At 35.5% G+C, this 61,281-nt stretch overlaps 1 protein-coding gene across 1 annotated transcript; it reads right to left on the bottom strand.

Moving 5' to 3' along the window:
• Positions 1 to 11,924: 11,924 nt before the first annotated feature.
• Positions 11,925 to 56,882, bottom strand: LOC148948396 (pentatricopeptide repeat-containing protein 2, mitochondrial-like). Its single transcript, XM_089093913.1, has 7 exons — positions 56,746 to 56,882; positions 43,690 to 43,921; positions 39,176 to 39,269; positions 24,049 to 24,243; positions 20,035 to 20,238; positions 17,645 to 17,863; positions 11,925 to 12,152 (listed from the first exon to the last, which is right to left on the bottom strand). The coding sequence occupies exons 1-7, from the start codon at positions 56,804 to 56,806 to the stop codon at positions 12,036 to 12,038; spliced, it is 1,122 nt and encodes a 373-aa protein (XP_088950039.1). The 5' UTR covers positions 56,807 to 56,882; the 3' UTR covers positions 11,925 to 12,035.
• Between the last annotated feature and the right edge of the window lie 4,399 nt (positions 56,883 to 61,281).

Genomic DNA, 61,281 nt, shown 5'->3' with positions numbered 1-61,281 from the left:
TCATGCATTCACGGAGATTAGAAACTACTGCTGCACGAGAAAAGAGTCAAGGCTTCAGCTACCATCGGAAAATAGGATGAAGGTACTAAAGTCAGTTGCGAATTCAGGCTAAAAATTTATTTTATATAATTTTTTTTATTAATATACCCACTTTACCTAACATAGTCATATAAAATGAATAGTTTGTCTATTTCGACCATCCTATGATTCACTGAAAAAAAATAATTAAGTATTCGAATTGGTCGTGTATAACAAAAAACACAAATGAAGTCTGTTTCTTTTACTTGTCTTAATGCACTCTATTCGCCTTGATGCACCTTACAACACGAAAATAAACAATGCCAAGTATTGTCGTTTTTTTAACATTTTTATAAAACTAGGAGCACAAATAAACAAAATTTTATGCAGCACAAATTTAATATTTACAGTAATTTTTTATGAATATATTAACTGATTACTCAACTTTATGTGACCCAGATTTTGGAATCTGGCGTAAGAATATGTCAATCAAGCCCAGACTAAGCTATTCGATAGTTTTAAATGTCAAAATATTGTTGTAAATGATAAAAGAAAGTATTTTGATACAAGTATTGATCTTCAGTTGCAAAATAAGTCTTCTTGAACAGCTGCTGTTAAAAATTTGTATGACTCGGATTAACTTTTTGATTTGAAAAGAAGTCAGAAAGTAGGGAACTCTTAAAAATTTCGGCATCGGAAACTGGAATTTCTTGGGATTTTTCACCTGTCTCTTAGGGACTTTGAAAAATATATAGTGGAAACACTGATTTAATGCATTTTATAGGCTCCAAAAGGGATGAACAGATAAAGAATTGTTACTTTGGAAACTAATAAATATTAAAGCTTCTTTTTTTTACCTTCATTAAGACATTGTCTGACATGTTCAGCTTCGTAGCACAATCCATTGGAGTTATGAGAGTTGTACTTGTGATCTGATGGCGGTAGAGGAAAATCGTATTGTTTATCTGGAGTGACGATTGCCGTTTGACACCAGAATCTGAAGGGAGCGTACAATTACCGAAATTGAGACTTGAAAAATTTATATTTGTACTTTTTAGGCGAATGTATACAGGAAAAAGAATTATGAATGTAAATTTCATGTATTTGCAGAAAATTAGTGGTAAGGGGCATACTAAACGCGGCAAAATCGGCAAATTATATTAGCACCATAGGAGAAAATTTAAAAATCAGTTTATTTTGATGGAGCTAAGTGCAGTACCTTCAATTGGGGGAAAGGTGAATTTGCAACCCCACTTAAGACTTTCCCCTCTCCTCCCTTAGATTCTAAGAAAATTCCTTTTTTTGGGATTTTCGTTGAAAAATAAAAAAGACAATAAAAATGGCCCTGCCTTTGGCACTCAAAGAAATGGAATTTTGCACCCCTTATCTATTCCCATGAATTGACACTATTGTCTGGATGCCAGGGAACCCTTCTGTATATGCACCTGAGAATCACATTCTCTTTTGTGCAGAAATATACCTGACAACACTTTCTTCAAAATATGCTGATTCGTTACTAAACAATGTAATCAAACATGTTTTTCAGTAAGTGATAAAAAAGAGTGGGAGGTTCAAAGAACCTCCCTCGTCAATACCTCGCTCTTTACGCTAAAGTTTGAATTTTTTTTTCAATTCTTTAAGAATGACCCATGAATCACAAAGGCCGTTTAATTACAATAAATAGCTCTTTTGAAAGTACTTAAAAAAACTTTAACGTAAAGAGCGAGGTATTGACTAGGGGGACGAACCCACTCATATACGTAATAATTTCTGTTCGTTTTAAGTTTTAATATTGCTCCTTACTTTCAGTTGAAAAAACTTGTTTTTTATTTCATTTCTGATCATTTTCTAAAAATGGCGGGAAATCCGATGCCCCCTTCGTGGAAAATTCCCTTCCCCCAGAAAAAATTCATACATTGGATGATCCTCTAACGTAACCCCCCTCTCCTGACCCCTCGCCAGAAAAAAATCCCCCTGAAAATGTATGTATACTTCCCAATAACCAATACTATATGTAAACAATAGGCAAAGTTCACAACTTTCAGCCCTTCCCCCAAGGACTGTGGGGGATTAAGTCGTCCTCAAAGACATATTTATTGGATTTTTTGACTATGCTGAACACTGCTATCTCAAAATTTTGATCGGGTGACTTTGGGGAAAAAATGAGCGTTGTAGGGGACCTAGTTGCCCTCCAACTTTTTGGTCAATTAAAAAGGGCGCTAGAACTTTTACTTCCCGTTCAAATGAGCAATCTTCAGATAACCTAGACCACTGCGTCGATACGATCACCCCTGGAAAAAAACAACAACAAACAAACAAATAAACACGCATCAGTGATCTTTCTTCTGGCAAAAAATTCAAAATTCCACATTTTTGCAGATATGAGATTGAAACCTCTACAGTAGGGTTCTCTGATATGCTGAATCTGATTGTGTTACTTTTATTAAGATTCTCTGACTTTTAGGGGTGTTTTCCCCCCTTTTTTCAAAAATAACAACAATTTTCTCAGGCTCGTAACTTTTGATGGGTAAGACTAAACTTGATGAAATCTATATATTTGAAATCAGCATAAAAGTCTGATTAGTTCTTTATAGAGGTGGTTCAATAATTTATGCTTCAAATTTCAAACCAATCTCTCTCCTGTTAGTATTGAGCGAGATTTTTGAAAAGACCATGCAATCAAGACTTAAAAGCTTTTTTGATACAAAACAATTACTTTATGAATTCCAGTTTGGGTCTCGTGCCAGTCATTCGACTGAGCACGCATGTGATTTTCTCTTTAGTTTCATTCATTCGGCCCTAGGTGCAGATTAATTTAAAAATGTGGTTTTTCGACAGAAAGTAAAGAGCAGCATTAAAACTTAAAATGAACTGAAATTATTCTGTATATGAGAGGGGTACCTCTTCCTCAGCCCTTGTTCTTCAGGCTAAAGCCTTAAAGCTCTAAAAATACTTCTCATTCAAAATCAAGGGTCTTGTGTTTGAGAAGTCTTTCCTAAAAAGTCATTTCAGAAAATCAAACTTTAGCGTAAAGACGTGGCAGTTCCACTTATATGCAGAATAAAATCTGTTCGTTCTAAGTTATAATATTTATCCTTACTTTTAGTTGAAAAAACTTATTTCTTTAATGTGATTTCTGTCTGTTTTCAAAATCACACCAGGAATTAAGCTATCTGAGCTAAATGAGCCCGATCTTCTACGACCGTTGGTTCGATATGACCACCCCTGGGAAGATAAAAAATAAAAAAATAAACGCGCATCAGTGGATCTTCTGTCAAAAAATACAAAATTCCACATTTTCGTAAAGAGGAGCTTTAAACCTCAACGGTAGGGTTCTCTGATATCCCAAATCTGATGGTGTAATTTTTGTTATGATTGTCTGACTTTTTGCGGGGCCCCTCCCCCTTTTCCAAAACTCAATTTTCTCGGGCTCGTAATCAAACTTATATGTTTGGAATTAGCATAAAAATCCAATTATTTTGATGTATCTATTGTTTTTAAAATTCCGGTTTTTATAGTTTCGGCTCTTATTGGGCCGAATCACTCATTACTTACTGTTCGTTACCGCGAACTGTTTGAAAAATGTGCTTTCCAAAGCTTTTGCTGCCATTCGTGTCATCCCATTCATCCTGATAAACCCAGGTTCAAGTCAAATTCCGATGAAAGTCTAGTTGCATTCGTTGATGGCAATACGCATCTTCTTCAGCATTTGATTTAGTTTCACTGTAGAGGAATCTTCTTGCTTTATTTGAGAGAGTTCTTTTATAGTTCAATGTGAACAATTTGGCTCCCCTGAGCCTCTTAAAGGTCAGAATGTCATGTTTGAAAAATTTCTCTCGTATAACATTAATGTCTCAAAGTTACTGGCACTACAACCAACGAATTTTATTATCAGAAGCAACGCTATAGCTTTGCCTGTTATAAAAAACACATACGTTTTCAATCTGTTATTTTTTTTTTCCAATAGTCCCCTTGTATGAAAGAGATGGTTGTAGAGGTTTCAAAGGGGGTTCCTCCTAACCAGGCACCCATACTCTCCAAAGACATTTGATCAAAAATTTGATATAACAAATTCGTTTAAAACAGTCAAAAAGTCCAATAAATATACTTCCGGGGATGATATAACCCCGCGGGTCTTGAGGCAAGGGTCGTAAATAATTAAAATTCGCAATTACTTTAACACGTGTTTTAAAACGAAAAAGGTGGGCTTATGCAACATCTCAGGAACAGTTAAAAGTATTATGGGTTAATTAGGCTTAGGTAGGACAGATTTCCAAGTAACATATTAATTTCAGATGTCAGATGAGGCAAAAAAAAACACCTGGTTCTGCTGCAATAGGGCCGGTCTAGTTATCTTAAGGTTGACATGCCGAGAACAGAGTACTTGGAAAACAGCTTCACTCGACGTTGCGCTTCAGTCTGGAACGATCTTCCTGGGGACTTCATCCCTAAGAGTTTCTCTATCGACTCCTTCAAAAGAAGATTCAATAGTCATCTAAAATTCCGTGATAAAGCAATGTAAAAGACCTGCGCAAAATCAGATAATTAATAGTACCTGGTGCCGCGAAATTAGGAGTAAAAAAATTAAATGGAGGATAGCCAGACCCCCGTACCTGTCCTCTTTTCTACGCCCCCCCTCCCTTGGTGCCTCAAGAGATATTTGATAATATGTTTGTATAGCTATTTTTTCAACGTAATCTAAAGGTTCAAAATGCCTCCGAGAATGATAATAACTCCAAAGACAGTGGGGCAACGGCTGCAAATATTGCAATTAGTTGTTTAAAAATATACTCTACATTGGAAAGTCGGGACTTGCGCAATATTTCAGAAGCGACTAGGTGTATGAAGGTCAAACTTTCAGGTAATGTTAAGGGCGATGTTGAACTAAATCGAAGAGACTATGTGCATCCAGGGTGTCAAAAGGGTTCATCTACAATATCTCAGGAACGACTAAGGGCATTAAGTTGAAACTCTAAAGAAGTAGATGGGAATATTGAACTAAATCAAAAGACACTGTGTGCATCAAGAATTTAAAAAAAACTGTCTATTATATCTCAGAAATATAGGGGGAGCCCATAAGGGGTGGGGGGTAGGGGGAGAGGCTCCAACCCCCCTGGCTGAATGATGCTGCCTTACAGTTTTATATTTTTGCTTTAAGATTTCTATTATACAGCATTGGAAGTGTCAATTAGACCAGGTAAGCCCCCTCTCCCAAAATTCAGCTTACATGGAAATGGCTAGGGGTATTAAGTACAAACTTTCAGGGAATGCTGAGGAGAAAATAAATCCATTCAATTTTAATCTAAATTAGTTTTCGACTAACTCTAAAGTACACTATGGGCAACTAAGACCCGAGATGGAGGGAGGAGTAAAATTGTCAATCACGAGTGTTCGAGTTGCACTGAAGTCGAACGTATGGACAAAGAAACACGTAAGATTTATGAATTGCCAGTGTTTTTGTTGATACTAGCCTCCCATCTGTATTTCACAAACTGAAAATTAAGATGACAAAAAAAACTGACTATCCTATGTCAAAGGCTGTGTAACAGCCAGGCCTCGGCACCGCTACACAGCAGGCTTGTATGTATTGATTCTCATTATCACTTGTATTCTAACCACAACCTCTTCTTTATGTTATTGAATGACCATAGTTTTGATAGAACCACCCTCGAAAAATACGAATTCTTCCTTAAAGTTGTGACCTATTAAGTTCGTTTTTGTGGGCAGAAATGTCAATATGCCAGTTAAAAGAAAAATTATAAAATTATGTAGCTGATTTCAAGGCAGGGCCCCGGTGCGGCTATACGGCAGGCTTGAATATACTTATTCTTGATGTCTTGCCGTCACCATAGGTTCGATACAACCACCCTGGGAAAAATACAAATTCTTCCTTGAAGTTGTAACCTTTTTAGATCGCTTCTGTTATCGTTTCAGAAATTTCAATATGCCAGTTTAAGAACAAAATAGCAAACTATGTAGCCAATTTTGAGGCCGGGCCCAGGCACTCGGCATGTGACAGGGTTGTATATATTGATTCTCGTTGTAAGTGGTAACCTCCAAGTGAATCGCCTTTGTTTGCTACTCATTCCTCGGGGACATAGAGGGCTCCACAGGGAATACATATAACGTTAACGAGTCCCAATGATTTGTAATTAACAGTTGCGTATTTTGTGGCATCTTTGAAGGTTTGTACTAGGCTTAGCACCACATTTTGTAGGCGTCGAAGATTATGATAGCAATTGTCTTCTTGATAGCGAATTCTTTGTTCTTCATTTCATTTTTGACACGTTCTAATACTCACTTTCTCGCTATCGCTTGTAATTCTCGCTGTCACTTAGCTTCTAACCGCGTATTTCTTTGTTCTCGCTGTGACATATATTTTAACCGCATATGTCTTTGCTCTTCACTTTCATTTTTAATTCGTTCTACTCCTCGTTGTCGCATGTCTTGTAACCGCATATTTCTTAATGAATATTTGATATATAATGTACCGAACGCTCCTCAGCTATAAACTTTATTTCACTCCAATTTTAGTTTTATTTTCAATGTTGTAAAAGTTTCAATTTTGTAAAAGAAAAACAGACGAGGATTTGTTAAATGATTTCCTGAGAATTTGCCGACGGATTGTTTTGAGTACGCTATTGACTGACCGTATCTCAAACAGTAGGTCATACGAAAAAAGTAGTTCAATCCCGCTTTCTAAGGCTATAATGAGAGAAAGGCTAGGGCACGTTTTGCGGATGAAGGATGACAGATTGCCGAAGATCGTCCTTTCGGCCAACCGTCTTGGGCTGAAAGTAGGTCGTCCGCGGTTGGGGTGGGAGGATGTCGTAGAGAAATATTGAAAGGGAATGGGAACTTCCTGGGAGGGTATAAAGAGGAAGGCTTTGAATAGATTAGGATGGAGGAGGAGCGTGTGTAGTTGGGGTGGCCTCAGTTGACTTGGTGCTGCGGTGGATTGTTAGTATTAATAGTAGTTGTAAAAGTACAAAAGAAAATACTTGCAATATAATTCCTTTTAGCGATGCACCAAATACGCAGTAGGCTTTAGACTTTTACTGTTAGGGAAACGGGCAGTAGCTGAACTCTTGTTTGTAATGAAAACAATATGTGTCTTGAATAGTCTTAGAAAGAACTAATAAAATTAAAGTTAATATTTGACATATAACGATATTAAATGCTGAAAGCTCATCAGTTCAAGATTTTATTTCACTTTAATATTCATTTTATTTTCAGTGTTGAAATAAGTACAAAAGAAAATATTTGTAATATAATTTGTTTTCAGTAAAATGAAATTGGCGCAGTAGGCTTCATACTTTTACAGTTAGGGAAAGGGGCAGTAGGCAAATTCATGTTTGTAATGATTTTTGTTTGTCTTAAGCTTGATTTGCATACGCACTTTAAGTTTTACTCGTTTTAAGGTTTATTTATTCTTTTATATTATTACCTGTTGTATGTTTGTTTGCTTTTATTGTTTATTCAATTTCTGCTCGTTTGAGTTTTATTTATTCTTTAACAGTTAAAGATTTTTTGTTCGTTTAAAGCTTGATTTGCATATTCAATTTAACTTTTACTCGTTTTAAGATTTATTTATTCATTTATATGGTTTTTGTTGAATGTTTGTTTGCTGTGATTGTTTATTTAATTTCTGTTCGTTTTGGGTTTCATTCATTCTCTAATAGTAATTTCTAGTTACTTTGAGCTTGAATTATTATAGATTTTTAATTCTGCTGATCCTAAATTTAATATGGCCTTTACTTTTTTTTGAAAAACCTCTACTTCGGAAAGTTTTTTTTATCAATTTTAACACTGGACAACTTGCATAGCTGACAACCCATACCCTCGGACTGTGGGGGGTTTTGTCAGTCCTGAAGGCATAGTTATTGACATTTAGAATATTTTGAACAAAATCCCTATCTCAAAATTTTGATTGCATGCATTTGAGGAAAAGAGGGCATGGAGGGGAGAGGCTAGTTGACCTCTAATCACTTTTGAATCTTACAAAAGGCAGTATAACTTCCGATTTCGAATTGAATGAGTTTATACGAAGTTTATTCGACCTCTCCGAAGTTTATACGACCACTCCCTCCATGTGAAGTGCCTCTGGAAAAAAAAATAATAGTAATAAAATGTTGAAGTCTTATACCTCTTTACAATAGGCAACGATATAGCGTTGCTTCTGACAACCACCTCTCTTCTGCAGCACTATAACAGAAAGTAAGAAGAAAATACGTTAACAGTTTCTGAACGAATATGTGAACGAAACAAACCTGATAAAAACAAACAGACGCGGAAAGCAAACAGAAAACCAAATAATAGCGAAAATTGAATGAATTATAAAACCTAAAAACCAAATAACGCAGAGAACAATCAAAATAACAAACAGATAAAATCAAAATTAGCAGAATTACAAATAGAAAAGCCAAAAATCTTAATTTCAAAATTGAGCCCTTCACCAATCTTTACGATTAATAAATAACAATGCAACTCATACAATACTAAATCACGATACAAATTCTTTCATTCGCTAGGGAAATGAACCAATTAGCAGGTTTTAATTCAGCCCTTGCAGATCATATTTATGACCATCCACCCCATAATATTTTATTCGACCAGACTAGTTTAATTTCACATGATAAGGGTTTGACCTTGCAATAGAGAAGCTCTTGAAATATACAAAATATCTTAATTTAAGTTTGGCTCTGAACAGATACGGGTAATTTTAAGGGATTCTTATTTTGGTCCTCTTGTCATATTTTAGTCGTCCATAGCATAAATCATGAGCCACTTTTACAATCACACGGGGCCACGTGCATAGTTCTTTTAGAGTCCTAGTAGTATCTTTCTGGTACCAAACGGCCTTTATTTTATTTTTTACTTTATTTTTCAATTTTTTTAGTACAATTGGCAACAACTTTGCCCCCCCCCCCCAAGGTTTTTGAAAATATTAAGGCAATTTCAATAATACTTATAAATTTATCAAGTTTGTGATATTATAGTGATTGACTCTCTCATCAACTTCTTCCTATTTACACAATCATAAAATATCAGTAAACGAATTTGCTTAAGGTAGAAGATACCTTATGCAGTTTTCCACCACATGAGAAATATCCAAAATTGCGTTCCCGATCTAGATGGATTATTTACTAATCCTACATAGTATAGAGGACTCCACATAGATAGAGGACTGTACATAGATAGAGGCGCAAGCCTGTTTTCGCATTATATTATTATTGTTATAATGATAATGTTTACAAACAGGGTATTCATCAATCCTCCTTATACAGTAGATGAAATCCAGTCTTGGAGCGCACTACGAGTCCAGAGGTCCCATAAAAATACCTTCAGAAGATTCAGATACCACACTATAATATTGTACGATCAAGATCCAGAAGAAACCAAGCCAGTACTGTGTCGTAACGATAATATACCGGCAGATAAACTATTTTATTGAATCAGAACCACCTCCTTGGCCTTTTTTTGCGATTCCATAAAGACACTGGCCACTGGAATTTCGAAAACCGCTCTGCAGATGAACAAAATCGTCCTCAGACTTTTTTTTATTTTTCCGTTGTCCATTGTTACCTCTTGTGCTGTTATTCAGCATGGTCTTCAACTATTGACAAGCCTTAAAAGGCTTTTAAAAGCCGTAGGTTACACAACTGCAGTTAACGCAACTAACACAACCTAGTTAACACAACTAACGCTTTTTTCCGATCATATCAATTGTTTATGAATAGATGGAGGGAGAGGGAGGATAAATCCAATAAAACAAGAAGTAAAGCTGTCATTCCAGACATCTCTCTCAATTTAGTCAAAGGTGTGTTCCGGTGCAGATAGAAGAACGTTTTAGAGGGAGATGAAATAGAATGGAAAAAATGGATCTTGTATTCTAACCAAGGTTGAATATACAATTTATAAAAATCTGTTATAGTTTTCGAATGGACTCCCTGTTTAGTTCCAGCTAATCTTTTTAGCATGGCAACTGTCTAGGAAATGCTAGTTTTCCAAGGGTTAACTTGTTCATGCCAGAATTGTTTAAGGTCAATCCTTAGACCTAGCAGGTTCATTGTATTACAATATGGGTTTCATTGTATTAAATGTGACTCGCATTGAAAAAGCTTTAGGGCTTTGCAGAATTCTGTTATTAGGATTTTAACAGATTAAGGACTGAGAGACTCAGTGGGAAATGTGCGTTTAAAACTGAATATTCTTTCTCTCGCAGATATATTTCTTTTTATCGATCGATATTAATGGTTGAAATTATCAATAGCCTTGCCCCAAATGTTTTGAAGTTATGACTGTAGCTAGCCTGGACCTATTCGAATTCGGCCCTTCGGAGCTTGTGATAGTAATTTTTCTAAATAATTATCTTATCTAAATTCACAGTTATAATAGAACACCCACCGGTGTATTTCGGCGGCTACGGAGTAAAACGACCCGGTTAATTTTTTACGCTCGGAGTCTTGCCAATTCTTAGAGTCATTTACCATTTGTGATTATGTGTGAGCACGACCAAAGTATTTTCCAGGAAAATCTGAGATTTGAATTACAGTTAGGTTTGACTTTTAATTTAGTAGTGCCATAACTGAATTATTATTTGAAGTATATTGTTAGCCGGTCGCTGGGGGTTAATGTCAGGTTTTTGTTTATTCATTAAGTCATAGATGTACGCGCTTGAGGTTGGAGTTGGTCTAAAGGTTCTCTGGCTTTATCAGTAAATTTGTCTCTAAATAAATTAATACTCATGGGAAAAAAATGTAACAGCCCAGTTATGACATCCACTTCCGTTGGAACATTTATGAATAGCTTGAATAGTTTTTAGTCAGTAGATATTTGATCCCTTTGAATCTAGGCGATTTTTTATTTTTGGCTGGAGGGGGTATGTAAGGACGTTTCTCTTATTTTGAACATATTATTGTTATTTGTGCATGAAACACAATCCCCACATATTGCACTCATCAACTGAATGAAGTAGAAAGGACAAACTCCGTTTGAAAGAAATAGAAGAGGTGAATAGATTCTTTCCTGGTGTCTACAGATCCTATAACCATACGAAAACCAGAAGAGTAACCATGAAAGCAATCATACTAAAAGTGCATTTCCCAGAATTTCCTTTTTTTTACTAAACTGGCTCGAACCAAAATTCACCACTAAAGAGCATAAAAACTACAAGATCTGCTTGAAAAGCGAATTGGAAATCACAGCCATGACCTTTTTTATGATAGATTTATTGTTCTTTCTCCACATAGTTCGGGTGTGTATAAATCAGTCCATCATCATAGCAGTTAATGTAGGAAGGAGGGGAGGGAGCTTGGGTGGAGTATTCTTTTGTAGAGTATATATTATTTTGTAGAATATATATTCTTTTTGTAGAGTATATACTCTTTTGTAGAGAATATATGCTTTTGTAGAGTATATATTCTTTTGTAGAGTATATATTCTTTTGTAGAGTGTATATTCTTTTGTAGAGTATATATTCTTTTGTAGAGTATATATTCTTTTGTAAAGTATATATTCTTTTGTAGAGTGTATATTCTTTTGTAGAGTATATATTCTTCTGTAGAGTATATTCTTTTGTATATTTCCCGAAAATCATCACATTTTTCCTTTTATTCTCAAATTTGTCGAGAAGTCATCGATATTTTGACTTATAAATATGCCGAATAAAACATCTTTATAACCCAGTGAAACTGTAGGCAGAGCCACCCCCTTCTTAAAATACTTAATCCGCCACTGACATTATTGGGATTCGCTCTTTTTACTAACGCTTCACATAACATTTTTCACAATAATTTTTTTTCAATAATGTTTATCCGAATTTCTAACCTAACAAAGCTCAATGTTCATCCAAACTTAAAAAAATCTTCTGGACTATCATATTTTCAACGATTTAAAACTAAGCATTTTCTTAATTAAATCATTATTTAATGGAACAGCGCCTCTGAGTAATTACAAAAAGGATGACACCAGGTAGTAGAACTTATTTGACTAAAATTAAAAACGTCAACTTCACATCAATCGGAATCAGAATCACTCTCTACTTCTTGTTTTTTTGAACTCTTTCGATTACGTTGTTCCTGACTTCTTGGAGTTGTCCTTGCCACTGGTCTTTCCAAATAATACTCAATGTCCTAAAGGAGAAAAAGAAAATATATTCATCTAATACGAAAATACAATTTGAAGTGTTATATCAGCTGCCTCAAGTAGAGATTAGCTGTGAGTATTGTTCAAACTACTAGCACTAGTAGCTTATCACAGCGCCAAACCACCCGAGGCCAACACATTTTGGTAAGTTCCTACTACCACACTACTAGGTAATACTACCACTCTGCATTACCACATTATCTATACAGCACTACAACAATACCACAGTGACACTACTAGCACTAATAGCTTATCACAGCGCCGAACCATCGAGGCCATAAAATTTTGGAAAGTTCCTCCTCAGAGCCTATGCATTCAGAGCTTCATTATTTTTTTTTTCCGACTAACAATAATAGCTCATCAGTATCATAGTAACACTACTAAGTATCACCATCACACAATATTATACTACTAGTAGTTATACTACTAAGTATCATCACCACACAATATTATACTACTACTAGTTATACTACTAACACTAATAGCTTATTACACCGCAAAGCCACCCAAGGCCAACATATTTTGGAAGGTTCCTACTGCCACACTACTAGGTTACATTACGAAGTAACACTACCATGCTGCATTACCAACATCACCCACACAACACTACAACAATACCACATTGACACTACTAGCACTAATAGCTCATCACAGCGTCGAGCCATCAAAGCCATAACATTTTGGAAAGTTCCATCCGAGCTACCTGATCAGTATCACATAGCTCATCAGTATCACAGTAACACTACTAAGTAACACCATCATACTAAATTACTAACAATACTGCCACTAATAACTAACCCCTGCGCCAAGCCTCCAAGGCCAACACATTTTAGAAAGGGCCTCCTCAGACCCAATCTATTCAGAGCTTCGTTGTTTTTTCCTTACACAAAGTGCCGACAGCTTTAAATCTTTGCTTATAACATATTCCCCCCCCCCCGATATCCTGTCGGGATGTCTCCCGAATTACTGCCAACTGAATTACTCGTTGTGGTCGTATGTGTTTTTTTTTTTATTATCCATACGTCCCTATACGGTAGCTCGGGCATTAAGCTAAAGGGTTTTGCATGTTTTTAGCATAGACTAAATATCCTCACATATTTTACATTATCATATAAAGCGGCAGTGGAGATACAAAAGGCGTTTTGTGACTTATCAGTCAAAAATGATACATATTGATTGTACTGAATTCAGGCACGCCCGATCGACTGATTTAATCAGAATGCACATATCCCTTTTAGTTTTCGAGGTATTCACCATTTTATAATCCACTCAAAACACGTTATAACCAACTTTCGACCAGTTTTGCGGAACAAAAAGCGTTAAGTGCACGACTCTTCTACAGCCACGAGGATTGTCACATAAAGCCCACCACAAGACAGCCAGAAAGTCACGATTGGAGCTTGAGAGATATGTAGGCATAATTTCCAAAACATTTTTTTTTGCTTCTACTGAACACTTTGGAAAATGTTACGTAGCGCCTTTTGTATTTACACAGCGAAAAGGCATTGTTTTCCGGCTGTTGCAATGCATTACTTTTATTCATGATAGAAGAATCGTAATCTTTTTTTGTTGGCTATTTTAGGATTATAGGGACTAACTACCTTTCAAAAATAGGCTAAAGCCTAGTTTTAGTAACTAGAGAATTAGGCTAAAGCCTAGTTAAACCAAATACATATCGTAAATGTTAAATTAGTAAAATTATGTAGATCCCTGAGTATGCTTCACCGCAATAAAAATTAAATAATAGAAAAAAAACATTAAAATAGTCTATTTTGCTATATTTTGTCATTACGAGTGTTAAGGTTACTAAGCGTGGGCAAGCTACTTTATAAGATGTTATAAAGGCATTCAAACAGTCAAGAACAAATCATCAAAACTAATTTTTCGTACGGATGTCGCCATCTATATGACGTCAATTTCCGAATTTTTTTTTAATAATGAGCTCTTTGATATTGAAGAAAAAAAAAGCTACCAAATAAGCATTTTCGTCAATAAATATTGTAAAAATATACTGTCTTTTTAATTTGTAATTCTTTTTACAAATAGGGATTTCCAGCTATGAAGATAGAGGTTTTACGAGTATCGCTGTAGGAAATTTTGCAGACGCCTCGAGCATCATTTACTATAAGACATTTTACCCCGAATATTTGTAACATAATCATTGACAATGTTTCGGGGGGCTACCCATCTTTCTGCATTATAGACACTGGTAAAAAGATTCTTTCTCACAAAGCAGATAAGAACCGTCAACTTTTTATTTTTTCCTTTCTCTCATTAAGCGGTTTTTGCCGTCTTTCCTTCATTTGAGTCTTATTATGTTATTGATTCCATGTATATATTGTTTTCCACCTGCTATTTAAACAAGTCCTCTAGGACTTCTGCTATAGGTGAAGCAAGATATAGGGTGACCTTTTTTTCAATAAATATCTCTTTCAATAATACATTAGCTTTTCTTCTTAGGGTGGCTATTAGAAACTTTCATTTTTTGCGTTATTTTTTTGGTTTTAACCTTGGGATTTGTAGTTTTTGTTTTTCTTTTTTTATAACAGTTAATTTTTTTTGTATTCAGGACTAATTCATAATCGCACGTTTTTCTCCAAGATTTAATTTTTTTTTTGTTAAATATTTTTTTACAATTTAAAAAAATATATTTTTTTAAAACACTTTTATTTCACTCATTTCGTTTATTATTATATAATGTCACCCGAGTTTCAGAATCTAATCTAAAACACACTAATTAAATTAAAATTCTGGTCCAAATGAAACAGTTCTTGTTATAAAAAAAAAACAAAAGAACTTCAGATACACAGATTTCAAGCAGCACCATTTTCTAAATTCCATTTTCTTACCAATTCGGACAAAAAATTATTGGTTGGCTTTTCCAGAAGAAAACACGTTAGAAAAAAAAATTGTTCCTTCATAATATAAATACAAATTCTAGTCAATTGATTTTCTGGGTCTCTTCCACGTTCATTCACATTTTTTCCTACTTTTTTCTTCTAAATATATCATTTTTCTTTGTTACTGAAATTGCGTGCATTCATAGTTTTGAATGTAACCAACCTATCTATAATTTTTACGTCGTCAAGGTGGGGTTTAAGAATTTCGGAGGATTTTACTTGAAGCAAAACGGAATATCGGAACATGGAAAATTTGAAACATCAGAAATTCATAGAACGCCACCATGGCATCGCGAAAATATAGCTAGTGTTCGTTATCGCCAATGTTTAAGGGTTTGATCTTAGCTCGGTAATATGGGACCAAGATTTCAAACCCGGCTTCAGTAACATACTCCAGAGCCAACACAAGGAGCGTAGTAATCAAAAAGCTTCATAAATCCAATACAAGTAGTAAAGGAAAATTATATAGGCCTATTTAGAAAAAATGAAAAAAAATAGAAATAATTTGAACGAAAGTGGAAGTGATTAGGCGTATTCTAAAATAATAATTGTTTTATGACATGTTTTCTTCTAGAGCCCAGCCACTAAATACTTGTCCTATTTTTGCCATTTCTAGTTCTTAAAAGAAAGAGCTGACACCTGAGCGATTCAAATCACAATGCGTATAAAAATAGCCTTAAAATGGAGCTTACAAAAAATGCGGTCTGCTCGCCGTATGCCTTCCAAAAGATTTGATTCAATATTGTTCTGACTACCAGAACATGAATGACCCTACTACCCTTAAGATTGGTCCAAAATGTATTTTTCCCTTTTTAGTGATAATAATCCTCCACGGAAAAACATTGAAATAGTTAACATGATTCTTCAGAACTAATCAATTAATTGATGCAGAAACATTTCTTATCTAGTAGCAGCTAGTCGTAATTCTTAAGAAATCTTCTCTGGGCACTAACATTCATCATTGACAAATAAAACTGTTTTGACGCCTATAGATATGACATTAGCATGGTGCTTACTAGGCTACAATTTCTAATCTTTTTTGACATTGATCTCTTTACATTTGGAACCGGCGCGAAGTAAAATTCTTACTTTTCAAGATCTCATATGTGGTTTCCTTTTTTTCTTTTTACATAAAGTATAGCTCACTCTTGATAACATAGAAAACGACTATGATGTAAAATTAAATTCAATCTTAAAAAATTTTTAAATCTTGCCCAAATTAAAAGCAAAGTCCAGTTCTTATCGCCAGGGAAGAGAAGAAAGTTTCCAGAGAAGTAAATATCAGTTCCAGATTGAAGTTGTCTTCCCTTTTCATAAATCAAGTGAGTAATGTAGATGTCCTACATTAGTCTGTCTTGATATTAAATTCATCAAAGCATATAGTCAACTTTGGTAATTCATAATTCACCGTCATTCGATAAATTCATTTAATGGTGTCCCCAAATTTTATATTGTATTTATTCATTGTTATTTTGTCTAACATTTGTAATGTTTAATTACGAATAATCTATTTTAACCCTATTTACATACATAAAATGCACTTAAAAGAGTACAAAATTACAGAAAAATATAATGAAAAACGGAAACAATAATCAAGAAAAAACTAAAAAAACAAATAACATCAAAACTACTTAGGCAACATAATTCAGCTATATAGTTATGTGGAAAGTCACAATATCTTCTCGACGCTTACGGAACCAGTCCACAAGCTGGTCCATTTTTGAAGAAACATCAAAAACGTCATATCTACTCGAAATGTACAGGTTGCAAGTCCAAAGCGGTAACTGCAGAAGATATTCTCAAAAACGGAAGAATAGAGATCTAATTTTCTTCCGATCAGATATTGTGGAAAAAAATTCCACAAAGGGACCAAAGGGACAAAGGGACATGCAGGGCAAAAAAAGCGTTGCAAAGTCCCCCATAGTTATTTTTATGAAACTGGCCTTAAACTCGAACAAGCAGCCGGTACGATTTTCTAAGCTTTTCTTTCAACGCTGATATAACAAGTGTTTCAGTAGTTTTAACATTTGATCCAAACGAGAGTATAATTCAGAGAAGACGATGCAAAAATAGTTTCTGGGCCAACACTAATAGTAACGGGAGGTTGTTGAATGGGCCACACTAATAGTAACGGAAGGTTGTTGAAACGAACCGTAGACGAAAAGCTCAGTTTTTGAGGAGGCGACATTGAAGCCCAATATCATTGAGACCCCAGCAAACTGTATCAACTAGATCTTGGAGATCATCTGACAGTAGAAAGGTATCCTCTCCGTAACAGAGTTGGCTGACATCAGCATGGGGCTCAATTAGAAATGAGGGAATGTTTTTAGCAACGGTTTGGATGGTATTAATGAAAAGAGCTGGACTAAGCAAAAAGCCTTGTTTCACACCTTTCGGAACACTGACGTTAATTGTGACGTTGTAGCATATGGTTCTGTATTTTTTTTTTCTTTACAATTACTATTGCCATTATCAGGTATCAAAATACCTCTCACGAAAGATGGATGTAGAAAATAATATATTGCCAGACATACCACGGTGGCAATTGTCCGAAACGAAACTAACTAGAATATCCTTACCTTATCAACCATGAGATTTTTCTCCTGTAGTTCTTTTTCTACACTATTAAATTCAGTGGTGAGAATTTCTTTCTGATTTTCTTCTTTGACTCTATCTAGTGACTGCTTTAACGCCTCTATGGCTTCTGGCATAAATTTGACAAGTTGATCTCGTACTAAAGGCCGTCTGATTGTGCTCATTGCATCCTCTGGGTGGTCCAAATATGAATATGCAATTACCTTACATAGATATAAGAGAATAATAGCAAATAAAAAAAAACCAAATATACTTCCAAACTAAAAAAAAAGATTACACGTGTTAAAATCAAATGCTTTTGTCTCCTTTTGGGAAGCTTCCCAAATGTTGTTTCAATGGGATATAATATATTTACCCTTTTTTTCGTTTATCATTGTTGTTGTACCATAATTTTGGAACGTAGGAGGGGGTGGGTCGGTTAAAACACCGCAAAAATAATAAATTACAGGGTTTCGCCATTAATAACGCACACCATCTCTAGAATCAAATAAATGTAAATTCTCATTGAATATTAATCAGGCATGACAGGGTGAGAGAGATTTAGTATTTCAAATATGAAATGCAGGAAATCATAATCAAACCTTAATAACCTAGAGGTTATTGGGTAGTGGGCATGGAGAAGGGTCCATACCTCTCTCCTGTCTTGGAGGGGGGTCTAGGCTCCAAGTTATTTTTTTTCCAAACTTACTATTACTTAACAGAGAAGGAAAGAAATAAGATCCTATATAATTAATGGATGATCAAACTAGGCTAAGGTGAATGTCAAAGTTAGCATGAGACATACGGATAGTAAATATTAGGGATGTGAACGTGGTCTACAGACACCACGGTAATTTTCACAAACATAATGCCCAAATTTTGGATAAAAAATAGCCGAACTCACAGAATACCATCGCCATCCAGAATATTCTCAGAGCGAGTATTCGTTTGACATGATTTTTCTAACACCACAGGAGTTCGGTGACTGATAAATATACTACTTCAAAGAGTACGTTTCATACCGAACCCTCAGCTACTCATAAGTAATTGTTTTCAACACTCAGCGTATTTAACACCAGCTTTCAGCTTATCCAAGATTCACCCTTAATATATAGCATTTTTTTTTAAATTACTTGTTAACTTTGAGAGTTCGACTTAATAAAATTGAAGATATTCAATACTGGATTTTTGGGTATACTTGCTATAAAGCTTTAAAAAAAAAAAGAAAAAAAACTTTTCGAGGCATTGGTTTTAATATTCTATAATAAATTATGCAATCTATAAGAGACATTTAATAATATACACATATTTAAGAATAAATAATATAGATAAAATACCATATATACTATATATATATATATATATATATATATATATATATATATATATATATATATATATATATATATATATATATATATATATATATATATATATATATATATATATATATATATATATACTACAATTTTAATGCACTAAGACTCATATTGGAGGCTTTGGTTTTAATGCTCCATAATTTGGACAAAACAGTTGAAAGTAATATTACATATTTTTCAAAACAATGCAAAAAAAAAAAGAAATTATTGACTAATATAAAAGTAAGCCCAACAACAAAAAAGAAATTATAGATACTGAAAATAAAATATCAAAATAATTGAAGAAATAAGGAACATATGAACTGAAACACTTGTCATTTCTCGTATTTAAATATTGAATAGTTTTTAGATAGTTTTTTTTTTTATATTTGCTTCGATAGTTTTTTAGAGCACTTCGTCCCCCAGCCTGATATAACATCATGTCTTAAATTTTTTCCATAGATGAGAGGGGCATGTTCCATAGATGAAATTGAGAGTCAAGACATTCTAGTCCGAAGTTCAGAGTTTTTTTTTACACTTGTGGCTAAAATAAGGATGATTAACAGTTTAAACTATGCCCCATAAAAGTTTGATAAAAACCAAAACAAAATATAAAAATAATTAAGAAAACCAAAAACAAAAAACAAGAGGGTGATCTCCATACAGCTGAAAAAACAAAGTAAAAAGACAAAAACAGATATTTCCGCGAGGACCTCCGCCAAGCCATCCTCAGTGCTAAGAAAGAAACTTTGGAATTGAATGCTAACAAAGAAGAATCAGAACAAACACAAAAAAACAAGCCAGAACAAATGAAAAGTCTTATTAACATAATGAATTATGTTAATAAGGACTTTTCTTTTGCACCTGGTTTAAAAAAATATGTGTTAAAGTTTGAAACCCATTCCCTGGATAAAATGGTCTTCAGAGTGTGTGCCAAAGTGTAGATCGAATCGCAAACAATGAGGAAGAATCCATCCTCTCAACCCGTCCCATCCCCTCTCAGCCCTCTAAAACCATTTTAAACAAGGAAAACTCACTTTGAGATTTCTAGGAAGAATTCCAGCCCTTTCATCCATTCTTGTCAAGAAATCTAATGCAGTGTTCGGGTCGTTTTGCCTCAGAGCAATGCTTGCAATTAAAGTAACCCTTTGTCGTGAGCTGGCTATGTAATCATTGCCTATAAGCATATCTTCGTTCTTGTTGACTAAATCTAATGCCATCTTGTAGCTCTCAGGGGTATTCTAAAAGAGGAAAAGAATTCGATAGAAAAAAAAATATGTAAGAGTAAGTCAGGGACGTATCCAGGATTTTTGTTCGGGAAGGGGTATAAAAAACTTTTACAAAACGTAACAAAAATTTGTTTTCATGTATTTTTGTTACTTTTTGTACGAGTTTCAGGAGGGCTCAAACACGAGTAGCCCCCCCCCCTCCCCTGGGTACGGTTTCGGAGTCAGTGGCTGTACCGTTTCCGGACTAATTATGCGCAATTAACATTTCATAATAAACGGAATTAAAGGAAAAAGAAACACCTAATGCATTTGACCGGAATAACTCTTCAATCCAATTATTACTAACCAGTTCCTAGCTTCTTTCTGGCTATTACAAGTCAGAAGTTTTTTCTGCCTAATGCCTTGTTTTCTTTCTATTCCTTTCTATCCGTCTATTAGCTGTCAGATTTTTATTCCTTTGTATCCTTCTATTCCTATAAATGTTTTCTTTTTATTTCCATTCATGTATTTTCAATTGAGGTATTCCCCATTCGTATTTTATATTCAGAGTCAGGAGTAAAGCATCATGGAAAAGCTCTTGGAGAGTAGATTACGGTAGTAGAAGTAAACCTGAGAATGGGCAGCATAAGTTCAGGCTGAGGTGTCATAAGAAGCATTCTTTCCTCTGAAGCCTCAAAGGCTGATAATAAGAAATTAAATGCAACAAATTAAAATAAGACAAATCTGAATATCTTGGCTTAAAAAAGAAATTTCTAAGGCTTTTAATAGCTTCTGTAGATCTTTTTTGTACCCAATCAATTTTAGGCCGTATGTACTAGATAGGGATGTACCCAATAGTTGGCTTAGCCGGCAACAATGTGGTACCACCCTATTAAGTACCGCCCAAGGGGAAATTTCCCTGTACGTGCCCGTCATCGATTACTTCTGCATTCTGAACCTCCCCATCAATAGGTGCTCATTGATAAGTTACTCTTCTGAGTCCAAATGTGAAATATTCTTATTCAAACAGGGGGTATGAGGAGGTATGTATTTAAACAGGGAGTTGTTAAATGATCCATTTGCAACCCCACGTCTGAAAGTTGTTGAGACATAATTTCCTTTCTTCCTCTTGCTGATACAATTTGAAAGTTTGAGCATTCAAGCAAACCTTGAACGTTCGGGCGGGGGGGGGGGGTGATCTATCCTCCCCAAAAGAGCAGCCCTGGAAATCCCTTTGTACACCTTTATTGGGTTTCCGCAACAGTGCTCAAAATTTAGAAGCATGCAGTAATTTTGACCGTTTATTAAGATAGTTAAACAAAGAATGCTGAAAATTGCCGAAGAATCCAAGAAAGAAAACAATAATAATAAGAATAATAATAATGAATTCTTAGAGGTCTAACCCACTTTATTTATTCATTGTCTAAAACAGATTCTACTGACACCAACTATGTTTAATGACTCATTTGGCAACTATTTTGCAATAATTACCTAATTATTAAATTAGGATTTTTCTAGAAGAAAATTACATTTATTAATTAGCATTTTTTTTTGTTTGTCTTCTATGAGAATCCTGAGAAACATATTTCCCCCCTCTCATATTTTAATTAAAGATAATTAACAGTTCTCATTCAAATTATTCTGTTTTCACAAAGATTCAAAATCACCAAATTTTCAGACGACCGCAAAGAACGAACAAAAAAAGGGTGAGCAAATGTTTCTTACTTTTTCACTTTGCTTATATCAATTAAAAGAAAAACGTACCAAATTCCCCAATATCATAGGTGTCAATATGTCATTTGTTTTGCTTGATTTTAGATAGCATTTAAAAAAATTAAAAATAAAATCCCCCGTATCATATATTAATTAAAGATAATTAACAGTTCTTATTCAAATTATTCTGTTTTCACAAAGATACAACTTCAGTATTTGTCCTCTATGATTCTAAAAGAGTCAAAATCACCAAATTTTAAGATGACCGCAAAATACGAACAAAAAAAGGGTGAGCGAATGTTCCTTACTTTTGCACTTTGCTTATATCAATTATAAGAAAAACGTACCAAATCCCCCAATATCATAGGTGTCAATATGTCATTTGTTTTGCTTGATTTTAGATAGAACAATCTAACGGGAACACTAACAATTGCATTTAAAAAAAATGAAAAATAAAAAAACTAATATATAGGTTCTAATTTTAAAAAAGGGAGGCAGAGAATACGACCTTTCAATTAATTCTTTTTTTATTCCTATGTTCCGGTACTTACAGGTATTTGACATGCCGCTATTCTTTTACCTCGTACCTAAACCACGAGGTTTTAAATGTCTGTTGGACTTTCGTTTGAAGGAGACAATAGAGGGATTTGCAGGAATAATATCCCCAGGAAGATCGTTCCAGATAGAAGTGCAACGCCGGATGAAGCTCTTCCTCAACTACTCGGTTCTTGGCGTGTCTTCTTTTAGATTAGTAATCAAAGTTGGCTGTTACTTTCAAGATGAAGCAAACAAATATATGCATCATTTGAAAATTTAATGTAAAGCGACGAAAAATCATCCTACAGATAATATCATCCATACAAATAATACAGATATATAAACAGCACTTACAAAAAGCGACCTTAAGAAAAAGGGATATAAGAGATTAGCACTACAAAAAGAAAATAATCCACTAAGTTTTTTTTTATTAAGTTTTAATTGGAATGTTTGATTTTTGTTCTAACATTACTGCCAACTTTTTAAAAACCGCGCAAGTAAACCTCAAAAACGACGACTAAATACAATGCTCGATCTGTTTCAATTCCAATCGAAAATTTGCATAAATTTTGGTCTTATATGGGGCTAAAGCCATTCTGGCCCCATTCTAAACCAATTGGCCATGAACCACCGTGCAAAAATTGGGGTAGCATAGTAACAATGCTCCTTGGTAGTTTTCATGGCCTAGTGAAACTTGTTGGCAGATTTTGTCTGAAAATATCATTTTTATATACAAAAATACTTTTTGCCCAAAGAAAAGCTGTCAAAACACAAGTTGTGCAACTAAAGTGTCGGCAACTTTTGGAATTCTGTCAAATTCTGCTACTGGCAGCTTTGGAACTTTTTCCATACCTGGCCTTTCCATACCCAGCCCTCTAGAATAGTTTTTGTACATTAGGGTTTTACTTGCCCAGGTACTTAAGACGCAAGATCCAAGTCACTTGGAAAAACAAGTTCTTCGGCCCTTTTCGGACCCCATTTTTGGAAAAATAAGCATTTTTTTTTCGTCGTTTTTTTGCAACCGGATCCCATTGGCCCAAGAATTTTACGGTACAAGTTTCTAATGGATTCAAAAAGAGTTTTCTTCTCCTTTTCTGAGCGTTACTTTTGGGTGATCCGCGCCTCAAACCTAATGTTTTTTTTTTCAAAATTAGGATCTATCTTCATTCCACAAAAAGGAATTATGGGATTGGCTATTCAAAGAAAAACCATAATAAGGGAACTTTATGGAAAATATATGAAACATAAGGAAAAACTTAAAACTTTCAATATAAACGTAAAATCTCAATGCATCAGAGGAAAAGGTTCAGGTTCACCACAACTCAATTACACGCGTGTACAACCGCCTTCTTTGAGAAAATCTACACTCCCCAGAGGGGGTGTGACCCTTTTTAGGGATTAATGAGTCTAAAAAACACTTGGTCGTTGTTGGAAAATTTGTCCTGATAAGAGAGCAGAAGGTAAACTATTTTTCAGAACGGGGAGACGAGCTAGAAATGATGGAAATTTACATACTTGCGTATTTACTTCCTGAAAGTTACTTATCACGGCTTATCCAAATTAACAAAGTTGATTAATAGCCACTAAAAATACCTTCTTATAACAAGCTGCCAAGATGACAGTTCCAATATTTAGAAATAAATCTGTCTCCTTGAAATTCTTCGCCTTTATGACGTCATACACAGCAAACAGTTCTTCGAGCATATTATGTTTGTATAGCAATGACACAAGAATCTTCACGCTGGAGATATAATCAAACATACCATCTAATGCTGGGTCACAAAATGCCTAAAAAATGAACAAATCTAAGCCTAATTTTATTTATGTAAAATAGCCCAAAAATTGGCCAATTTAATTCTCTATATGTCTCAAATATATTTTCGGGCTTCATTTTGCATTGTATATTGCTTGTATGTTCAAATAATCCTATTCTACCCCTTTTCGTGAGGGAATTCTGAAAATCCAATTTGATAACTTTGTTATGTAGTAAGGTTGTCGGTTCAAGAATCTTACCCCGCGTTCAACAAAGCTCACAATGACTTTCAACCAATCAGTGGCCTCTTTCACTGACAAACCTAAGAAAATTAATTTCAATAAACAGTACTGAAATTTATCAGTAAGGGAACTCAGATTTTCGCTAATCAACTCGGCTATTAGAACAATGAGAACGGAATAAGCTAAATTTAGGGTGAAGAGGGGTAATTCTGGAGGTGGCATGGGTCTAAGAATCCCCACTCTTACTTCGCTATATTTTGGCCACGTTTGCTTACCACAAGTTGAGTAGGCCACACATAGAAATACGACTTTGATTTGGCCATCTGAACCTTTATAGGATAGCTAGAAACCTTGAGCTTACAGCTAAGGTAATTCGAATTAAAACGCCGATACAATTCCTTCAAGATCCGATTTATCCAGATTCACTCTATAAACGTCACAAATAACTAATTACCCGACCAATCAATAGTTCATCGAATGTTATCTGCCGTGGATAGCAACAAATCCGCACCTACTTAAGCGCTAGTTGAAACGATTAGAATACCTACACAGATGGATATCGGTCCAACTTCTAGGAAGAATGGAGAAAGAGTTGAAAACACGACAAAGTTAACTCTCAGGTCATAGTTTTCGTTTTTATGACGGAGGGTGGGGGTGGGGGGTCCTTTGAACAAGTTTTATGTCGAGAATCTCATATCCACCTCGTGTCTAGAATTGACAAATAATGAAACTTGCCAATTACGCTTTCAAGTGAAAAGCAAACCAGAGTGGTAGAACAGTCGCCAGAATCAAACATGTAGTTATTCACTTATCCGGTTCTTCCAGGCCTGACGCTTCTCCAGCCAGTTTCACGGTTCTAACCCGTTACAATCTTTAGCGTTATCTCCTGACTTTTCAACATTTTCCCAGCACAGTAATCACAGACAGAGAATGAATCCATGACATCCTCTTTCCAACCTGTACAATGAATTAGCTGTTCTCTGTCATCTTTGGGTATGTCCTGTTGTAGGCGTTCTAAAATCGTGGCCATCATTACATCAAAACCTTTCTTATTTGAAAGGGATCTTAGACTCTTCAATTGGTACTTTGTCTTTATCTGCTCGCAACTGTCACAATGCATTGTGGGGTATACATCCCTGATGTTAGCTGCCTTTTCAAGGCTCTCACCAAATAATTTTATTATTGTATTTTCATCCACAGAAACTCTAATATTGCTATCACCGTAGATGAAGTCTTGACTATTATTACGACAGTGTCTACTTGACACTTCTTCTATATAATGACTTAGTTCCTTGTACGAGCCCTCGACTTTTAGTAGAATAATATGTTGTATAATCTTAGATTTTGATACTGCCTTATATACGCTATTAATGAAACAGGTCAAGACAGGAAAATGTGGAGCTAGTGCCCTTAGAGAACGCAAATAGCTCTGATATCCCTCATTTGGGCTACAGTACAACAAATGTCCATGCTTTCTCGTGTCCCTGTAATTGATTTCACAATAATCCAAGCCGCCAAGGTAGAAATTAACCACTTTGTCAGTTGAAAATTTTAATGCTATATTATTTTCAAGGATATCAAAAAGAATTTGACATAATTCAATATCCGTCGGATAGAGCTTGCAGATATCAGGGTGACATTGCCAAGTAACCTGCTGCCCAATTTTTGGTTTTGAATGTTTACTCAGATTGTTATAGGTGACTTCAGCCATCATAATTTCCTTGTCAGATCTAGATTCAGAGCATTTTTCAATAGTTGTCTCGTACTTTTCAGGACAGTTTGTTCTACTACACAGAGAATTATTTGCCAAATATTCAGTAGAACTAAAAGAACTGTTTAAAACACAGTTAGAAATACTTTTTTCTTGAGTCGGTGTTCCAGGAATTTGTTCTAAATGATTAGTCTTACAAACACATATACTAATAACTCTAACAGTCTCGTTTTCACCATAATTGAAAAACATTGCTTTTCCTTCGCTGTTGATAGGTATGCTTGTATATATATTTTTATTGCTGCTACATAAACTGCAATTGCTCCTTCCAAAATTAATATACGAATTTTCTAAGAAGTACGCCTCTGTATATTCACTGTGTTGTCGAACATTTTCCATTGTATCTATAAACTGTTCCGCAGTTGCCAGTCCATACCTTGGAAGCTTTTCATTAAACTGACAACATTTCTTTTGGATATTACTATGAAGCTTAGCCAAAGCATTTCTAGCCGACTTTTCAACAGCATCCGCTCTTTCAAAGAGAATTTTAGTCTCTAATTTTGAATACTTTTCGTGATCCCGATAAAACATGCGTAAAATGTTTCTCAATTTACAAAGATCAGCCTGCATTTTTGCCATCTTCTTGTATTTCTGAATGTAATTTTTCCCTTTGTCATTATGCGTTCTTCGGTACAACCTCGCAAAGAATTTAATTTTTTCATTATAGCTTTTGTCACCCCAGTATCTACCCATTATTCTGGTAGCAACTTTTTTCTTATGTTTGTTTCGGTAATCTATATCGTTATCATACCGTTCCTTGCTCTTTTGTTTGGCTGTCTCAATTTTCCCTTCTCGATACCCCTGATCCGTAAGATACCTCTGTTTTGCTCTGTCATATTTCATTTTCTTAAAACCTGGATCACAAGACATCTTAGTAGCAATCCTTACGCGTGCTCGAGCTTTATTGCGTTCGGTGGCATTTTTATCTCTTTTAAATAAACTTTTCTGATATTTCAGGATGTTAGCTTTATTTTTTGTGTAGTAAAGTTTTCTATTAGTAGAAATTTGGATTGCTCTATTTTGATATTTTTTTGGTTATTCTTTCTTTTTTTCCTTTCAAGCGAGACCATATTTTTTCAAGGTTTAAAATTATTAAGTACAAAATACCCCTTGTCGAGTATCTAAAACCTAGCATAAATCATAAATAATTTCAAAAATTTCTGGTGTTTTTCTTATTTGAATTAATAAATTAGTATTATTGGTATAACAACATAGATATTTTTTCAATTTACATTATACATTTAGCGATTCTAAACTGAAAAACAAAATAATTGCAATTATAAGACAAGATTATGGAGACGTACTTTACGTTTTACAAACCAAAAAAGTTTGGTTCCAGGATACAACAATAACTTTGAACTGAGATGAAAAAAAAATTTCTTCCAGGAGACAAAAAGCAAAACTATGTGATTTTTGGGAAATGCACAAATATTTCTTGAAAAAAATGATCCATTTAAAGACTTTTCGTTCTGTGTTTAATATAAGAGTTTTTTTTTTCTCTCTCTCTTTAGTAGGGGTGTCAAATAGTGCTTACTTACAACATTTCTTCTTCTAGAATTCATTATCAAAATATGAATACCGTAAAGAATAAAAAAATTCAATCTGAAGATGATCTAAATGTAAGAATAAGTGAAAAAGTTTCTAGAACTGAAGAGCTTACATCGGCTAAATCTGAACGAAAAGCTCAAGACTCGAATTTAAGCAAACCACGCACATCAAAAAAGAAAAAAAGAAGCATTCTGAAACGGCTCTTATGGTATAATTCCTCTGATACTGAGGACGACAAAAATAACTTGCGTTCAGATGCAACTCCAATTGACATTGCAATGACTTCTACAAACTGTGTAAATAATCATCTACAAAATGAAATGCCCGATTCCCCCAATTTAGATGATAATGACTTAAACCTGGTACGTTCCCTTCCTGAAGCTGAAAAACCAAATCTAACCAGACGGCATAGTCATAAGTCTGATCTATGGCAAAAACTTCATAGCCATTTAGAAAGTACTTTCAAAAAACAATATGATGGTCCATCTGATATTATCAAGGCAATAAAAAATGACAGATTGTAAAAAAAAAACGAAAAAGATAAAAAATTGGAAATGAGCCAGAGGCTAAACGAAAGAGACACGACAATGAAAGAGTCAAGCATGTCAGTTCAGTCAATTCAACCAGCTATGAGGTCACTTCAACTAGTTACAGCAAGCATCGAAGTCGCTCCAACTATGGATGAAAATGCTGGAAAAATTCTTTTAAAGCCCGAAGAGAAACAGGATTTAGAAATCCTATCTGAAACTAAGAAAACACCAAACACAAGTTCCAAAATCTTGAGCAATGCATCAGCAAACTCGTCTTCATTAGCTACAAACATTCTTGACCCCACATCAACTAGCGGTGAAACTAAGGGGAAGGAATTTAATCCAGAAGAACAACATGATTTTGAACCTGAATTAACAATGATGCAAGAAACGATTATTGCAAATGAGCAATTAATAAGTGGGGAGCAGAACGAACAAGCGGAGGAAGGATTTAATAGCAAATTGTTACAAAACCAAGAAAATGAAAAGCCTTCTAAAAAGCAAGAGAATGAAGATGAAGCAAGTGGGCTAAAAGAACCAAGCTATGTGACGGGTGATTCTTTTTCATCAGGGACAAAAAGTGTCAAAATCATATTACATAACGACGAAACTAAGAATGAGATAAATCAACGACAGCAGAATTTCGAAGAGGAGCAGAATGAATGTCAAAAAATGAATACTAGGAACATTTCTTCTTCTAAAATTCATTATCAAAATATGAATGCCGTGAAAAATGAAAATGATCTAAATGAAAGAATAAGTGAAAAAGTTTCTACAACTGAACAGCTTATATCGACTAAATCTGAACAAAAAGATCAGAACTCAAATTTAAGTAAACCACGCACATCAAAAAAGAAAAAAAGAAACATTCTAAAACGACTCTTTTGCTTTAACTCCTCTGATATTGATGACGACAAAAATAACTTGCGCTCAGTTTCAACTCAAACTGACATTACTATGACTTCTATGAAGTGTGTAAATAATCATCTACAAACCGAAATCCCCAATCTCCCCAATTCAGATAATAATGACCTACGTCTGGTATATCCCCTACCCAAAGCTGGAAAACCAAATCTGACCAGACGGCATAGTCATAGGTCTAATATATGGCAAAAAATTAATAGCCATTTAAGAAGAACTTTTGCAAAGCAATACGAGAGCCCATCTGATCTTATCAAGGCAATAAAAAATGACAAATTGGAAGAAAAAAAGGAAGCAGACAAAAAATCAGAAATGAGCCTGAAGCCAACCAAAAAAGATACGACAATACAAGCGTCAAGCATTCCACTTCAGTCACTTCAACCAGCTACAGAAAGCATTGAAATCGCTCCATCTATGGATGAAAACGGTGGGGAAATCGTTTTAAAGCCCGATGAGCAACAGGATTCAAAAATTTCGAGCAATGTATCAGCAACCTCGCTTTTATTAGCTGTAAACCGTATTGAACCTACATCAACTAGTGGGGAAACTAAGGAGAAGGAGTTCAACCCAGAAGAAGAACTGAATTTGGAAGCATTAACAAAGTTCCAAGAAACAGTTATTGCAAATGAGATAATAAGTGAGGTGCAGAATGAACAAACGGAAGGACTTGATAGCAACTTGTTACAAAGCCAAGAAGACGAAAATGCTTCTAACAAGCAAGAGAAAGAAATTGAGGCAACTGGGCCAAATGAATTGAGCAATGAAATAGGAGATTCGTTTTCATTAGCGACAAAAAGTACCAAAAGCACATCACCTAATGACAAAACTAAGAACGAGTCAAATCGGGGACAACAGAAATCCGAAGTGCTGCCAGAGTTTAAAGCAACCTTTACTGGACATAAGGAAAAAGTAAGAGAGGAGCAAAAAGAACAATCCGAGGAATTGAAGAGCAAATTGTTGCGAAACCAAGAAGACAAAAAGGACGACAAGCACGTGAAGGAAAATGAAGCAAGTGAAGCAACAGGAGATTCGTTTCCATCAGCGACAAATAGTATCAAAATCATATCACCTAATGACAAAACTAAGAACGAGTCAAATCAAGGACAGCAGAATTCCGAAGCCTTGCCAGAGCTTCAAGAACCCTTTACTGGAGATAAGGAAAAAGTAAGTGAGGAGAAAAAAGAACAAACAGAGGAATTGAAGAGCAAATTGTTGCAAAACCAAGAGGATAAAAAGGACGACAAGAAGGAAAATGAACCAAGTGGACTAAATGAATCGAGTGAAGCAACAGGAGATTCGTTTCCATCAGCGACAAATAGTATCGAAATCATATCACCTAATGACAAAACTAAGAATGAGTCAAATCAAGGACAGCAGAATTCCGAAGCCTTGCCAGAGCTTCAAGAGCCTTTTACTGGAGATAAGGAAAAAGTAAGTGAGGAGAAAAAAGAACAATCGGAGGAATTGAAGAGCAAATTGTTGCCAAACCAAGAAGACAAAAAGGACGACAAGCACGTGAAGGAAAATGAAGCAAGTGGACCAAATGAATCGAGTGAAGCAACAGGAGATTCGTTTCCATCAGCGACAAATAGTATCAAAATCATATCACCTAATGACAAAACTAAGAACGAGTCAAACCAAGGACAGCAGAATTCCGAAGCCTTGCCAGAGCTTCAAGAGCCTTTTACTGGAGATAAGGAAAAAGTAAGTGATGAAAAAAAAGAACAAACGGAGGAATTGAAGAGAAAATTGTTGCAAAACCAAGAAGATAAAAAGGACGACAAGCACGTGAAGGAAAATGAAGCAAGTGGACAAAATGAATCGAGTGAAGCAGCAGGAGATTCGTTTCCATCAGCGACAAATAGTATCGAAATCATATCACCTAATGACAAAACTAAGAACGAGTCAAATCAAGGACAGCAGAATTCCGAAGCCTTGCCAGAGCTTCAAGAACCCTTTACTGGAGATAAGGAAAAAGTAAGTGAGGAGAAAAAAGAACAAACAGAGGAATTGAAGAGCAAATTGTTGCAAAACCAAGAGGATAAAAAGGACGACAAGAAGGAAAATGAACCAAGTGGACTAAATGAATCGAGTGAAGCAACAGGAGATTCGTTTCCATCAGCGACAAATAGTATCGAAATCATATCACCTAATGACAAAACTAAGAACGAGTCAAATCAAGGCCAGCAGAATTCCGAAGCGTTGTCAGAGCTTCAAGAACCCTTTACTGGAGATAAGAAAAAAGTAAGAGAGGAGCAAAAAGAACAAACGGAGGAATTGAAGGGCAAATTGTTGCAAAACTAAGAAGACAAAAAGGACGGCAAGCACGTGAAGGAAAATGAAGCAAGTGGACTAAATGAATCGAGTGAAGCAACAGGAGATTCGTTTCCATCAGCGACAAATAGTATCGAAATCATATCACCTAATGACAAAACTAAGAACGAGTCAAATCAAGGACAGCAGAATTCCGAAGCCTTGTCAGAGCTTCAAGAACCCTTTACTGGAGATAAGAAAAAAGTAAGAGAGGAGCAAAAAGAACAAACGGAGGAATTGAAGGGCAAATTGTTGCAAAACTAAGAAGACAAAAAGGACGGCAAGCACGTGAAGGAAAATGAAGCAAGAGGACCAAATGAATCAAGTGAAGCAACAGGAGATTCGTTTCCATAAGCGACAACTAGTATCAAAATAATATCACCTAATGACAAAACTAAGAACGAGTCAAATCAAGGATAGCAGAATTCCGAAGCCTTGCCAGAGCTTCAAGAACCCTTTACTGGAGATAAGGAAAAAGCAAGTGAAAAGCAAAAAGAACAAACGGAGGAATTCAAGACCAAATTGTTACAAAACCAAGAAGACAAAAAGGACGACAAGCACGTGAAGGAAAATGAAGCAAGTGGACCAAATGAATCGAGTGAAACAAATGGAGATTCGTTTCCATCAGCGACAAATAGTATCGAAATCATATAACCTAATGACAAAACTAGGAACGAGTCAAATCAAGGACAGCAGATTTCCGAAGCCTTGCCAGAGCTTCAAGAGCGCTTTACTGGTGATAAGGAAAAAGTAAGTGAGGAGCAAAAAGAACAAACGGAGGAATAGCAAACTGTCGTTGCAAAACCAAGAAGACGAAAAGGGTTTTAACAAGATTTAGAACGAAAATAAAGCCAGTCGGCCAAAAGAACAGAGCAATGTAACGGTTCGTCAGCGACAAAAAGTATCGAAATCATGTCACATAATGACAAAACTAAGAATGAGTCAAATCGAGGACAGCAGAATTCCAAAGTCTTGCCAGAGCTTCAAGAACCATCTGCAGGAAAAAAGGAAACAATAAGTGAGGAGCAGAAAGAACAAATGGAGAATTGAAGAGCAAATTGTTACAAAAACAAAAAGACGAAAAGGCTTCAAACAAGCAAGAGGACGAAAATGAAGCAAGCGAGCCACAAGAACATAGCTATGTAACAGCGGACTCGTTTTCGTCAGAGACAAAAAGTATCAAAATCACATCAAATAATGACAAAACAAAGAAGGCGTCGAATCGAGAACGGCAGAATTCCGAGGCCTTACTGGGACTTAACGAAACATCTAGTGGAGGTAAGGAAAAAATAAGTGAAGAGCAGAAAGAACAAGCGGAAGAAGTAAATAGCAAATTGTTACAAAACTAAGAAGATGAAAAGGCTTCTAACAAGAAAGAGAACGAAAATAAAGCAAGTGGGCCAAAAGAACCGAGCAATGTAACAGGAGATTCGCTTTCATCAGCAATAAAAAATATCGAAATCGTATCACCTAATGATGAAACTAAGAACTAAGAAATATCTACTGGAGATAGAGAAAAATAAGTGAGGAGCAGAAAGAAATACAAGACGAATTATATTGTATAATAAATATCTATCGATCAATAAAACAATGCAGTCTCTAATAATAAAAAAGGGAACTAAACTGAAGCAAGTCGACCAAAGGTACTGAGCATTGCAACAGAAGACTCACTTTCAACAACTGCCTCAGGCATTGAAACCACATCAGCTGATGGTACAATCTTGAAATAGAAATAGACTGAGAGACACGAAGATATAACAAGAGCTGACACAATAGAGGGGAAAACTTTCTGTAGCTAGACAGTGTTGATGAATGAAGCTGCATTCTGTTCCCCGATTCACAGCTTTGAGGATTGCACATTCTAAAGCGTATACACTCGGACGAAAACCACTTCTTCACTAGACGAATTCAAGAGCAAAAATTCTTCAGTCTGACAAGAAATTGGTTCGAATCATTGTGTTGGATTTTTAAAAATCAGATTTTCAGAAATCAGACTTCAATAATCGACAGAGGTACGTTATCTCATTTACAAGCGCGAGGATATCAAGTTAGGATAAGGATCCTAACGTTTACGAAAGTCGGAAAGAGCACGTATCTTCACTATCTACAGGCGAAATGGAATATGTTAATTTTAATCCACCAGTACCTTTATTACCTTCCTTTACACAATCTAATGTTCTTTTGGCAGCCTTATTCGGTGAGAAAACAACACACACACCCATTTCTATTTTAGACATAGCTAGTTTGATGTGGAAAACCAATCCTCTCTGTTTAAATATTTACCAGAAGACTATCTTCAGTGTTTTTTTCCCCTCCTAATGCTTTCACATCATAATTATAACGTACTGAAGATTAAAATTATTTAAAAAAAACATGATGCCAATCCAGATTTTGGCTAGAAGAGTACGCTGTCACAATTGTAAAGCACATAAATCCCGCCAATTCAAAAAAAAAAAAATATGAGAGGATTCTTCCCTAAGATTTTTTTTTCCAAAGAATATAGATGATGGTGAAGTTGCGTTATTGATTAACATTACACAGGAAAAGGCATTCGGCTTCTTCTTAGCTGGAACCTAGTAATGAACAAACCACAGGTAATCAAGCAATGGAGTCCATTTAAATATGACATCATACCACAGAGAAGCAACTTTTCAAAAGACATGTTTACAATGGATTCTTAACAATAACTTAGCAAAATCTTGCTGGTTATTAAAGCAAAAACAAAAGAAAAATCACCAAAAAGTAAAAACCATTTAAAACTTAAAACGGGCACAAGATAGGTCACATAAGAAGCACAACAAATGATGAAAATACCCATGATGAAAATCAGCAAACGTGATGAAAATAGATTAGAAAATGACACAAAAAGATGAGAAAAAAACAAACACCATACAAAGAATGTAAAGAAATATAGTTGTTGTTTACAGCAGAAAAATGTACTGTATAAACTATAGCTCATAGTTATACAAACTATAGTTTCATAGTTTATTTAGAAAATGAAAGGAACTATAGTTACATATAAACCATAATTGTTTTCAAATCATAGCTGATATGACGATCCTGATACTGAAGGTCCCAAGGACTTATTGCTGTCCGGTTCAAAGCCGGCTTAAGCGCTTCGTTGTAGACTTAAGAAGATATGGTGATCCCCGCCCTGCACTGGTATCCGGGATCATTGCTTTTCCCGAGGCCAAAATAATTTCTATGATTCAAAGAACATGGAAATTGGAACTTGGAATGTTACGACGTTAAGAAATGACTATCATATCGGCATTTTGACTGGTGAATTCAGACGATTCAAACTGGACTTATTAGGAGTCAGAAACTCGTATCCCAGGGGTAGGAAGCATGAAATTAGGTGATATAGAATTTGTTTACTCAGGCAGGAAGGATGAGTTACATAGACAGGAAGTAGGGCTCATGATGAATAAGGAACCTGCTAAGTCTTGTTTAGGCTAGGAAGGTATTAATCATAGAATACTAATTGCTCCTTTTATGATTAAAAAGTTCACGGTATCAGTTATAGTAGTATATGCCCCTGTAGAACTGACTGACGAAGATACTAGAGAATCGGATGAATATTAGTGAAAAAGCTTTATGTTTAATATAGAGGAGAAGGGGCTTGTAAGAGTCTCAGTTCCGGATAGTCCTTTGGGGCTGGGTGCTGACGTTGTCCTTAGACTGATCGACAATGTGCCACGGGGAATGAATTTCAAGCTGTACTTCGACAATTTTTACACATCTATTGACCTTATTCATGTCTTACGCACCAATCACGGGATTGAATCATTTGGAACGATAAGGAGTAATCGTAGGAAAGGTGTATTTTTGGAAAGTGATGCATCATTCAAAAAGAAAGGGCGTGGAAGCTATGATTATAGACTTGAGAGGCACACAGAAGTCTCCATTGTGAAGTGGTTTGACAATAAACCAATGCAAATGGCATCATCGTTCTGTGCCGTGGCTCCAGTCAACCAGTGTTAAAGGTGGGATGGACGTACTCGTAGCCATATCGAGGTAGATCGCCCATGTGTTGTCCGTGAGTACAACAGATCAAAGGATGGCGTAGACTTGTCTGATACGCTTCTGGAGCTCTACTGGAATGACATACGGTCCAAGAAATGGTACATGCGGATAGTGTATTATTTCCTTGACTTAGCTGTCAACATTGCTTGGCTTCTACATAGGCGAGAGCTCCTACAAAGCGACAAACAAAAACTATAGAAGCATGCATGCCGTCAGAATAGGTGCGATATGACACTGCTGGCCATCGACCCGACGCAGTCGAAAAGGGACGCTGACATTACGAAAAGTATGCAAAGGGTGAAACTAGCTGAATTCTCTATATTAAATACAAGGTTCGGTTGTGTCTGAATGGAGACAGAAACCGTTTTATGAACTTCCATATTAAGTGAAATGAATCTTTTATCCTAAGGTGACCATATGGTAACCATTTCTATTTCGGTTTGTGAATGAAATAAATAATTGAAGTCGAAATTAAGTTGAAACGAAGCTTACGTTGATTATTATTGCAAGGTTTCAGAATTTTTCAAGCACTCCTTCAATGTTCAGGTCTGAAAGGGTTAAAGAAATAAGTTTTTTCAACTGAAAGTAAGGATAAACATTTTATAACTTAGAACGAACAGATTTTATTCTGCATATAAATGGGACTGCCACGTCTTTACGCTAAAGTTTGATTTTCTGAAATGACTTTTTAGGAAAGACTTCTCAAACACAAGACCCTTGATTTTGAATGAGAAGTATTTTTATAGCTTTAAGGCTTTAGCCTGAAGAACAAGGGCCGAGGAAGAGGCACCCTTCTCATATACAGAATAGTTTCAGTTCATTTTAAGTTTTAATGTTGCTCTTTACTTTCTGTCGAAAAACCACATTTTTAATTTAATCTGCACCTAGGGCCGAATGAATGAAACTAAAGAGAAAATCACATGCGTGCTCAGTCGAATGACTGGCACGAGACCCAAACTGGAATTCATAAAGTAATTGTTTTGTATCAAAAAAGCTTTTAAGTCTTGATTGCATGGTCTTTTCAAAAATCTCGCTCAATACTAACAGGAGAGAGATTGGTTTGAAATTTGAAGTATAAATTATTGAACCACCTCTATAAAGAACTAATCAGACTTTTATGCTGATTTCAAATATATAGATTTCATCAAGTTTAGTCTTACCCATCAAAAGTTACGAGCCTGAGAAAATTTACCTTATTTTTGAAAAAGGAGGAAGCAGCCCCTAAAAGTCAGAGAATCTTAATGAAAATAACACCATCAGATTCAGCGTATCAGAGAACCCTACTGTAGAGGTCTCAATCTCATATCTGCAAAAATGGAATTTTGAATTTTTTGCCAGAAGAAAGATCACTGATGCGTCTTTATTTGTTTGTTGGTTGTTGTTTTTTTTTCCCAGGAGCGATCGTATCGACGCAGTGGTCCTAGATTATCTGAAGATTGCTCATTTGAACGGGAAGTAGAAGTTCTAGCGCTGTTTTTAATTGACCAAAAAATTGGAGGGCAACAAGGCCCCCTCCAACGCTCATTTTTCCCCAAAGTCACCCGATCAAAATTTTGTGGTAAATGAGTTTTTTAAATATGGCGGTTGTGGGGTTAGACATAAATTATTGAAGATTATGAACATGATTTTTCAAAAAAGGGTAATAACTAGCGATTCTAGGAAAACTCTAATTAAAACCCTCCACACAAAAGGTGATAAGAGTGAGTGTAGCAATTATAGAGGCATTAGCCTGGTTTCTGTGGAAAGGAAATTGCTTAGCAGGATGATGCTTTTTAGGCTTAAAGATGCTGTAAATAGAGCTTTAAAAGTAGAATAGCGTGGTTTTAGGAAGGGTAGAGGATGCGTCAACCAAATTTTCACTCTTTGATTAATAACTGAGAATTTTTTGAGTCGTCAAACGTCTTTAGTTCTCAGTTTAATAGATTATCAGCAAGCGTTTGATTCAGCTCATAGAAGAACTTTAGCGAAAATGAATAGTGCTATGTACGAGAATACCATTAATGCGGTTAAGGCAGGAAGTGAGGTTAGTTGGCGGTAAGCATGCTAGATAAAAACGTTAGCAAAATAAATGAACTTTTGGAGGTTTTGCGAGTTGAGGGTGCTAGAATAGGTTTAAAAATTAATGTTAAGAAGACTAAGTCGCTAAGGCTAGGAATAAGTGAAGATGAAAGGGTAACGTTGGGTAACGAAAAGATTGATCAGGCGGACAGCTTCACTTACCTAGGTAGTATTACTAGTAATGACGGTGGGTGCAGTGAAGATGTTAAAGGTAGAATAACCAAGGCCCAGAGCGTTTTTTCACAGCTGAAAGTTTGGAAGAATAGGAAGATAGGTCTTCGAACCAAGATTAGAATATTGGAAGCTATAGTGTTGACAGTGGTCAAGCATTGTTCTGAAGCTAAAGCGCTCCGAAAAACAGAAGAGGAGTTACTAGATGTTTTCCAGAGAAATTACCTACGGATTGTTTTTGGTACCCAACCGATTCACTATATCTCAAATGGTAAGCTGTATGAAAAATAAGTTCAATCCCGCTCTCTAGGGCTACAATGAGAGAAAGGGCGAGATGGCTTAGACACGTTCTGTAGATGAAGGATGAAAGATTTTCAACGATTACCCTTGTCGGTCAACCGTCTCGGACCAAACCAAAATCAGTTCGTCCCCAAATAGGGTAGGAGGATGACGCAAGGACAGATTCAAGAGAAATGGGAACTTCTTGGGAGGGTGGAAAGAGGGAGGCTTTAAATAGACTGGGATGGAAAACAAGCGTAGCTGTGTTGGCCTCAGGCTTGGTGCTGCAGTGAGTTGTTAGTAGTGGTATAAAAAGGGGTTATTTTTGTTAGAATCTTATATAAGAAGAAAACCATGGACAAACACAACAACGAACAACACTTTTTCAGATCAATTTTTTTGTTTGATACTCGATTATTTTTGAGAAGCAACAAACACATTTTAATATATGCGAGCTATTTTTGTTTTTTCTCTTTTTGTATAGCATTTGCGGTTTTTCTCACCTTTTAAGTTTTTTTTTCTTTTTAGCATACTCTATTTTTGATTACTCTTCTTTTTTCCTTGATATAGGCTTCCAGGTGTACAATCTAAACATCTTGACTTTAGCATTCATAATAGTTTTTTTTTGCGTCTTTTTTGTGTTTTCACTTCACTTTTTGTCTCCCGCTCTTTACGTTAGTAGTCCTTCTTAAATTGTGCTTCGATAAAAGCCTGCGAAAAAAGACTAGCTCTAGTCTTAATATCCCATTGTATTTCAAAAATATTAATCCAAAATTGTTGTTACTCAAATCTCCATACTTCAAAGCATATATACTTCAATGAGTATAACACCGTCATAAAGAATAAATCATAAAAACGTAAATTGTTTTCTTTAAAACCCAAGTCAAACAATAGCTTAAGGGCAGTTAAAGGGAGGGGTGCCTTCACATACAGGATAACCTCTGTTTGCTTAAGTTTTAACATGACTCTTTACTTTCCATATGTGAAAACTTGCTCTTATTTAAGTTTTATAGAATTTTCATTTAATCACTGCTAATGCACTGACTACACGCCCCCTTTTGAAACAAACACAATCTTTAACTATGCAAATAAGATCTAATATATTTACCTTTAATGCTTCAACTGGTTGATTAACAACATAAAAGTATCTCATAACAATTGGTCCAAGGATAAATTCTGTTTTGGATTTCTGGGTATTATACCTGAAAGAAGCATTGCATTAGTCCACTAAATGAAAATCTGCTGAGCTACTTAAAGTATTTTGCACAGGATTTATATATCAGTTATACAAACACACGAGCCCGTGGCATTAAAATATGGCTTCACCCAAAGAGATTCCTCTAGTCCTCCTCTAAGAGTTGGAACTGTGTGATAATTCACAAGTTAATTAATTATCCCCCCCCCTCACTTGCCGAGTGGTTGGCGTGCTGGATTTGGACTCGTTTGTCCGAAGGGCGGGGGTTCAATTCCTGGTGCGGCCAGTTACTTCGTTTGGAATGGGGGTCAGTGGCGTGACTCTGTAAGCTCAGCCAGAGTCGACCAGCGCTAAATGGGTACCTGGAGAAATCTGGGGAAGGTAAGCAGGAGGGGTGTGCGAAAGCACCGGATGGATGGCCTCCAAACATTGCATAGCACTCCCTGGCTGAAGGGTCCTGAAACGGAGATCAGCACCATCAGTTTGGACATTTGGGGTTTAGTGCTGTATCCTGGTACGTTCAATATAATTCCTATCACAGTAGAGGCAATGAGAAGGGATTGTAGCAAAATTAATCATACTAATTACCTTTACTTCTAAACTAAGGAGTAAGGAAAATTAATAAGAGAGAAAACTACTAACAATTTCTTAGACAAGAATGCCTTTTCATTTTAAACAAAAACAAATAAAAAAAAATGTAACAAAGGGTGAAACTTGTAATTAAGACAGTAACCATAATTAAGAAGCTTTAACATATCTAATCCACATCCAGAAACCTTTATCAACAAAGGAAAGAAAAATAAACGGGAAAAAAACTTGCTCCAATTTTAATTAGCTTTAATTACGTTAATCATTTAGCTAGAATTTTATTAGAAAGACATTATTGACTCTGCTCGCTTGCATATGTTACTAATTCAGCTTGATTGAGAAATATCTTTTTAAGCTGTTTCTCAATATCGTGTTGTTCTTATTAGAAGGAGTAATCACCACTTTTGACACACAACTATAGAAGCTTTCCAGTTGTGATTTTTCTTGTGGTTTCTCTCTCTTTTTCTTCATAGAATAAAGTTTCTTACTTTTTTTTATGTTTCTTGTCTGCATGTTTCTGTTGATTATTTCAGGCGTTTTTTCCACTGATAAAAGTTTCCAGATGTGAAGCCAAAATATATGGTTTTTATTCACAAAATTATAAGTTTTTATCAGGCTTCTTTATTTTCCTTTTACTTAAAGAGCAAATTCTGGAATTTAACATGGATTTAATAGGAATAAAAAAAAAAATTTCAACTCTGACAATGTAGTATTACCTAACAGAACTAAAAACTCTCAAAAGAAGCTTAATTGAGATCAGTTAAATTAGGATTTCAATTAAAGGCTCAAAATTTATTTGAATCCAACCAGAAATTCACTGAGAGTATGCAGTCCTTTTTAAAATTATTCTATTATGGATCATAGGGCAGCTTAGCCTAGGTAAGACCCTGTTATAGCATGGTAGGTTGATGCTCTGAATGGCAATGCAGGACCAGGACTGCAAGGTTGGGCAACAAGTCTGCTACCTGTCCCTATAAAAAAAGAACTAGCAACTGAAATGTAAATTCAGAGCTACATGTGACATCAATGGCTCTGGAGGATCTTTACCCTTTATCATTTCAGCCTAGGTTACCATACAGAACACAGGCTAATTGAAAAAGAAAATGTACAATAATAAACCTATCCTGCCTTTTTAGCAAAAGAGGTTCTTCATCTTTGGCCAAATATAAAGTAAAGGTAAAAAAAATATTTGAAAAATTAAACCATTTTTTTAAATTGTTTCACTAACTTTATAATGGGTAATGCTAGATGCCACTAATTGTTTTTTTTTTTTTTTTTTTTTAGAGAAAAACCTGAAATTTCCTTCTTGTCATTTCCCTTATCTTGTAAGGAAACTAATTAAAAGAAAAAAATAAATTAATAAACACATCTAGCAGTCAGCTGCTACACGGAATAGTCTCCCAGCAAAAGTGGGCCCCCAAAAGGTCATCTTAACGCTATTTTAACAGAGGTTTTAACAATTTTACATAGTAAAAAAAAGAAATAAGATAATTATGTTTTATTATTTCTGATGCAACAAATCTTACTATAGAAAAAAGGGTCAATCAATATACTGAGACTTCAGTACTAAAGTGGACCAATTTCATAAAGGGCATTTTGAAATTGATGATACCTTAACAGAATTGAAAACTCTGTTATTTCTCATTTTTAGTTCTGTCATTTACAGAAACAAAAATGAATGTCTAAGTACAGTTGCGTTATTAGACATTAGGAAAATATGTAACAATTCAATAATTATATTTGGTACCTGTTTCGTATAAGCTACTTCAATATTTTAAAGAAATAAAAATGAACCAAAACCATTTCTTAAAATATGCCCTCAGGGCATACTTTATCAGGAATTTGTCCTGGCTTGATGGCAATGCTAAAATTAGATTTATCCAGCTGAAAGGAAGACACGCAGTCCCTCATACCATTGGGACTTAAATTTAAATACCTTACATTTTTTTGTGATTGGGGGGGATTCCCCTGGCAAGTGGTAGGGAATATTTAGGGGCATACATGCAGACATTTCATCTCATTAATTGTCAAAAGACATACAAAAACTTGAGGTAACATTTTGAAATATTTGGAAATTTTGAAAGTTCAGTATTTATCATGTTTTACTTTTAAGCCTTGGGGTCACAAGGAAAAACACAATCTTTGGATCTCTCTCTAAAATTAAAACTTACATTACTCAGATGCAGTTACTCTAGCAAAGACGAAATTCTGGCCAGGTACTCTTTTCATTGAAAAGCTTTTTTTCATGCATTTTTGACCAGAAAAAAAACCTTCATGAAAAGAAAGAGGCAAAATGAAACCTTACTGATGGGACACAGAGAATGAGGCTTTTTACTAATGAAGGAGAATCAATCCACTCTGAGAGATGTGGAGTCACCAGCGATGTCCTGCAGGGCAGTGTCTTAGGACCCACCCTGTTCAATATCTATATAAATGATATTTTCCAATAAGCTACAAATCATCTCACTCTCTATGCCGGTGACTCAAAGTTGTTTAGTGCAGTCCACCATGAGTCACTACAAGCAAATCATGACTATATTCGAAACTGGACAACAACATGGCACATGGGTTTCAAAATTGAAAAAACGCAGTGTTATACATTTTGATAAGTCCAGCCCAGGTTTTAAGTATACTATGGTCAATCCAGCTATAAACAACATCCAAGAGCTGTAAACTATGTAAGTCTAGGAATTGCTATTGAAAACCAGTGTAAATTCCAGTCAAACTGCAAGAAGACTGTGTCTCCTACAAACTCTGTCCTTGTATTCTTGAAAAAAATTATATCCAGTAGGTCACCCTATGTTTTCATGAGGTTGTACAAGGCCCTTGTCAGACCAGTGCTTGATTTTGGAATGTGCATAGCATCACCAGGATACAGGGGTGACATACAGCTCCTGGAAGGGGTACAAAGGAGAGCTACAAAGGCAATAACAAAGATGAGAGACAAGTCTTATGATGAACGTTTGAAGGAGCTGAAATTATATACACTGGTTTACTGACAACAAAGAGCTGATATGCTTATGACGTAAAAGCTTACTTCACAAGAACCCTCCCCCCTACAATTAATTTGTCAACTTCCCAAAATATTAGCATTGACAGGAGGGGACATTCAAAGAAGCTGTTCAAGCCATCTGTGAAAACTCAAAACGGACAACAGTTTTTCTCCTGCCATGTAGTAAAACACTGGAATAGTCTCTCAAATACAACAGTCTCAGATACAATGATGAAGCTTTCAAGAAGTTACTAGATGTTGAACGGAGCAGTGTTCCTTGGAAGTACCAGTGGGATGCATTTGATGTTTGATCATCCACATCATCGAATATGGAGCAATTTGCAGATCAAGATGGATAATTTAAGGTAATTAATTCAGTGTGAATCCTACGCAATGAGAAAATGGACAGCCATGTAGGCCTATTATATTTCTGTTTTTAAAAGACATAAAGAAATTGAAAATTACAAAATATTAACTGATTTAACAGAGTACTAAAAAGTCTTTACAGTTTATTTCTGATATAGTTACATGCCATCTGAAAACATCATGATTAATTATAAAATACCAAAATGTTATAATTTTATTATCTGCATTACATAATGTGTTATGATTCTTTCAGGCATGACTTTTTCCATTATTTTACTTTCAAGTGAGAGATGTGCCTAGAGCTTATTTTTAGGTAGGGAATATGTATGCCAAAACAGGTGAAAAATTTGGCTGGATACAGCATATGAAAAACCTAGCTCTATTATATCCTAATGTGAACAAGGACTTGGGGGGACAAAGCTTAGAAGTTCTAGGCAAGTTTGTCTAAGTTCAAATGCACCTTCTAATAGGATGGGCATACCTTTTTAATATATTGTGTATTGTTTCTGCATCACTTTCATCAGCAACATGAAGGAGAGTTTTAATATCTTCTATAAAAAGCATCCCTTTGGCTTCTGGTTGAGCTTGCTGGGCCATCCTTGATTTGAATCTGCCCAAAATGACTTCAGATGTATATTGAGAAGATGTCCTAGCTCTTTCCTCATTATATTTAGGAATCCCAAGATTCTCTGGTGTGTGTACTGATCTGAAAGCTAGAAACAAAATAAAAGGCACCTTAATGGAATAGGACCAAGTAATAAATAATACTGAAAGCTCTCATGTGATTTCTCTTTGTTATAAACCCATAGCATTTGGTGCATCAATGGTATCATATGAATTTTCCTTTGGAGAGGGTATAAAATCTTATCTAACTTTAACCTATATATGGGTCTTTAAAAGACATTGCTTCTTCCATCAAATATGGAGGCAGTTCCCAGTTACTTTTCTTCTGGGTTCTTCCAAAGCGACAATAACAAGCCAATATCTTTTTGCAGTCATGAAAAAAGAAAGAAAGAGAGCAAGAAGAAGAAAATAAGAATATTAGGTTACTATATTAGTAACATTCCAATTGAACTGATTGATTATATAGCAGGCAAGTCAGTTCTGCAGTTGTTCCATTCTTCCTACAATGACTTCTGCGGTTTTTTGTTTTTTTTTTAGATTATTCTAACATGCACTAAGGGTATCAAATGACTTTTTCCCAGTTCCAGTTCCAGACTTTCTATAAGGGTATATGGACTAGCATAAAGTCCAAATGACCTTTTTCTGTGGATTAATTAGAAAAAACTTTTTCCAAAAATTAAATTTTTCAAAGAAAAGTAAAGAACTCCATTAAACCAAAAATGAGCAAAAATAAAATCAAATAATCTACCAACCACAAATCAGCATCGATAAATAAATGAAACTCAAAACGAACAGAAATTACAATAAATAGCCGAGTCAAACTCAAAATGAACAGAAATTAACATGCATAGGGCTCAAACCTATCCTTCCAAGGCCAGAACATAATTTGTACTTTACTGAAAAAATATAAATGTTTTTACTTTTATAAATTTAATAGCCTATCTCAAAATTTTGATTGGATGTGTTTAGGGAAATGGTGGGTGTGAGACGGGTGTTAGTTATCCTCCAATCACTTTTGACTATTAAAAAGGGCACAAGCCCTTCTAATTTCCCATCCAATGAGCCCTTTTTGTAGTTTCTACAACATCACTATCTATAAAAGCCTTATATGCCCCCAGGGGATAACTTACAAACCTTAGACCAAGGGCTCTAAGGGGTTATCATCCTCAAAGACCTAATATATAAAACTTTTAACTACGTTGAACAAAATGGCTATCTAAAAATTTTGATTGGATGTTGTTGGGGGAAAGGTGGGCGTTAGAGGGGGGTTAATTGCCCTCAAATCACTTTTGACTATCAAAAAGGGCATTAGTCCTTTGAATTTCCAATTGAATGAGCTCTTTTTCAAGTTTCTATGACAAAGCTTTCAATAAAAACCTTATATGCCTCCAGGGCATAAGTTACAACCCTTACCCTGAGGGCTGTGGGGGGAGTGTCATCTCCTTAGATATAATTTCTGGACCTTTCAACTACTTTGAACCAAATTGCTATTAAAAATTTTTATTGGATATGTTTGGGGAAAAAGTGGGTGTGGGAGGGGGTTAATTGCCCTCAAATCACTTTCGACTATTAAAAAGGGCACTAGCCATTTCAATTTCCAATCAAATGAGCCCTTTTGGAAGTTTCTATGACAACGCTTTCTGTAAAAAAAAACTTATATGCCCACAGGGCATAACTTACAACCCTTGCCCTGGGGGCTGTGGGGGGGGAGGTGTTATCCTCAATGACCTAATTTTCAGAACTTTCAAATACGTTGAACAAAATGGCCATCTCAAAATTCAAAAAATTGAACCAGCCTTTTTTGAAGTTTCTACAACAACACTTTCTATAAAAACCTTATATGCCCCTAGGGCATAACTTACAACCCTTGTCCCAAGGGCTGTGGGGGAGTAGCCTCCTTAAAAACGTAATTTATATCTGTAAATCAACTACGCTGGTCAAAATGGCCATCACAAAATTTGGATTAAATGTTATTGGGGAAATGTTGGGCATGGAAGGGTTAGTATTTGCCTTCCAATCACTTTTGACTATTAAAAAGGGCACAAGCCATTCCAATTTCCAGTCGAATGAGCCCTTTTCGAAGTTTCTACGACAACTTTTCGATACAAAGTGCTCTGGTCTAAGACCAAGAAACCAAAAAATAATAATACATTGTGCCAACATCGTCCTTTACTTAGGCAGCGCTATTGCACTGCCTATGATAGTGGTCTAGGATTTGAAAACAAAAAGAAATACTTCAAGGCCAAAAAAAAATCTATTATAAAAATCTATTTTGGGAATAACGTCACTGTGACATTGATGTCACAAATCAATACACTAGTTCTGTTGCCTAAATTTCTTGGCTTTAATAAGACTCCATTGTCCCTATTTAAATTTCCTATAATTTTCAAGCAACTCAGCAAAATATCAATTTTTTGCACAAACATTAACACCATAAAATTTGAATTCCACTTTTTTTCTCTCTCTCTCTTGCTTCCGTCTACCAACCCTGAAAGTTCTAATCTGATTGGAGAAAAATTATGTCTGGCCCATTTTGAGGCGCCAAAATGAACAGAAAACAAAGAACAAAAACGAACAGAAATTACAATAATTAACCAAGTCAAACTCAAAACAAGCAGAAATTAACCTAAATTGGGCGCAAAATCCCTAGAGCTATGCCTTCCCAAGGCCAGAACCAAATTTGCACTTTAATGAAAAAACATAAATGTTCTTACTTTAATTAATCAAATAATATTAACATTTTGATTACTAAATATCAGTATATGTATATTAAACTGACAATCCACATTCATTTGTATTTTTTCCATAAAGTACAAATTTGGTTCTGGCCTTGGGAAGGCATAGGGGTTTTGCACCCAACTTATGTTAATTTCTGCTCGTTTTGAGTTATACTTGGTTAATTATTGTAATTTCTGTTCATTTTGGGTTTCATTTATTTATCGATGCTGATTTGTGGTAGTTTCACGCTTGGTAGATTATTTGATTTTATTTTTGCTCATTTTTGGTTTAATGGAGTTCTTTACTTTTCTTTGAATAACTTATTTTGTGGAAAAAGTTTTTTAAAAATAATTTCTGTTCATTTTATATTGACGTAGTCTTTTCAGGGAAAAAGAAAACAATACTTTAAATCTTTTCGTTTTCTAAGACTTTATAGTTTGGTCTGCTATTTGTATGCTGGAGAAAAATTTTCAGCAATTTTTAACAACATACACCCTTTTAAAAATCTGGACACAATTAGTACTGTTTAATTTAGTTTCATACCTTCTAGTTGACCTAAAATGGAAAACTTTATACCATTTGCAAAAAAATCTGTTTACTTTCTTTGACAGCTTGGATACACTTACGCTATTTTGATTTGGAAAAATATACCATTGAATTTCTTATTTGATGCTCTTTCCTAATTGGGCTAGCCATTTGTCCCTCCCTAGATTTCAAAAAATATTTTTGGGATTTATTTTGATAAAAAAAAAATCTTCTTTTCTTAGTATTTTCATTGAAAAAAAAAACAGATTTTTCATCCCCTATATTTTCCTGAATTGATGCCACTTCTTCAAAGTGGATTAATCAATCTCTTAAATTCTCTAAGAGAAAAAAAAAATATTGGCACCTAGCAGCTACTTCAGACACTTCCAATGCCAAGAGTTGGAACAGTATAAAATAACACCAAATGGAATTATTTACCAAGTATGGCCCATACTTACCCATACTATATGGGTAAAGTGGAAGTTTAGGCCCAACACTATTCAACATCTATGTCAATGATGCATTTTTGAGCATAAAGAATAAGATCGTGTTATATGCAGATGTTCTCAAATTACGAAATACATCCAAGCAGATCTCAATGTGGGAAAATACCAGGCAACTAGAATTTAACATCCATAAATGCAAGGGTAGACACTTCAGAAGAAACAGTCCTCAGAGCCAGTACTTTATGCAGCCATGTACTAAACAGTCCCTCAAAAGTAGTCACCATGAAAATATTTGGGATTTCTTGTTGATAACAAGCTCAAATTTAATTTACACATGCAGTTTGTACCTCCCAAATCCAACCAATGTCTTGGTGTAACAAAGAGAACATTCTGGAGGAGATCCCTAGCAGTGATTACTAACCTCCTAAAGGGTTTGATTTGACCAAAACAAGAATTTAGTATATACACTGCTACTCTATTTAATTAGCTTGACAAACTAATTCTGGAATTTGTGCAGCAACAAGGAACAAAATGCATAAGGGGTTTTCAAAATTTGTCAGATTATAACAGACTCCAAAGACTCAAAATACCATATCTCACATACCAAAATAAGTGAGGTATCTAGTAACAACATATAAATTGATCTGTGACTAAGATATCATCCTAGACCTTTTCCAGATATATAGTTCCTCAAGAATGAGATGGCATCCCATGAAGCTCTACCAGAAACATGCCAAAACCAGGCTGCAAAAAAGTTGTTTTGCCAACCATGTGGCTTGTCTACAGAACTCCTTTGGCTAGAACACAGTCATGTCCCCTAGTGTTGAAACCTTCAAGTTAGCTGTTGACACATATTTGTGCAGTAAGCCATGGCTCTCAGTTCAGGATGTGCCCAACAATCTGATTCACTATCACCAGTAAGCAGTATCTACATAATTTGTCCTTAATGTAGCAAATGTTGGCAAAGATAAATTTGGGACAAAGTTCTAGTTGAGGGGCTTCTTGCTACCTTGTACATTAGCTGAGTAAGGTGAATGAAACTTTTAAGAATTAATTCAGGGTCTAAAATACATACTAGGCAAATGTTATTGAGCTGCTTCTTCTATGCTTTCCTTATTTCCAGAAAACCATAGAAAATTCCTTAGATGACAGGTCAAAATTTTGACAAAAAATTACCTTAACTTTGGAATCTTTTTTTTCATTAGCTCTAGTTTTTAAAAATGTACTTCCTATCATTTCTTAACCCCCACTTTCAAGGAGGCTATTTTGAGCATGTTTGGGTTTCTGGAAAAAAAAATCCATAGAAGAGGAGATTTCTGGAATTATTAGGCACAGGATGAGAAATTAAAGTCGTTTTTCAAATGTAAGTATACAAAGGAGAATTCTTTAGGTTAAATTATCTGCAAGAAATATTATAATGGGGGGATTTTCATTGAGGATGGAATTTTATGGGGAGGGGGTATGTTTTATGTATGAGGAACTTCTCATGGAGGAGTTTCCTGTAAGGGAAGTGAATTCTTAATGGAGGGTTAAGCCTGATTTACCAGCCTTATTTGAAAAATGATCAGAAATTAAATTGAAAAGACATAGGTTTTTCCAATTGAAAGTAAGGAGCAACATTAAAACTAAAAAAAAACCACAAATTATTCTGGATATGAGGGGGTTTGTCCCTTCCTCAATACCTCACTGTTTGCTCTGTTCAACTTTTTGTCCCAATTTTTCAAGAACAAGTCCAGAAACACAAGGGCCATTAATTAGAATAATACACTTTGAAAAAGTTATAAATAAAAATTTAGTGTAAAGAGCAAGGTATTGAGAAGGGGGCTAACCCTTGTATATACAGAAAAATTTCTTTTCATTGTGAGTTTTAATGTTGCTCCTTACTTTGAGTTAATTTTTTTTTAATTTAATCATTGAAAGAGTCAAACCTTAAGTGATTTGTGTACCTATAGTAAAATGTTAGGTGATGCGGTTTGTCTATTGGAAAGTAGTTGTGCAAAGTGAATAGAACTCTTAGTAATAAATCCTGAGCCCCAATGGTGCACTGGAGGCAAAATTACAAGGAGGCCATTGCAGCACCCTCAAAAACCAACCCCAAGAAGTCCTGGACATATGCCTCTGCACATAAGTGTGGTAGGCACACAGTTACTGAGCTGATTTGTAATAGAATCCAGTCAAATGACCCCCCAAAAATAGCCAATGTTTGATTCACCAGTTTACATCAATATTCACACCTGCAGACACTTTCCCCCTCCCAACCCCACCACAATGCATAACTAACACTCAAGTGTCTCCAATAATAAAGGAGAAGGCTGAGCTTAAATCTCAGCTTAAAAATCTTAATCCAAATAAGTCTGTTGGGCTAGATGGCATTCATCCACAACTCTTAAAAGAGGAAAAGGGAAATGATGGGCCGGGGGGGGGGGGGAATGAGCCTGTTTTGAAGTTTCTACAACAACGCCTTCTATAAAAACCTTATATGCCCTCAGGGCATAACATAAAACCCTTGCCCTGAGGGTAGTGGGCAAGTGTCCTCCTCAAGAACAGATTTTCTATCTGGAAATCAACTATGCTGAACAAAATAGCTATCTCAAAATTTTGATTGGATGTGTTTGGGGGAATGATGGGCCTGGGGGGGGGGCTAGTTGCCCTCCGATAATTTTTTACTATTAAAAAGGGTACTAGCCTTTGAATTTTCGATCGAATGAGCCTGTTTTGAAGTTTCTACGACAACGCCTTCTATAAAAACCTTATATGCCCCCAGGGCATAAATTAAAACCCTTGCCCTGAGGGTTGTGGGGGAGTGTCCTCCTCAAAAACACATTTTCTATCTGGAAATCAACTACTCTGAACAAAATGGCTATCTGGATATTTTGATTGGATGTGTTTGGGGGAATGATGGGTGTGAGGGGGGTGGGGAGGCTAGTTGCCCTCCAATCACTTTTGACTATTATAAAGGGCCCTAGAACTCTTGATTTCCAATTGAATGAGCCCCTTTTGAAGTCTCTACAACAACCCCTTCTATATGAAGTGTGCTGCTCTAAAGTAAAAAAATAATATATGGTACATTGTGCCAACATTGTTCTTATATGCTCCTCAGGGCATAACTTAAAACCCTTGCCCTGAGGGTTGTGGGGGAGTGTCCTCCTCAAAAAGATATTTTCTATCTGGGAATCAACTATGCTGAACAAAATGGCTATCTCAAAATTTTGATGGGATGTGTTTGGGGGCAGGATGGGCGTGGGGGGGGGGCTAGTTGCCCTCCAATCCCTTTCGAATATTAAAAAGGGCACTAGCCACTCCGACTTCCAATCGAATTAACCCTTTTCAAAGTTTCTACGACAACTCCTTCGATATGAAGTACCTGTCAAAGAAAGAAGAAAAAAAAACACATTGTGTCCACATTGTTCTTTACTTAGGCAGCACTAGCACACTGCCTATGATTCCAGTATTGTTTTTCCGCCACCTCCTTTATGTGATGCATCACATAATATGAAACCTATTGTGATTACTGATATAATAGTTCTAAAGGAACTTATGTCCCTCAAAATGAATGAATCTGGTGATCCAGATTGCATTCATCCTTGTATCCTTCATGAATGTCACAGTCATATTCCAACCTCTTACCTTGCTGTTAAAGTATCATCAAATCTTTCCAGACTAGCTCTGGATTAGAAATCAGTACATTTCATTCCTATATTCAAGACAGGTGGAAAGGACCTTGCTGAAAATTACCAACCCATTAGCATGACATCATTGGTTGTTAAGGTTCTTGAAAGAATAATCAATTCTGCAGTTATTAGACGTTTTGAAGCATGGGATGTAATTGCAACAATGATAATTATTGGATTTGAAAGAGCATTGAACAGAGAATTGAATGGTATATTTATTTTTTTATATGATTTCTATGTTACAAAATAAATTTACCATGAAAACAAGAAACATAATAAAAAAAAGAACAAGTTGAAAAAAAAATGAAAAACCCCTTTTCAGACTGAAAATGAGACTGTTATAGTAGCAATTAGTATATTTGGAAAGACCATTAAAAGGCCCAGCAAGCAGTATATTCATAGCTAGTGAATTAATCAAGAAATTGTCAAATTTACTCAATGCTCATACCAAATTTAAAAATTCACTGCCATTGCAATTGTCCCCCACCCCAAGCTGGTTAATTTTACTAATAGGACAGAAATCAGATAAAAAAATATACCATTGAATTTCTTATTTGATGCTCTTTCCTAATTTGGCTAGCCATTTGTCCCTCCCTAGATTTCAAAATATTTTTGGGATTTATTTTGATAAAAAAAAACCTTCTTTTCTTAGTATTTTCACTGAAAAAAAAGAAACAGATTGTCCATCCCCTATATTTTCCTGAATTGATGCCACTTCTTCAAAGTGGCTTAATCAATCTCTTAAATTCTCTAAGAAAAAAAAATTGGCAGCTAGCAGCTACTTCAGACTCTTCCAATGCCAAGAGTTGTTAGAGTATAAAATAATACCAAGTGGAATTATTTACCAAGCATGGCCCATACTTGGTAAATACTATATTACCAAATGTATGGCCCATACTTATCCATACTATATGGGTAAAGTGGAAGTTTAGGCCCAACACTATTCAACATCTATATTAATGATAAATCTTTGAGCACAAAGAATAAGATAGTGTTATATGCAGCTGATCTCAAATTACCAAATGCATCCAAGCAGATCTCATTGTGGGAAAATACCAGGCAACTAGAATTTAACATCCATAAATGCAAGGGCAGACACTTCAGAACAAACAGTCCTCAGAGCCAGTACTTTATGCAATCATGTACTAAACAGTCCCTCAAAAGTAGTCACCATGAAAATATTTGGGAGTTCTTGTTGATAACAAGCTCAAATTTAATTTACACATGCAGTTTGTACTTCCCAAATCCAACCAAAGTCTTGGTGTAACAAAGAGAACATTCTGGAAGAGATCCCTAGCAGTGATTACTAACCTCCTAAAGAGTTTGATTTGACCAAAATAAGACTTTGGGATATACACTGCTACTCTATTTAATTAGCTTGACAAACCCATTCTGGAATTTGTGCAGCAACAAGGAACAAAATGCATAAGGGGTTTTCAAAATTTGTCATATTATAACAGACTCCAAAGACTCAAAATAACATATCTCACATACCAACATAAGTGAGTAGCAACATATAAATTGATCTGTGACTAAGATATCATCCTAGACCTTTTCCAGATATACAGTTCCTCAAGAATGAGAGGGCATCCCATGAAGCTCTACCAGAAACATGCCAAAACCAGGCTGCAAAAAAGCTGTTTTGCCAACCATGTGGCTAGTCTACAGAACTCCTTTGGCTAGAACACAGTCATGTCCCCTAGTGTTGAAACCTTCAAGTTCGGTGTTGACACATATTTGTGCAGTAAGCCATGGCTCTCAGTTCAGGATGTGCCCAACAATCTGATTCACTATCACCAGTAAGCAGTATCTACATAATTTGTCCTTAATGTAGCAAATGTTGGCAAACATAAATTTGGGACAAAGTTCTAGTTGAGAAGCTTCTTGCTACCTTGTACATTAGCTGAGTAAGGTGAATGAAACTTTTAAGAATCAATTCAGGGCCTAAAATACATACTAGGCAGATGTTATTGAGCTGCTTCTTCTATGCTTTCCTTATTTCCAGAAAACCAAGAAAATTCCTTAGATGACAGGTCAAAATTTTGACAAAAAATTACCTTAATTTTGGATTTTTAGTTTTTTTTTTTTCATTAGCTCTAGTTTTTAAAATGTACTTCCTATCATTTCTTGGCCCCCACTTTGAAGGAGGCTATTTCAGCATGTTTGGGTTTCTGGAAAAATAAAATCCATAGAAGAGGAGATTTCTGGAATTATTAGGAATAGGATGAGAAATTAAAGTTTTTTTTTTCAAATGTAAGTATACAAAGGAGAATTCTTTAGGTTAAATTATCTGCAAGAAATTTATAATGGGGGGAATTTCATTGAGGATGAAATTTTATGGGGAGGGGGTATGTTTTATGTGTGAGGAACTTCTCATTGAGGAGTTTCCTGTAAGGGAAGTGAATTCTTCATGGAGGGTAAGCCTTGTTTACCAGCATTAGTTGAAAAATGATCAGAAATTAAATGGAAAAAACACAGGTTTGTCCAATTGAAAGTAAGGAGCAACATTAAAACTAAAAAAAAACAAATTATTCTGGATATGAGGGGGTTTGTCCCTTCCTCAATACCTTACTGTTGGCTCTGTTTGACTTTGTGTCCCAATGTTTCAAGAACAAACCTACTTCCACATCTTCCCTCTTCTATTTAATGACCCATTACAACCCTTGTTTCATAAAATAAATTACTTCACTCATTAACATGGAATTACAACCCCCATTTGAAAACAGTGACCACATTGCAATGAAATGCCAATTTCAACTGTACCCACAAACATTGAACCTAATTAAACATGCCTATACAAACTACAGTCACATCAGGCATGAACTCAGTCATTGTGATAGATCATTTGTTGAATTTATTACCTTAAACTGCAGCTAGGAGCAATCTAAGGATTTATGGAAGTAGAAGAGACATGGGAGATAATAAAAAATGAGTTGTTGGACACTGCCAATAAAAACACAACTAGCATGTGAATACACAAAACAAGAACTCCCTCCTTTATCACCAAAGAAATGAGAATTGCCAGGAACAAGAAAAAAACTGTCAACACTCATAAACCAGAACCCACATAGGACTGATTACCCAATTAAGTTCAAAGCTGCAAGGAACAAAGTTTAAGCACTGTCTAGAGAATTACAAGGAGGCCATTGCAGCACCCTCAAAAACCAACCCCAAGGAGTCCTGGACATATGCCTCTGCACTAAAGTGTGGTAGGCACACAGTTATTGAGCTGATTTGTAATAGAATCCAGTCAAATGTCCCCAAAAAATTTCCAATGTTTGATTCACCAGTTTACATCAGTATTCACACCTGCAGACACTTTCCCCCACTCAACCCCACCACAATACATAACTAACACTCAAGTGTCTCCAATAATAGCGGAGAAGCCTGAGCTCAAATCTCAGCTTAAAAATCTTAATCCAAATTAGTCTGTTCAGCTGGATGGCATTCATCCGCAACTCTTAAAATAAGCTCACACCCAATTAGTACTGCCACTCTCAAGCTTCTTTGAAAAGTCTATTGACACTAAAGTCATACCATTAGACTAGAAAGTTGCCCATATCTTGCCAATACATAAAGAAGGTGACAGGACCAATACTCCCAATTATTGGCCAATCAGTATTACCTCTACTGTTGGGAGAATCCTAGAAGGCATTGTAAATACTGCTATTCTCAAACATTTGGCCACAAATAACCTTCTATCAAAACACCAACATGGATTCCAACCAGGTAGATCAGTTGAAACAAATCAACTGATTGACTCAGTAGATCAACTGATTGACTCATATTATTACACAACTGAGCTCATTGACCAAAGTCTCCCAGTTGATATGGTTCTGCTAGACTTTGCTAAAGCCTTCAATAAAGTCTGTCATCAAAGGCTCCAGTTGAAACTGAAGGCAATAGGTATTGAAGAGAGTGTGGTGGACAGGATTGTCTTTCTTGAAGGGAAGAAAGCAGCAGGTCAGTTTTTAGTGAAGGTGGTGCAGCTTTCTATTCTGAAATAGCAGAGGTCTTAGGTGGGGTGCCTCAACTGTTTTGGGACCTACACTTTTCAATATCTACATTAATGATGCTCCAGAAGTGACTAATGAAGTAAGTCTATATGCTGATGACTGAGAAGCAATTATTGAATTATGAACAAGCATAAAAAGACATCAAAGGATGTTTCTACTTTCATCTTAGCTAAATTATAAGGCCTACTACACTTGGTAAAATTTTACTTTAGCAACTTTTGGGTATCTTGGAAAAGGGATAGGTTAGGAAAATGAAACTTTTAGGGATGGATCTATAGGCTAAAGTATGGGTAAAAATTTACCATCTCATACTATTGAGTTATGACTAAAGTGAATGGGCTATACCATTTGATGCCCTTCTTTATGCTCTTTATGAATATAATAATCATTTTTGTCAGAAATGAACTTTAGCCCCCACTGCTATATATACCAATTCAGGGTATATATTTGCACATTAGGGGGTGGGGGTAATTTTATTTCTGATCTAAATGAGGTAAGTTTAAACTTTCCCCCTACCCCCCTAATGTGCAAATATATACCCTGAATTGGTATATATAGGGATGGGGGCTAAAATTCATTTCTGACAAAAATAATTATTATATTCATAAAGAGCATAAAAAAGGGCATCAAGTGGTATATTCACTTTAGGCCTAATCATAACTCAATAATATGATTTGGTAAATATTTAACAAAGTGTGTCCTGGGAAGGTATTTTGAAGTGCCTACCTCTACTCCTCCCTTTGGAGGGTCCTGACCTTTAAAAACATGTGTGCTATAAAAGTGAAACCTTGAAAAATAGATCTTCTGCTTAAATGAAGTACAATAAAATTGTTTTCAGCTTCACAACTGGTCAATATCTACCAAATCATATTATTGAGTTAGGAATAAAGTGAATGCACCATTTGATACCCTTTGTTATGCTGATTACGAATATAATAAGCACTTCTATTGGAAATGAATTTCAGTCCCCCCCCTATATAGACTATACCTAACCTAACCCTGAATTGGCATATATAGGGGGGGTGGGGCTGAAATTCATTTCTGATAGAAATGCTAATTATATTCATAATTAGCATAAAAAAAGGCATCAAATGGTGTATTCACTTTAGTCCTAACTCAATAATATGATTTGGTAGATATTGACCATAGCCTATATAGGGGGGGGGCTGAAATTCATTTCTGATAGAAATGCTTGTTATATTTGTAATCAGCATAAAAAAAGGCATCGAATGGTGTATTCACTTTATTCCTAACTCAATAATATGATTTGGTAGATATTGACCTCACAACTTTGCTCAATCCCAACTTAGCCTAGGTTTTAAAGATATGCAATTACATTTCCTAAATTTTGAAAAAAAAACATTGATATGGCTTAAAATTCTACTCAAATAACAGGAATTTCATTTTCAGAACTAAAGCCAGAGAAAAAGAAATGATAATTGAAAATTATCAAGACCCTCTCTAGGGGAGGAAGAAGAAGAGGTAGTCGGAAGTAGACAAGCTTGTCACTGAGCTTAAACAATAGTAAAATTTTCACCTTGAATAAGAGGAGGAACTAAGCGCCTGTTCATGAATTCAAAAGTTTTATTTAAAGCCATATTGCCGCAAAAATTCCCTGGAAAATTGGATAATTTGCAGAAGAAATGATTATCTATAATATTTGATTTCTTGAATAAGTCGCATAGGAGGTATAATGACATTTGAGCAATGTTGCCGTCAGGCTGGAACAAGGACCCTTTTTAGAGATTCCAGCATATTTTTACGATACCTATTTGACCAAAATGTGGCACCGAGGCAGGAGAACCAGGTCCCCCTCCAAAATATTTTCGGAACCCTCATTCTGTCAATTTTTATTCTTTTTTTAAATAAACTTGTTAATTAGGCCAATTATTGGCGCCCTTGTCACATTCCCCCCTACCTCCCAAGATTTTGCTGTGGATCTGCCTTTGTGTTACACTGCAATTTTGGGAACATTCTGATGAACTTTTCAAATATCGGATGCTACCTGAAGAAGAGAACTTCTACTTAATTAGAATACTTGAGTTAGGTGGTTGTATCCTACTAACACTATTGAAGGAAAGAGCTGGGTGCGTCATATATATTTTGCATTACTACAGAAGAACTCGATTTTGAGAGCTTAAGTATAAAAAATGGTCTACAAGAGGCCAACTGAAAACAATCCACATGTCAAAACAAATTTAGATTCTAATGTACCATACGCGAACCAAAGTAGTCTGTAAATTTGTCTTGGATTGATTCGAAAGCTCAGTCCACGGTTTTTGGACTGACACACTGGGGACGGCTTCATTAAGTTGATTCTTCACTTAGTAACTAATACGTCGTTCTCCAACTCCTTGCGCATGTAAGAATAAATCTATTTCGGGTGGCGAGAAACGAAGATTTGAAAAAAATGCACAAAATCCTAAAATTATTTGGAAAATGTAGAAAATCATGTGCAAAATAACTCAGAAAAACATAATGTAAAACATAGAAAAAAAAATGAATATTAAATAATGATGTATCATTAAATGAAAGCCGTCCCCAGTCTGTATTTGCACTTTTTACCGGGGGTCTCAACTCTAAATGGGATGAAATAACATGTGGTGCTCCCCAAGGTACCAAGCGGGCTGCCTTACTTTTCTTGCCTGTGATCAACTCGTCGATGATCTGTCCGCCTTGCTCAAATTTCTCATGGATAAATCTCAAGCAATACCCCAGTTCTAAGGTGAATTGAAAGACAATTTCACTGATCAGTGCAGGAATAATGGACTTCAAATTAACGACAATAAAATATAAGTAATGCGTTTTAATTCGCTTAAAAGGGACGTGGTTTGTCCTGAACCCTGGTTCCCTACCATTTCAATTGCAATTCTTCTCGGTGTGACTTTCAGTACTAACTGTTCTTTCAGCTACCATGTTTCTAACCTTGTGAAAAAAGGCAACTACGCTTTGAGATCACTGACTTCACTCCAACGACTAGGTTTCCAAGTGTATCAGTTACGAATGGAATATATCGCGTGCCCTGTTTGGGGATCATAGGTGCATAACGTCGACTACTTATGTGACGATCTCGAGGCTGTTCAAAAACTTGCGACAAAAATCATACTGAGCCCCAAATATGACACGTATGTAACTGCACTTGTAACGTTGAAAATACCAACGCTGAGAGAACGAAGAGACCATCTCATGTGCAAATTTGGACAGTCGCTCCTTGCTATTAAAAAACACAGTACGTTGTTGCCTCCTGTTATTGCTCCCAAAGCCAATACTCGACACAGATAAGATGCATAACGAATCGATTCAGAAATGATTTTATTTCGTTTTATACAAGTGTAATTAATCATGCTTAGTTTTTTTTCTTTTTTTGTTGGAAGAGATAGATTTATTTAGTTGAGGCTCATGCTAACACTATGAAAGCTGTTTTTATGTAAATGAGTCTTGAAGACTGAAAAGGACAATTAGAAAAAAAATAATATAGGATCCATTCAATGCTGTAGTTAGCCACCAGATAACTACGCAACCTAGCAAATCCTCTAGTTCGGGTAGTTGATTGATAAAAGAAACAACTAACAAGTACTCTTTACATTTTCTTTTATAGTTTCATTAAATATGTACGCTTGTTCATGAAGATCAAGTCTGCTCTTTGCTATTATACAGCGGTAGTGGGAATTTTGGCTATTTTTCCATAATGCTGGCCAACATAAGCCCGATTCAAGAGCATAATTAATGTGACATCACTAGGCGAAGCAGCATTTTCATTTTTCTTATTTTCCCTCATTACACTTTTTCAACTATTTTTGTTTTATTTCTTAATCTAATTTTCACTTGATAACAGTCTTTTATAATTATAGTATTATAAAAGCAATATGGCAATTACAATTAACGGTAAAGGTCTAGAATTGCGGTTCTTCAGAAGAAAAATGCTAGAAGAAAGAGATACACTTTTAGATTGCTAATTTTTATCCATTGTTATCGATTTAGTGGTGTGTTTGACAATTCATGCCCATATCCCCCCTCTAATGGTCTCATAAAGCCACAGGCTATGTAAAAAATCTAACATAATGATTGATGAAGGCTGATTTAAAACAGATAAAAATGGGAAAAACAAGAGATGATCCATTCAACTTGCTGCATAGTATAAAGCAAGAATTCTATCATTTTTCTGGTTAGTTTTTTATATAGCCTAGGGCTATGAGACCATTAGAGGGGGACTGGGGATGAATTGCGGAAAACGCGAAGAAAACCTTAATAATGATAATAAGACTAGCAATCTATAAACTTCTCCTTTTTGTTCTGGTATGTCTCCTTCTGGAGAGCCACTATTCTAGACTTTTATCCAATTTTTATAGTCATTAGTTAAGTAGAAAAATTGAATCGGAGGGGTCAGTTATAGGATCCAGTAAATCGTGATAACTGTTCCAGCATATATACACACCACATATATGCGATGTGTTTCTTTCAAAACTGTTATTGAAACTTCACAGATCATCGAATTTTCCTCCAGGAGTGAAACTGTGTGTTTGATTCATGATTTTAAAACAATAATTAGCGCGGTTTTTCGCAACACAATACAATCATCACCTTCTCGTGGAATGACAACAGCAATAAATTTATGTACAAACTGGGAAGGCTATAGAGAATATTCTGGTAAAACAATGATTATTGAAGAATACTACGAAATGAGCAAACAAATGCAGTGGTTGGCAAATTAAGCGATAATTTTTTTTTTTGGAAGGTAGAACTTTCATTTCGTCTGAATAGAACCTTTCCACCGATAAGACAGGGAATTTCATTAAGTGGCATTAGCAACCCTGATTCCGATACCCAGAGCCAAGACCATGACCTGCCACCTTCATTTGCGGAATAAACGATAAGTAATGGGTAGGATATATAATGAAATTTGCCACAATGTCTAGGCTGAGCCCGTGACGGCCCAGCTCCTACATGCAGCGCAAAATGTCGCACAGCAGTCTCTAGATAAATTCCATCGCCATTTGAAATATCTTACCGTTATAGTATAGCATATACTACTTTTGCATGATCATATTAAAGGCTCAGAGACTGTTATTAATACATCTAGATTTACCTGGATTTCTACCTCGACAGCCAAGCTGCAGTACTGCATATGGCGCAAAGTGCACATCATGCATCTTACAAGAGAGTGCAAAAACAGACAAAACCTTTTGGTTTTTTGATAGTTATCAGCAAACAGTTGCTGGTTCAAGGAGTATTTTCATTATTTTTCAAGATAAGAAAAAATAACAACTAATTGTGGCACCAAAAACTCGACGTATGGAGATGTAACACCTAAACAATCTCGAGAACGAAATAAGATATAGTGAAGCCGATTGCATTAATCGACTGAAATTATCTCGTTTAACAGGGTGGGTTATAAAGTCACTTTCACAATAAGTATCACTTATTGCTTTTTGAATTACTGCAACCAAATCCTAAAGCTCACAACGGATCTTGACATTGTTGTCACCGCCGTTTGGCCTATCTTGTCAACCTAGTTGTGCCTAGATTCTTAGCTTAAGGGCTCGGCACACGTAGCTGATTTCGGGAACCGATTTCAGCAAGGGTATATTCCACGGCGAGTGATTATAATTAACGATGCTAAGAGGCGGGGCTTAGTGACGTATTTCGGTGAATAATCATTAAGTACGATTAATTACATGCCTAAAGCTCTAAAGCCCTAGTACATTCTTTGTCTAGAACGTAATTAATGACGATTAATCACCTAAAACCCGTCACTAAGCCCCGCCTCTTAGCATTTTTGATTAAAATCACTCGACGTGGAATACACCCTTGCTGAAATCGGTTCTCGAAATCAGCTACGTGTGCCTAGCCCTTTACTGAGGTATTCTTGGAACTTGAAAACTATTTTCTAGTAGTTTTCATGCACCAGTAATATACTTATTTTATGTTCAAAATTGATTTTATTTTAATTGTATTTATTTATTTATTTTTACCATAAACTATTTATTTTATATTCTTCATATTTTATGCTATTTTTATTTTATTAATTTTACTTAATATTCAAAATTAGCAAGCAAACCCCATTGGCGCTTCG

The sequence above is a fragment of the Artemia sp. Qi Xiang Cuo genome, chromosome 9, assembly GCF_049724085.1.
Source record: "Artemia sp. Qi Xiang Cuo chromosome 9, ASM4972408v1, whole genome shotgun sequence".
NCBI lineage: Eukaryota > Metazoa > Arthropoda > Branchiopoda > Anostraca > Artemiidae > Artemia > Artemia sp. Qi Xiang Cuo.
The sequence above is the reverse complement of the archived record's forward strand: the minus strand, read 5'-3'. Positions and strand labels throughout refer to the sequence as shown.

What these genes read in the sequence shown, in the direction of transcription:
- LOC148948396 (XM_089093913.1), bottom strand. Translation starts at nt 56,806, where the DNA reads ATGGCTTTAAATAAAACTTTTGAATTCATGAACAGGCGCTTAGTTCCT. An exon ending in AACCAGTTGAAGCATTAAAG is followed by an intron (nt 24,244 to 39,175) that starts GTAAATATATTA and finishes TTCATTTTTTAG; the next exon opens with GCATTTTGTGACCCAGCATT. An exon ending in AAAATCTCATGGTTGATAAG is followed by an intron (nt 12,153 to 17,644) that starts GTAAGGATATTC and finishes TTTCTCCTTTAG; the next exon opens with GACATTGAGTATTATTTGGA.